The sequence below is a fragment of the Cricetulus griseus genome (genome assembly GCF_003668045.3).
Source record: "Cricetulus griseus strain 17A/GY chromosome 1 unlocalized genomic scaffold, alternate assembly CriGri-PICRH-1.0 chr1_1, whole genome shotgun sequence".
Classification (NCBI taxonomy): Eukaryota; Metazoa; Chordata; class Mammalia; order Rodentia; family Cricetidae; genus Cricetulus; species Cricetulus griseus.
The window spans coordinates 166689735-166743451 of record NW_023276807.1 but is presented as its reverse complement, the minus strand read 5'-3'; the positions used below and the strand labels follow the sequence as shown (position 1 = coordinate 166743451).

Here is a 53717-nt window from a genome sequence, read left to right as displayed (position 1 = left end):
ACACCTGGAGCTGCCATGTGACTTCTGCTGTCGAAAAGGCCACATGCTGTCTCATGCTGGGTACTACCAGGCAGATGACATGCTCATGGCCCACCACTGTCCTCCTCCTTGACAAGATACAATGCTGACACATCCATAGATGCAGTGTGGAAAAGGAGCTCAAGTTTCCATCACCTGAATCTCTGCAGCCCCCAAGGAGACAGACACTGAAAGCAGCCACACAGCATAGCAGTGGGGAGTTACAAATATGACCAACACTGTGAGAATCGGCCTTATTTTCAGGGTGCTGCCACCATAACGAGGATGACTGGTTCATCAGGATGAAGACAGAAAAGACTTGAGTCCAAGAATGTGACTGTTTGGACTCAGCTTCCACATCCCTCAGTCACTAGCCACCTCCTGGGCTTCTGGAAGCACAAAGGACCATGGGACCACTCACCGCTCCATGGAGTGGGGCTACACACACATAAGAAGGCAATGTGACTGCATCAGGGTTATGAGTGAGAAGGACCTAAGACATGAGAGAAGGTAGCATCCACAAGAGGCCTCTCTAGAGTGTCTAGGAGTCTGTCAGGCAGCAGATGGAACAGAGGTGAGTTACTGGATAGTAGAGATAAGGGGGCCAGGAATAGGCTTCTGTGTCTTCAAGAGTCAGATGATGATGGGCTAAGTCAGGAGGAACCTTGTGGATGGTCTATTCAGAAGGTAAAATGGGTGAGACTTGAGGTTGACTTGCTCATTGTTGTAAACAAGTGTCCAAGTATCTCTTCAAGCTAATGGTGGCCTTGGGGCTTGTGTCTGCTTCCTGGCGCCCTGCCAATGAGCCTGCTGCATACCCCAAGAGTGAAGCTTAAGCCCTGTGCCCATTGCAGCATGCATCTGCTCCCTCCATGGTCTCTTAAAAGCTGAAATTCTGATTCTCCCCAGCAGATGGCAGCATAGGAATCTGGGTGTCACCAATAGGCAGAGAACTTACTGGTCACCCTTATTGACTTGGTGATGACAGCAACAGCAACATCTCACCACTGGAGAACTTCAGACTCCTAGGAGCAAGCCTCACACCATTACCTACCTCACTTCATCCTCAGAGCGTCATGGAATGGGAACAACAACACTACCTTTATACATGTTAAGAAGGTTCAGAAAGGTCATGTGACCTGTCAGACCCACACAGTTGAAGTACCTCAGAATAAGGACTGGAATCCCAGCCTGCCTCTGTTGTCACCTTTCACATACTATTACCCTGAACCCACTCTGAGGTAAACAACTCTCTCTCTCTCTTCCCTGCCTCTGCTCTCCCCACTGTGCTCCTTCTGAATGAATGCCTCTGATGACATTTGAAAATTGTCACAGAAGCTCAGTGTCAACATCCAGGGCTCAACCATTGCAGTTTTGGGAGGAATAGAGACCAGTTGGTTACAGGGTTTGAAGTGTCTTTTTCCAAAGCTCTCTCTCTGTGACCCTGGCTTCCTCCCACTGGTTATTGGAGAGGAGTAGATATTTATTCCCATTTTGCAGATAGCAAGGGGCTAGGAAATAAGTAACACAGTGAAAAAGTACAAAGAGGGACCAGGAACACCTGACCCTTGGTCCTCTGCTTCCCTGGGACCACTCCCTTACCTCCTGCTCATGTAGAGTGATCTGGACATTGCACTGTGGCATCCAGAGCTGGACTTCAAAGTCCAAGAGAAGTCACTAGGCTCCCAGGCAGCTCTCAAACCCTATGAGCAGGAGTCCAGGCAGATGAGGGAAAATGTAATGAACATGTAAAACTCCCTCCCATCCAACCAAGAGCCAAGACAGTGGATAATTATGAGATGGTTGGCAGGGAGTTTGACTGAAGGTTGACTTCTCCAGCTCATGGCCATTTGGGCCTTTGCAACCTGCAGCTCTCTCCCAGCAGGAAGGGAGTTAAGCCCAAATCAGACTGTACTAGAGAGAAAAGAAGTAGGGAACAAATGCCTGTCTTTTTGGAAAGATGTGGGCTGGAGACGATACATCATAAGAGAAATGAAATTCAAATTGCCATGCAAATAACATGTAGGGTGTGAAGGGGTAAGTGTGTGTGTGTGTGTGTGTGTGTGTGTGTGTGTGTGTGTGTGAGTGTGAGTGTGCATATGTGTATGAGACTATGTGTGTGAGTGTGAGAGGGTGTGAGTATGTATTGTGAGAGCATATGTGAGTGTGAATGTGTGTGTGTGTTGTGAGAGTATGAGTGTGTGTTATGAAAATTTGTGTGAGAGGAAGGATATTTGAGTGTGTGTGAGGAAGTATATGTGTGTGACTGTGTGTGAGAAAGTGTGTGAGAGTGTGTTTGAGTGTGTTACCTGCATCTGTTTACCCAGATATGTGCATATGGAGGCCAGAGGTTGATAATAGGATGACTTCCAATGTCACAATCTACTTTGTTTTTTGAGAGATGGTCTCTCACTGTATTAAGGTTAGAGAAACAGAAGTGATAGAATGATAGTGTGTGTGTGTGTGTGTGTGTGTGTGTGTGTGTGTGTGTGTGTGTGTGTGTGTGTGTATCAAAGGAGGGTATTTATAGTGGCTTACAGGCTGTTGTGATGGCTATTCTTGGTGGTCAACTTGACATCTGGAATGTCTCAAAATTCAAAAATGAAGGAGCACAACTGTGAGGGATTTCTACTTAATTTGAAGTGGAAAGATTCACTTTTAATCCAGATGTTGAGGTGGGAAGACATGCCTTTGATCCAGATGCTTTGAGCTGGGAATCCCCAGCTGGAAGCCTATATAAGGACATGGAAGAATGAAGCTTTCCCTCTTTGCTTGCTTGTTCTTGCCCTCATTTGCAAGCCCATTCCTTTAGTAGCATTAAGGCCTACTTCTTAGGTACTCTGGTATATCCTGAAGACCATCTGAGATATCCAGTCTCATAGACTGAACAACTACTAAATTTTTGGGCCTTTGGTTCATAGGTAGCCACTGTTGGGTTAGCCAGACCACAGCCTGTAAGTCATTCTAATAAATTCTCTTTCTATATTTAGGAAGAGATTAATTCTATAAGTTTTGTTTGCCCTAGAGAACCCTGACTAATACAGCCGTGTTCTAATTCATCCAACAATGTCTGTCTCCCAATAGAAAGGTCAAGAATCTAGTAGTTGTTCAGTCCATGGATGTCTCAGCTGGTCTTCAATATATGAAGAAGTAGGTTCTAACACCAGAGAAGGAATGCCTTAGCACCAGGGTAGATGGCCTTGTCATCGAGAGTGGGGGCAAACAGGCAAAAAACAAAAAGCTTCTTTCTTCCATATCTCTTTTTTTTTTGTAAGCTGCCATCTGAATGGGGGGAGGTGGACTTTTAGGGTGGATCTTCTGGCCTCAGATGATACAATCAAAAAAAAAAAAATCCCTCAAAGCTGTACCCAGTTGCTTGTGTTTTAGTTGATTCTGGATGTAGTCAAGTTGACAAGCAAGATTAGCCATCACACTCACTGAACCAGTAACTTGCTATTTCAGCCCCCAGCATCATAGGTCTAGGTCAAGGTCATGTGTCCATGTGTACATGGATGCTGATGCTCCAACTTAGGTTATCAAATGTGTATAGTAAGCACTTTACCTCATGAGTCACTTCTAGCCCGTTTTACCTGTTTCAGTGAGTAAGGCTGTGTGGAACCCACTTCCTACTCAGACTGTTTCAGTAACTCCCCCATTGAGATACCACAATGGAACCAACACTGTCCTAGACCCAGGAAGAAACTAAAGATAAGACAGATAGATCCATTCCAGACAAGAGAGGTCAGCAAAAACCACAGAAGTAATATTTCAGTTGCTAAGTGCTATGAAAAATACTAAACAGGAAGCCCAGGAGGCTACTGTGCATGGGGGTGTGGCCTAAGAAATCCTCTCAAGGGAGGTGATACCCAACAGCTCATGGTGTCACAGACAGGAACCAAAATGTAAGGGGCAGGGAGGAGAGAACATACAGGAAGAGAAGAGCAAATGCAAAGGTCCTATGGTTTAGGGTCAGGAACTGTGAACCAGACTCTTGGGGAGGAAGTAGAATAGGAAGTAAGGTTCCAGAAGTAAGCATGGCTTGATAGAACTGCCCCTGTATATCTGGCAGTGGGGAGATTTTTATCCTGTTGGCCCTCCACCTCCAAATGCTATTGTAGAGTCACCTACATAAAACCTGCTCCATGGCAGGCTCTGTGCTCCAGGAAAGGGGTGGCAGCAGGATTTCCCCTGTCCCACATTCTGAGAGAGCAGCTTCACTTAAGGTGCTGGGTACCTGGGACTCACCAGTGGGCACAGCACTCAGCACCACTATTATCAGCACGGTAACAGTGGTGCTCAATGCTCTGCAGAAGCCTCCTTCAGATGCTTTCTCCAGGCCACTACCTCCTTTCATCTTCAGCGCCACAGGAGCCCCTCCAATCTGGCATAAGCTTTTTATTATTTTATTTTCTTTTGATTTAGAGAAGGAGCCTCATATAGCCCAGGCTGACCATGTAGCCCAGGCTGGCCTTGAACCCACTATGTCATTCAGCCTGGGCTCATTTTCCTGCCTCTACCTCCTGAGTGCTGGGGTTATAATCACACACCGCACCAGTTTCAGTTAGTGCTGGGGATTGATTGAACCAAGGGCTCTGTGCACTCCAACTACAGCCCCAGCCCAAAGCAGGAGCTCATAAGCAAGTGTGTGATCCAGACGATGCTTTAGTAAAATGAGGGCTTCAGCTTATGCAGCGTCACCTACTCATGCCCCTACAGGTGCATGAGTGGAGAGCTGAGTTTCAGAGAAGTTAAATCATGTCCCCAAGGCTACCCAGTTGTGAGGGCAGAGCAGCATTTAATCCCAAGGTGACTCCTGTCTTAATCTCTGCCCCAGGCTGCTGCCAAGTGGCCTGCAGGTAAGAAAAGAAGAGTGACTGCTAGGGGCATCTTGAAAACTTGGCCTCTGGCCTGGAATCTGGCCTCCAGACATTTTCCTGGCCTGAGACCAGACGGCTGCCCTCCAGCCCTCTCATAGCACTGCCCCAGTGAATGATAGAGGATGCTCTCAAAGTTTCCACTCCAGAAGATCCCTGGCACTATTTTCCTCAGAGATGTCCTATTAATAAGGCTGTCCTGCCTGACACCAATGTCCCCACACAGGCCCACCTTGCACCCATCAGTTCAAGTGCTGGCATTCAGCCTGAGGTCATCTGCCACACTCCAGCTGTGTGACCACTCTGTTACTCCTGCTTCTCCACCTTTGAAGGTGTCTGTTTTCCTTCCTGGGTGAAGCAGGAAGCTGGGAGTTTAGGAGTTCAGCGACCCCAGATGGCCTAAGGCCTAGGAATGTACATCTCCACAGCCTGACTGAAGTGGTCCGGACTTTGGAGCAGCTCTGAGAGCCACCTTTGTGCCTGCCAGAATGAGCCATGAAATAATGAGGAGCCCTTGGCCCTAAAAGCCTCTGGTTTCTGCTATCAGCTCCAGCAGGGAGGGCCCAGAGCTAGCTCTGAAGCCCATCCGAGCCTGGTACCCACTTCATGCCATGGGAACAATCCTGTGTGTCATACTGGAACTCTGCATGTGGGTAGGGAGACTGGACCCTTCAGAGGGGCCCTAGTCATACCCAGGAGCCTCAGCCACTCATGCCCTCAATGCTCCCTCCAACTCAGGCAGGGTTTGCTTTGGAAAGCTGGCTAGGGTCCAAGGCAAAACTGTGTCTGATTTCTTCATTTCTGCAATGACCGAGGTGACCCCAGTTCTCTGGCTTCCTGACTCCCTTCTGGTGCCCAAGGGAGTATCTAGCATAGGTAGATAGATATAGAAAAAAAAGGCAAAGCATGGTGACAATTACAGGCTGACTAACTGGCCATCACCAGATACAGTGCTGTGGACAAGTCATTTAAACTTTCTGTTCATTTTCTTGTGCACAAGAGTCACCATCCAAGAGACTCACTGTGAAAATTAAATAAATTAAACTATGTAAAGTGTTTAGAATGGCACCTGCCTGTGTAGGCTATGTGCCAGCTTTGCTCTGTTGTTAGAATTGTGTTCAATTCATTATCCCTCATCTTCCTAGGTTCTGGGCTGGAGTCTACAAAGGGCTCAGTCTAAGACATGTTTCTGGGAATGTGGCCAGTGAGGCTCCATGTGATAGTATTTGGGATATGAAATACAGAAGGAGTCCAATCTACTGTCACTTCTAGTCCCAGCAGTGTGGTCAGGTAGCCAGGTCACAGCTACCACTTACCTATAGTGAAAAGGATCTGATGACCCTGGATCTCAGCTGTGTGTCTATACAAGGGAGCTTGACCCCACTTCATAGCAAGTTCACCACCCAGAAACCCCAACAAATATGAGACTCAACATCTCAGAGAGGCAAGAAGTGAGGTTTTAGGCTGGAGCCCTTTAGCTCATGGGGAAAGGGTGACACTGAGGGTCTGGGAGTAACTACTCAGATAAGATGAAACTCCTTTTGCTCCCTGGGGAATCCTAAGGGCATAGGCTTGCCTAGAGTTCCAGCAAAGGGTTCAAGTAGCACCAAGTGATATCAGGAGGCTGGCTAAGCCAATCAGAGCCTACCATTGGGCCCACATCTGTGTCCCTGGGTATGGCTGTTACTCCATGGGGTCAGACACAAAAACCATTTCCTCATGATGTTCTCCTGTGGAAGATGATGGTCTCTGTAACCAGCATGGTAAGATAGAGTGGAAAAGCAAGGACAATGTACAGGATGAGAGGAACACTGTGGACCTTGAGGTGACAACAGACAGTGCTGCTTGTCTCAGGCACGTTACAAACTTTCCTCAAACTGCAAATTGGTAAAGCCAACACCTAACCATGATCGGGGTTTCTACAGGATCAAAGAAAGATACATTTAATTCATGGAAGCAAGATTTCAGACACTGTTTGGAACATTCCAGAAGCTTCCCAAATTGACCAGGTAGGTATATCTTGACATTACAGAGATGCCTACAAGCCTGTCCTGAATGGAAGCCATGTTTTAAGCCTTCTCATTACAAGAACATTTCCTCAACTTAAACCAAAGGTGAACAAAAAGATGGGACAGGCCACTGCATAGGACGGATGGCCTCAAACGAAGTGTTTCTTCCTAATGGAGCCTAAGAGGCTCCCATGGTTATCTCAGACTTCACAAGGCAGGTCTACCCTCATCCCCATCCCATAGGTTGGGACACTGAGGCTTAGGGATCATCAGCAGGAAGTGGCAGGGACGGATCTTCATTGAAGTCTTCCCCAGCAGGAAGCTGTATCCTCACCTGAGGTCTTCCCCAGCACCTGCCTCCAGTGCAGAAGAGGAAGCAGACCTAGCCTTGGGAGTTGACCTTCCTTGAAAATGGGTGTGTGGGCTCAAACAGGCTCATAGGCTGGCTGAACTTCAGACTTCAGTCTCCTTTCATGTAAAGTGGAGATCAAAATACACATTTGGTATTGTCACATGTGAAAATCAGTATCTTGGATGCATTCCTCCCCTTCGCGCCTCAGTTCTCCATCTGGAAACCAAAAAGGGCAAATGAATTTACTCCCATGCTCCCCAAGCCTGGCAGAAATGACAACAAGTATCCTTCAGGAGTGGTGGATGGTCAAGGCACTGCCTTGTCACTGTGCTCAGCAGAACCCAGTACAGAGTACACATGTAAGCCTCTTGTCCAAAAATTATCAAGAATTCAGAAAGCAGAGGATCAGTTAACTGGGACCCCACCCTTCCAAGCAGCAGCACCCCTGCAATTGCACAGGGCCCATGCCCAGAAAGGAAGCTGATTTAATGCCAGCCATGGAGACATCCATGTGTGGGAACCATACTCCCAGGCTAGGGAGTTGACCATGGCCCTGCAGACTCTGGACTCTGACATCCATCCCAGGCTCCTTTGGATACTTCATCTGCTCAGTCTCTGGATCTGACAGCCCCTACATGTTTGTGTCCTTGGCCTGAACACAGGGGTCAGCATGCTGTCACTTCACTGTGAACAATCTTCCCCACATTAACCTTCAGCATGGCCCCAGGCTGCAACTCTTGGAAAACAGATCAGAAATGCTGGAGACAAGGGAAGCAGTTCCTGGCAGTCACTGAAAGAATCATTTGAAAGTAGATAGAGACCTTAGGAGACAGGAAGACTGAACAGTTTGCTTGTCAAGGCTTCTCAGTGGGGCTTTTCTTATCTTCCATCCCTGGCCTTCTTCAAGCTGGGTTCAGAAGTTCAATGGCCAGGCCTGCTTCAAACAGATGTATAGGTTAGGCACTGCACAAAGGCATCCAGTTGATTGATCACATACTGGTAGTGAAAATTCAGCTGCTCTTTGCTATCAGAGGCTTGTGCCATGGCTCTGGCTTTGGCTGGTAGAGGAAAGAATGCTGCCCTCAGTGCTATCACACACAGCCTTGATGACCTCTTGAGACCAAAATTTCTCCTGGATATCCTTGTGATGACCCCAACCCCAGTATAAATATTTAAAAAAAAAAAAAAAGGTTGTAAGGGAGAAAAAAATTGCAGAAGGAAAAAGGTTGCCCCCTCAGCTGACTGTTGCCCCAGGAAGCCCTCTCTAGTTGGCTCTAGTATGTCTACACAGGGCAAGGGGCTTCCACAGGGAAAGCAGACATGTGTCTTAGAGCAGCATGTGCAGAACCAGTTCTAGTGTGGGAGGGGATCCCATAGCAAGTACCACTCTCTTGATTGCTACCCTAGACCAGGGCAAATCCTGGCACAATCCCAAAACTCTCTAGGGTCCACAGTGTTGACCACAGTTGTGACATCATCTTTGACTCCGTAATTTATCATGGAAGGAAGACACTGTGTTTGACTCATGGGTTACCACTGTGTCCCAAGGGAGGGGGGGGTAGGGAGGGGAGAAGGGGAGGAGGGAGGGAGGCAAAAGAGCTGGTTTCCCATGAAGGAACTTAAGGGCAGGCTGAAGGTCAAGTTCACAGAGGATCCAGGCTGAAATTTCAGGTCCCATACTGTGTTAGTGTGATGAAACTCCTGCCTAAAACAGCTTAAGGAAGAAAGCATTTATTTGGGGGCATATTGAGCAGCCAGGTCTCTCATGGTGGGGAAGTCGGTCTGCGCCCCATCCCACAGGATGGTACCACTTTCATTTAAGTCAGTCCTCTCGCCTCAACCCAATACAGAACACGCTCCCCATCCCAGAGGCTTGTCTCTTAGATGATTCTAAATACTGTCACCTACTGAGTCCAGAGTACCAAGCCCTGAAGGTAAGCCACTGAGAAGAACTGGATACAGAACCCAATAAGAGAGAAACTGGCACTAAAGAGGTCCTGGTAGATGCTGGGAACTCTGAGGAGGACAACATGGAAGACTGGGCACTGCTGGCAGAGAAGATAGGAGGATGGAAAGAAACATTCCCCTAATAGTCAGCCCTGCCCAAGGTGCACAGCTAGGGCCTATGAAGCACACCAAATAGCCCTGTCCCCAGCCTGGGGCTCAGATTCCTCCCACAGGCACCAAAGTCCAGGTCTCCCAGAAATATGCACAGCCCAGCCAACCGGTCCTTGCACTGTGGCTCTGGAGTTCACCTTTCTCATTCATAATATGGATATTTCCAAAAGACAAAGTAAGAATGCCTGGGGCTAGAAAGACAGAATTCAGATGATAGAGTGAAGGCCTGAGTTTTTGCCTCAGACTCTACATGAAAAAGCTGGACATGGTGGTGTGTGCTTGCAATCCCAGTGTTGGGGACAGATTGATCCCTGGGGCTTGCTGTCTGACCAGCCTAGCCTGTCTCAACAAATAAAGAAAAGTGAAGGGAACAGCACCAGAGGAACCTGAGGTAACCTGAGGTTGGCCTCTGGCCTACACACACACACACACACACACACACACACACACACACACACACTGGGAGGGGTAATGCAAAATGTCTTCTAAGTATTGGACGCCTACAAAATCACTTTACATAACAAAGGAACCCAAGTCCACATTTCAGCCAACTGGAAGAGTGGGTTCTGAGGGATTAAAGTTACTGTCCAGGATCATACCACCAGTTCAGGACTGAAAACTGGATACAGGGGACCCCATAGCCCATGTTAGCAATTTCCCAAGCATCAGTATTGAAGCTGTTCTAGAGTCAAAATAAATTTTCACTTTGCCTGGAAAATAACAGCAAGCTCGGGATCCTCAGTAAACAGGGTCCTAAAAAGTTCAGAAGCATCACATTTCTTTCAGGGAGGTGGAAGAGGAGAGGCCAAACCAAAGGGTAGCTTTCCTGCAAGCTGCGACTCAAATCACAGCTCCCTGGCTGGGCCAGGACCTGCTCTCAGATAACAGTGAGTCTTCCATACTGCCTGAATAAAGTGTCTTTGTTCAGGGAGAAATCAGATCGCAGAGCCTGGGGCCTAGGCAAGAACCAGGCTGGGAGCTTTCTTTTGCCATCTAATATCCAAGTGGATGACAGAGGCAGCCTGGGCCGAGGATAAGCCTCACTTGATCATCACTGATATCTTGCTCCTAAGCTTGGGATAGGACCTGGGGTGTCCCAGGGGAGTAGCACACGAGAATCTGCAAGGACCGGGCCAGAATGAGGACTGGGATAGTGTCTGTCATTCTGAAGGACAAAGGATGGTTTTCTCTATCTTCCTAGCCTCTTAAAAATGACTTGGGATGTTTGGGGTACACAATATTTGTGAAGGGTCCTGTGGGCCTTTAAGTAACCAGCTTCTACATGGCCTGGGGGTGATGTTGTGACCCCAGCTAGGCACTGGGTAGTAACATGTTAGTCCTCTTGAGCTGCTGTAAAAAATGACTTACAACTGCCTGGTTCCAGTTGCCACCAGCACCTAGAAACAACAGCAGGATTTTTCTCTCATTGTCAGTGCACCTCCCCAAAAGGCTCTAGATATCTGTTCTATGCCTTCCTGCCTCTACTATGGCCTGTAATAGAGTTCTTCAGCCAGTACATGCCCAGAGGGACCCAGTCTGTGACTCCAGCTTCCCGTCTGCAGAGTGGATTGTCCCTGTATCCCTTCTTAGAAAGATGGCAAAAGCTGGGCAGTGGTAGCACAGGCCTTTAATCCCAGCACCTGGAAAGCAGAGACAGGCAGATCTCTGTGAGTTCCAGGCCAACCTGTTCTACAAAGTGAGTTCTAGGACAGCCAAGGCTATTGCACTGAAAAATCCTGTCTCAAAAGAAAAAGAAAGAAAGAAAGAAAGAGAGAGAGAGAGAGAGAGAGAGAGAGAGAGAGAGAGAGAGAAAGAAAGAAAGGAGCTTAGGAGATGGTCCAACCAGCAAAGTCCTTGCTGTGAACTTAAGACCTTAGTCTGGATCCCAAACACCCACATAAAAGCTGAAGTCAGAGACATATATCTGTAACCCCAGCACTAGGAGAGGTAAAGCAAAGATCTCTGGATCAATGGTTAGCCAGCCTATCCAATCCATGAACTCCAAAGTGAGAGACTTTGTCTCAAAAAATAAACTAGAAACTGATAGAGGAAGACACTTGAAATTGACATTTGGTCTCCACAGGCACTGTTCTCTACAAACACTTTGTGCACGAATATATAGCTAATACAGATATAGGTATAGATATACGTCAAAACACACACACACACACACACACACATACACACACACACACACACACACACACACACACACACACACACACACACACACATGTGTCAGACCAGGGGCTAGAGAGGTGGCTCAGTGGTTAAGAGCACTGACTGTTCTTCCAGAAGTTCTGAGTTCAATCTCCAGCAACCACATGGTGGCCCACAACCATCTATAATGGATTCTGATGCCCTCTTCTAGCATGTAGGCATACATGCACATAAAATAAATAAATACATCTTTTTAAAAATGTGTCAGACCAGGGCCTGTTACGATAAATCTTTCTGCCAAAAGCCGCTGAGCCCCACTGCCACGTGTAAGCTTTACGCCAGCCGCCCGCCCAAGTTAGGCACAAATGAATACACAGAAACTTGTATTTGGTACAAAGCTGCTTGGCCAATGACTAGGATTCTCATCTATTAGCTCAGTCTCAATTATCATAGTCTATATATTTTATAAGACTTATCTTATCGGACGCCTTATTGGCGTCCCTCCTAGCTGGTGGATCATATCGAGGGCTCACTCTGAAGATCATACAATAGACATGGATGAATGAGTGAGCTTATGGCTACCACAGAGGATGAGCTCAGCCTCAGGGCCACCTGGTGGTCATTGATCTGCTCAAGAGCACACTGGGAAAGAACATACTTCCTCCTCAGCCTTCCCTGCCTTTACAGAATTCCATAAATTCAAACTCTACCAGTTACCATAACGGTGGTTGGATGCAAGCATGGACATGCCTTACAGGACCAGTTGCCCCTTCTGATTGTCTGAGCTCATCCTCCAGGCGCTTCACCCTCAATAACCATAGAGTGAAGGAGACATGGTAGGAATGGACTTTCTGACACTTTCTAGAGACTTGAATTGAAATTTGGGTTCTATGAGAAAGGAGATCTGGAAGAAACTTCAGGCTTTTCAGGGAGCATGTCCCAGGAGCTCATACTTCCAGAACTAGTGTCACTAAAAGAGAAAATCTGGTCTATCACCCCCTGTTCCCTTTGGGTCCCAGAGTCAGCATGTCTCCCACCAATATTCTCTAAAAGCCACAGTCATCCTGCCTGTAGAAGTCTCATTTAGAATTATTCACTGATCACCCTGAGGTCAAGGGAAGGTTCCCTGGTGCCGCTATCCTCAGCCCCTTCTCTAGAAGGTCAGTCATTTTCCTTCTGCTAAGATCCCCACATGGGTCCTTTTCAGTAACTAAATACAAGATTTCAGGGCCAGAGGATGAACGGCACACTGGTCCTTGAAAGTCTGTTTCTTTCTTCCTCAAAGACTATTTGTGGGCGAGTAAAGTCTAAAATGCTTCCTTATATTGTGATTTTTTAAAAATTATTCCAATAGTTAGGAACCTACAAAAGACTATTTGGAAAATGTATAGGCACACAAGGTACAACAAAGCACAGACCCAACCACCTTCTCAAGCAAATAGCTGACTGTGGCCCAGAAAGATGCCTATGCCCTGATGGCGTTTCCTCCCCATCCCTGTTAGATATCACCACTCTCCTGGCCATTGTCAAGTAATCCCAGAGTTCTAACCTCTTTTTATTCCAGTTTAAGATGAATGCGACTCACCTTCTGCTTTTTTTCACTTAATATCATATTCCTGAGATTCGTCAGTGCCGTGCTGTGTCTGGGACAGATCTTCAAGTACTCCACTGTGTAACCTGCCCATACAATGGTTGTCAGGCATTTGGGTGTTCCCAGAATGTTAGGTGTGAGCTTTCTTGCACACGTTTCTGGGTCTCTCCAGTGAGAATCTCAAAACCTGAGGGCACATCCCTTCTCACATGTACAAGAAACCAAGCTGGTTATAATACATCCAAACCCACCATCCATGACCACGTCGCTGGCAACCTGCATCTCATTCACATTTTGTACGGAATGATTTTTCTGGTTTTATGAACCCGGTGGCTATATTACTAGGGTCTCATTGTGGGTTTTTCTTTATTTTTTAAGTAACATGTTCGATTTAAAAGGTGTGGTTTGAAGGTAAGTAAGGAGTTAGCAAAGATAGATAGATAGATAGATAGATAGATAGATAGATAGATAGATAGATAGATAGATATAGATAGAGGCAAGAGTGGCCATCTGGACAACAGGGACTGTAGAAACTAAAGATGTGGAAAGCAAGCATGATAATGAAGGTATCGTTATGTGGCCCTGACTGTCCTGGAGCCTGCCATATAGACCAGACTGTGGTGGAGGGTTCCTGTCAGCTTTATGGCTGGCAGAACATGATCCAAGTGACATAAGAATAAAACTTGGTTCAGTGTGACTTAGTCAGCTGTTTCTGCTTCAAACTTTGAGCATCTGGTGCCAAGTCATTTACTTTAGCCATGCTTAAGCACAGAACAATTTTAAGAAAGCATTTTCTATAACAATTAACTCAGTCCCAAGTGCACAACAAATTTAAGACATGTTTACAGTGATTTTTTATTTATTATTTTTATTTAAATTAAAAAACAACCTTTTTTTACATGTAAATCCCAGTTCCCTCTCCCACTCCTGCCCCCCACTGGCCCCCTTATCCCAACCCCTTTCCGCGCCCCAGGGAGGGGAGGCCTTCCATGGGGGATCTTCAAAGTCTGTCATATCATTTGGAGCAGGGCCTAGCCCCTCCCCAGTGCATCTAGGCTAAGAGAGTATCCCTCTCTGTGGAGAGGGCTCCCAAAGTTTATTTGTGTACTAGGGGTACATACTGATCCACTATAAGTGGCCCCATAGATTGTCCAGACCTCCAAACTGACTTCCTCCTTCAGGGAGTCTGGAACAGTCCTATGCTGGTTTCCCAGCTATCAGTCTGGGGTCCAATGAGCAACCCATTTTCAGCTCTTTCTGTGGGTTTCTCCAGCATGGTCTTGACTGCTTTGCTCATCACTTCTTCCTCTCTGCAACTGGATTCCAGAGTTCAGCTCAGTGTTTAGCTGTGAGTATCTGCTTCTGCTTCCATCAGCTACTAATGAAGGCTCTAGGATGGCATATAAGTTACTCATCAATCTCATTGTTGGAGAAGGTCATTTAAGGTAGCCTCTCAACTATTGCTTAGGTTGTTAGTTGGGGTCAACCTTGTAGATCTCTGGACATTTCCCTAATGCCAGATTTCTCTTTAAACCTATAATGGCTCCCTCTATGATGGTATCTCTTTTCTTACTCTCCTCTTTTCTTCCTCTGACTAGATCTACAGTGAAACTTTTTACATAGTACATCTGGCTTCTTTCACAAGGATAGATACTGTTGGCTCAGAGATAATGCCCACAATTTAGGGTCTGAGTAGAATGACTGAGGTGAACATAATGCCTGTAGGAGTCAGGATTAGCCTGGCCCTAAAATAACATAGAAGTCACTTAGGCTGTTGTAATGTACAAGTGACATCACTCATAAGGATGGGTCTTATGGCCTAAAAGCAATGCTCAAGATTTAGGGTCTCGGATAAGCAAAGCATGCATTCTGGGAGGATATGGGCTAAGCCTGGCTCAATGGATAGCAAGGGATCACCAGATTGTAAACTACATTCTTCCCCATACATCTTCTTCCTTTAGAGAGATAAGATGCATGTTTAACTTTTCCTGGCTTCTCCAGTGTTTGTCTCTGTTCACAAGGACTTTTTTCCCTCTACAGGGCTGGCCTTGAACTCACAGAGACTACCTGCTTCTGCCTCCAAAGTGCTGAGATTAAAGACGTGCCAATGTACCAGGCAGGCCCTTAGCCTGAATTTTTTTAACTTTCTAGAAATGTTCAGAAAATATTGTTGAACAAAACTTGACAATTAATTTGAAGAAATTGAATCATAAAATAATCTACTACAGAGAAACCATCAGGCCATCAGCTTTAGACCATAATTCCCTAAACCTTAAGGGAATTCATCAACTGGGTTTTATACAAAATTTTCCAGACAGTAGTAACCAAGGGGCCACTTCTCACTTCACTTCATGATCATAAAATAAGACAAGAATGAAAAGGGAAGAAAAGGAAGGATGCAGAGGACATGAGGAAGCAGAAAGTTTGAGTCAGGGGAAGAATAGAAAAAAGGACATATGATAGGTAGGATTTTAGTTGGGGGGGGGTGGTAGGGGAGGACGGGAGGGAGGAGGGAACTGGGATTGTTGTGTAATCCAATCTTGTTTGTAATTCAAATATATAAAAAATATTGATTCCAAAATAATAAAATACATAAAAATTAAAAAAAAAAAAACTCAGCAAGGACACCACTAAGGAAAGGGAGAGCACAATGGGCCAATCACTCTTGAAGGTAAATTTAAAGGGAAATAAACAGGCTGGGGAGGTAACCCATTCAGTAAAAAGCTTGCTTGCATGGGCATGAGGACCAGAATTTGAGGTCTAACACGTGTGTAAAAAAAGAGATACGGTGCATGGAGACAGGAGGATCCCAGGGGAAGGAAGAAAGAGAGAAAGAAAGGAAGGTGAATTGCTCCTAAGAATGACACCTGAGGTTAGCCTCTGACCTAGGTACCTGTCCCCAACACAGTCTCTCTGTTTCTGCACCAGTTAGCAAGTTCAGCATTGAAGTTCAGGAGTCTATTTATTTGTCCAGAAGCCAGAGGTATTCTTTCCAGGGATGCCTTTTGGAGAGGGAAAGCCCTGGTGACTTAGGTTTGGGCCACCTGCTGCAGCCCGTGGGTACTCCTCTAGCTGGACCACCATCGACATAGGCTGCAGGGAGTCCCAGCACCTCAAGCAAAGGATGACTGAGAGTGTCTGTGACCTGTAGACTTAAGCAGGCTGCAAGAACCAATGCTTTCTCCTAGCTAGACAAGTCTCTGAACTATTCCAAGGCAAAGAGTTGTCAGCCCTAAAGACCAAGCTCCTGGAGTGATGGGTGGGGTTGGTCTCTCTGAAAGGCCTTCAGCTCAACCCTTCCATGGAGGTAATGGCCTAGTCTTACCTAGTCTTAGGGAGAAGTCATCAGGAAATGTTCCAAGAGGAGTGCCCATCTCAGCAGCATTCTGGAAGAATAAGCCAGACAGTCCAGGTGAGCGGATCTTTCAGTACCAAAGCCAAGAAAAGAAGCTTTGATGCCATTCTGCGGACCTTGAACAGCTCATCTGGGAGGCAGAGGTTGAAGAACGCTGTAGGAGAAGGCACAGGGTCAGAGGTCGACTGAAGCTGGCATCGGACTCCCAAGGCCAGAAGCTAGACCTGTATCAACATAGCATCGGGAACCTGTTTATCAGGCACACTTCCACTGTGCAAGCCTTGTGACCTTGGCTGCCTCTGACTTCTCAGCCTCAGCCTCTTCCTCTGTAAGTGGGTTACTAGAACCCCCAAGCACTAAATAGGGCACCCAGCAGGAACTCCACAGACAGCTACTATTTTGTTATTTTTATCTGGCCAAGCAGCTCACTGCTGGGAGTTCAGAGAGGACCCTGGCTGTGTGACAAACAACAATGACCACTCACTAATAAGAGCCATGGAGAGAGACAGAATCTCAAAAGCCAGACAGTTTGTTTTACTACTCTGCAAAGCCAGTTGTCTGCCCAGAGTGGTGGGCACACTGATTGAGCAGAGGACAGCTTTTCTAGTCCCAAATCAGGTTCCTTCCTCCCTTTCCTTATTAGCTGAGTAAACAGAAGGATACAGTCTTTCACATCATCTAGGTCTATGTTCCCTTAACCTCTGTCAATTTCTCAACAAAGACCATATGTGTGTTCATCTCTACACCGTTAAAGCTTGCCAAGCACATGACCTTGACACACCCGCAGGTCATCAGGCAAACTCTCTAAACGTCTAGTTGGGCAGGGGGGTTGCTAGGCTAACAGTTTGGGTGGGGGTGGCTAATTTAGCAGGCTACCACCAGGGCCCAGCTTTTCTTATTTATCTGTAGTTGGACTTAAGCCAATTCAAAGTATTTTTATTTTGAATACGAACCATAGGATTTTATTTCTTATAGCAGGCAATGTGAGTCTGCCAACCTACAACAGGACACTTACCTAGAAGGAAGTCAGCTGAGACTGGGGAGGTGGCTTAGCCAGTAACGTGGCTTGCCTCTCAAGGACTCAGCTCCAGCCCCAGGACTCATGTAGAAATACTGAACACAAGGCTGTGCTGCACACTTGCAGTCTCAGCATTGGGGAGATGAAGATAGGAGGATCCTTGGTTACATGGTTAACTGAGGACTACCTGTGAATTGCAAGCACTGAGCCACTACAAAGCCCAGCAGCTGGCCGATTCTGAACTGGCCATTTCCCCATGTATGTCTAGAGGAAGCTTGGGCTGGCCTTAATCGTGGCCTTGTTAACTGAGAAAGAGCAGGGGTCAGGATGGATGCTCATTTTGTATTATTTCGCCTACATTGTCTCTACATTGTCTCTAATGAGTGGGTATTAATATCATAATCAAGAGAAAGGGTTTCTGTGAATTTGGGATTTTTTTTTCAGAAGACATGAATGCCCAGAGGAGTTAAGCCATTTTCCCAAGACCACACAGCTGGAAAGATGGCCTTAACTCTAGCACCTGATCCTATTGGAACCAGAGGCCCTCATTTTCTTGTAGGGTAAGGCTATGCCTCCCCTTTCTCTAGGACCATGCAATGAAGAAATACCCACTGTAACCTTGACTTCAGCCCCAGCTCCTCAGAGAACTCAGAGGCATGAGTCCCTGAAGATCTTGGGAAAGCAGCCAGTGGAAAGAGGTGAAGGCAACACCAGCCCCATGCCAGCTCCACCAGCTCACTGCTTATTCATTAATAAAAGAATGCCCAGGCTATTTGGGGCACCTGTAATTTTCTACTTGAATAACCAGGGAAGTGGCTGCCTGCCCGCTCCTCTGCCCTGCTCATGGCGCCAGAATGGAGAAACATGATCATGCCTGATGTAACAAGATCTGAGCAGAGCTTCATGGGTGATTTTCCTGCCTTTGCCCCATTCTAGAGGTTCCATTGTCCCCCACACCTCATGCCCTATACCTCATCCAAGGGAGCTTTGTGTGATGGAGAAGCATCCAGGTTTGGATGCTGAAGAAGAAGTGGCTTCTTATAGGCACAGGAAGCAAGTACAGCTTGGCCATTTGCCAACTGTGAGTCTAGGGCAGGTGGCACAGTCTCTGAGCCACTGGCTGTCCCTCTGGAAAACAGGAATAATCACTCCTCACCCCCTGCAGGTTTGGATGCCAAAAGGTGCCTGCTGCTTAGAACCACTAACCTGTTACTGCTGCTGCTCATTTCATGGATAAGAAAAGGTTCATTCTGGAATGTTTAGAGCTAGTAGAGGTCATGAGACCCAGGTAAGACATTGTAGCTGGTAAATGGGGCAGAAAACAAACACAGAACTGGAGCCAGGAAGATGGCTCAGTTGCTAAGGTCCCTGCTCTGTAACTAGTTAAATGTCCAGATCCACAAAAAAACAAAAAACAAAACCAACCAAAACAAACAAACAAACAAAGAAACAAACAAAATCCTTGGCCCAGAGGTTTATGTTTGTAATCCCAGAAGACGAAGAAGGCTGGATCCCTGGTGCTCATTAGCCAGCCAGCCTATCCTTGGCGAGCTTCAGGATGAGAGACCATGTCTCAAATAATAAAAAGTAGATGGTGCCTGTGGAATGACACCTGAAATTGTCCTGACCTTCACATGCACATTCACAGTCATACAGGGACATTAGTTAAACACACACAAAGAAAGGGAAGTGGTCCAAAGAAGCTATAGGGGCCCATGTGACCCACAAAGTATTGCCTAGGGCACAGGTGAGCCGGCTGAGATTAAGCAGAGATAAGCAGTTCCGAAGGTGAAGGTGACCTGAGATATTCAAGGTCAGGCAGTGGAGGCCGACAGGAGGACATGGCTCAGAGGCACCAGCTAAGCCACCAGGAAGGCTGCACCAGGAAGAAACAAGGGCATGCTGCAGTAACACCAAATCCCTCAGGATCCTCAGAAGGGAAAGCTCATGGAGGAGCCAGCCAAGGCTGAAGAACTTGAGAAATAGCCAGTACTTTGCTGGAATCTTCCCCAACAAAGAACAAAACCAGCTATAGTCCCCATTAGATAAATGGAAAAGCAGCCCACGGAAATGCAAAGGAATTGCCTAGAAATTTTACTGTCTGCTAAGACAATATTCAACTTTTCTCAGGAAGATAACAGAATCTGGAATCTAAACATTGTCCAGTATACAATCAACCTTTCCTAGACATACAGAGAAGCAAGATAATATGATCCTTCATCAAAGAGAGAGATAGAGAGAGCGAGAGAGAGAGAGAGAGAGAGAGAGAGAGAGGAGCGCCATTAGACACCGATGCTAAAGTGACCCTGAGTCCAGAGTTTGCATATCCTAAAGATGTGGCCCAGGGACTGGCCTGGCTCAGCCATTACAGGCCAGACTCACAAACAAAAAGACGCATAATAGATTCCCACTAAATGTTATCTGCTCATTTCCACATAAGTGAAATAATTGTCTGCTCCTCTGACAACTTTGAAATGCTTCGCATACTGAGTTCTGCTGGCTTTACAGACCTATGGGAGCCATAATGTACAATGGAGAGAGAGCAGCCTCTGCTGCTGTGAGTCCCTCAGCCATGCCTTGCTTTCCTCATTTATGAAGTTGTGGTGCATGTAGATCACCTCAAATGGTGCTTCCTCTTGAGGAGTCTGAATGTGTTAGCACATCCCAAGAGGAGCTCTGAGCTAGGACCAGAAAGAAGCAGTTAGAGAAGGGGTTGGATCTGCTGCCCACACCTTGTGGGGGAACTCATAATGGGATGTTCTTCTCCCGGTGTAACAATGCTGGGCTATGAGCAGAGCCTGAGCTCATTTTCCAAAGGAAACTTTCTGAGGAAGTGTCTCCTAGCAACCAGTTCCTTCAGCAAAGCTACTTCCAGGGACCTTACAGATGCACAAAAGCCCTTACTCCAAAGCCCTCCTGGCAACCACTTGGCAGCTGAGGTGCTGGTTGGAACAGAGCGCTGGTGCGAGCTGGTGCAAGTGCACTCCATAGGGTACAAACCCTGGGAGGATCTCCACACACACCTGCCACCTCTTTTCCTCCCATGAAATAAGCAATCTAGCCCTGGGACTGATGGCATAGCTTCACATCTGAACTCCAGACCCAGGTCTTATCAACTGGGTGGTTTGGGGCAAATTACTTCAACCTCTCTGGGCCACAGTCTGAGCAACCCCGCCCCCCCCCAGTCTTGTTCTTATGAACAATGTTGGCTGGTGAACATGCTTGACCATGTGTCTCTGTATATAGTTTAATTCTTCAAACCAAATTCTTAAAAAATAGAACAGCATAGGCTGCTGGCTCGTGGGGCTTTCACCACATGTCTAGCAGGATAGCCACATGTTCCCTCCTGGAGTAGAGCAGAATGTTCCTCAGATCCTCTTTAACCCTGGGGTCATTATGTTTTCCTCTGACAGGAGGAAGATAACATGCTATTGTTGCTAGAGTGTATGTTCCCTTGATTTCTGAGGAGGCCAAGCTGCTGAGAACTGCCCTTGTCCTACACTGGCACAGCCCCTCTGGGTATCTTCCCCCCTCCCTCTTCCCTGTCCAGAGCCATGGACTCAGTAGCTCCCTGGGGTGTTGTTTCATAATCTTGCAAAGCTCCCCTTCCTGCTGGATAAGTGCCCAGGCAGTCAGTTTTCACCTCAGCCCTGAAGACCTCCTGAGCTAGGATTAGTGGGGATTCAGTTGCTAGGCCTCCTCACACCTCTCACCAAGCACCCCACCCCATCCGCATGCCTACACCATAGGGATGGCAGAAACTGGACCTGCTTAAAGAAGAAAATCTGTTTTCTCCCAAACTCCAAATCCATCCAACAAACACATTCCAGGAGTGATTATTAGCATGACTTGAGGCATCTTTTCAGAACTTACCAGAACATTGCTTTTTAAGTGCAGAGCTCCTAAGAGGTTTAAAATAAGCCTATACTCAGGTCAAGATCTATCACAGTTAAAAACCCTCCAGCCATTGGCCCAGGAATTCCACTGGGTAACAGTCTCCTCTGGGTGGGTACAATTACCCATATGCAGAAAGACACATATCAGGTTCATGACTGAAAAATAAGCAAAAGGCCAGCCTCTTCTCCCCAGAGTTGGGGGTAGGGTGAGGAGGGGGGATTGGTGGAGAGTGGGGGGGGGGTCTGAGTCCAGCCTCACTTGAGGCCGCAAGAGTCTTCCAGGGTAGACTCTGGGAGCCTGTCTGCACAGGCACAGCTTTAGTTCTAAGTGATAAATAACCTTGTCTGTCAGTGAAATGAACCGGCCCAATACCCAGGCTCATGCTAAGGCAGCTGGCAGGTCACTGGACACAAGTTTGGTACAGAAGTCTGAATCTAGTGTTCCCTTAAACTGGGATCACTCAGCCAAATAGCTGCTTCAAGTAGGATTTCAAAGACATTAAAGGAATTGCTGAGATCCACAAAGTATTGGGGAGCCAGGAAGTAGAAAACCCTTCAAAGAACCAAAGTAAGTGACGTTTCCTGCCTTTCCACAGTTAACATGTGCTTAAGAGAGTAACACAGCACGGCAGCCCCACCAGCTCAAGAAGGCAAGTGGGGGGGTGTGGGGGTATGGGAGAGAAGGGCGAGGAGAAGAAGGAAGTGGAAGTAGTGGGGGAAGAGGAGGAAGTGGAGGAGGAGGAAGGGGAAGCAGAGGAGAAGGAAGACAACATCTCCAAAGGAAACAGTGAACACGGCCCGGCAGAAGGGTGAAGTAAGTCCCTCCACACCACCCAGGGAAGAGACTACAACACCACTCTTTGCATCCTGTCTCCAGGACAGAGGGACTGAGAGCAGGAGGGAGGGAGGGAGGGAAGGAGGGAGGGAGGGAGGGAGGAGGGAGGGAAGGGAGGGATCAGAAAGGATCACAAAACAAATCGTGAATGACTCTCCCCTCCAAACATTACAGAAACTGTGAACAGCATGGTGAATGTGAATTGCCAGTATGGACTGACGCCCTTGGCACATTTCTCAGTGGCAAAGCCTGCTTGGAGCAACACACATAGTGCGAACTCATTTGCACTTTTGCAAAGAATGGATCAAAAATTCTTCCACTGGTTTGAAAAAAAAAAAAAAAAAACCAAAAAACAGAGGCAATTCCTGGGCTGATGTGTAAGAAATTATTTACCATGGAGTCATCTGGGGAGCATGGGGTTGGGGAATCTGGAGATGTTAATTTTAGGTTATGCTTTTCCCACAGCAGCATTGTTTAAACCAGTGTCAGTGTGCTTTTCCAGTATGGCAGGACAAAACTACCTGGAAAGCAAAGTTGAGCTGATGATCAGTGGTAATGGAGGTGATAACAATGTGATTATTAAGTAGCCTCACAGGTGCTTGTTAGTGGCCATCTGCTGTGTCCAGTCGGGTTTTTGTTTGTTTGTTTGTTTGTTTGTTTTGTTTTTGTTTTTCAAGACAGGGTTTCTCTGTGTAGCTTTGGAACCTATCCTGGCACTGGTTCTGGAGACCAGGCTGGCCTCAAACTCACTGAGATCAGCCTGCCTCTGCCTCCTGAGTGCTGGGGTGTCCAGTCATTTAATCCTAAAACTAACCTGAGCTGCTTACCCATTTTGTGAGAAAACTGAGTCCTAGGTATATGGATTCAGGCATTATGCTGGCCTGCCCCTGTCACCTGGCAGAATATACTCAGGCAGTACCCTGGTCAGCCCAAGGTTCCATGACTACTAGTTCGCAGGCAGGTGCGAAGGACCCCTTTAAAAGAAAGACCCTTGCCCACTTACATTCTCTTTCCTGCTCCTCTCTTAGGTTCTTTCTTTCCTGCTGTTCCCCTGGGGCAGACAGGACTTTTCCTATCTCCCTTGTCTCTTCTGTCCCCTCCCTGTCTCTTTACCTCTTTTCTCTTTCGTCCCGGCCCCCTTCCCTTTCTAATAAAACTAATTACTAAGCTCTGTCTGCCTGGTATGCTTGTCCCTCCCACCCCACCCCCTCAGTCACCCTTGACTGCCATGGAATCTGCCAAGGTTCCCCACACATTATCATAACACTAGGTTCTTTCCACCAGAGTAGTTCAGACTTAAAACAGGTTGGTCCACGTGGGCAGGACTTTGTTCCATGTGGTAGCTTCTCTGTCTTCTGTCCTCAGGCCTTCAGCTTTTCTCCTCTGGTCTCAAAACTCCCTAGAGTTGCACAGTCCAGTGGGACCCAATTTAATTAAAATGACCTCAAAGTAAGGTTGCAGCCCCTCTGTAGCACCCTGTCGAAGATGAGTAGCCATCTATGACCAGCAGTGCCATCCAGACAGCACAGAGGACCATGGGAGTAGAAAGGGGCACCTCTCACAAGCAGACCACTTCATGAATTTGGATAACCTGAAAATATTTAAGATCAGGAAGCAGAACATCACCAGCATCCTATAAGCCTCCCTTAGACCCTCCCCATGCCCTGCTGTGCCCTCCAAGGGCAACCTTTATCTCATCTTCTAATGCCCCAATGCCACAGAAGACAACTGAAGCACCCAGTGTTCATGAAGGAGTCAAGGTAATGGTGGGTATGACTTGTGTTACAACCATTCTGGAGGGTAATTTGTGACAGTTGCTAAAATTTTAGATGCAATAGTATCTACCCTAGAGAAGTCAGCAAGTGAGCAGAGGCAAGCATGGGACATATGGAGCGAAATCATTTGTAATAGCCAAATTTTAAGACAAACTAGATGTCCAACTAAAGGGAGTTGTCTTAAACAACAACAACAAAAAAAGTCTAAAGCATCACACCGCATTGCACACAGTGGCATGTCAAGAGAGTAAACGGAACATGTACTGACATAGAAATATCTCCTCAGGAAGGCAGCTCTGTTAGTAAAGTGGTTGTCCTACAAGAAGAAGGACCTGGGTGCCACCCCAGCACCTGTTTCTGAAAGCTGGGTATGGTGATTCCCATTCCTAGAGAGGCAGATGCTGGTGGATCCTTGGGGCTCGCTAGTCAGCCAGTCTGGCCAAATCAGCAATGGTCTCTGTTAAGGTGGAAGCTTCACCCCAGCCCCTGGCATCCATATACCCAAAGAGTCTAAGATGTTATGGTGGAAATTCCACCCAAGCCCCCTCCCCCATCTCCCTCCAAACCCTGCTGCATCTCAGAAAACCCACCAAATGATGACCGACCCCTTCCCCTGAGATGCTCAAGACCACTCCCACAGGGTATTTAGACTGCCCCCCAGAAACCAGGCTCATGGTTTTTCCAGTCTCCCTTTCCCATCTCCTCTCTGAGGGGGCTGGAAGGCCATCCAGCAGCGCTGTTTCTATTAAACGTGGGCTTTTTAAATTTTATTTTATTTTTATTTTTTCATTAATTTATTTTTTGCATTCCAATCCCAGTTTCCCCTCCTTCCTGTCCTCCCACCCCCTCTACTCCAATGCCCCCTCCTCCCACCTGCTCCACCGAGATGTTAAGGCCTCCCATAAAACGTGGGCTTTTTCTAATTTGGTTTGATTTGGTCTGATTTGGATTGCTGCATCAGCAGAGAGGCTTATCTAGGTGTAGCAACTTTTCAGTCTCCAGGACAGTGAGAGACTGTATCAAAAAGCAAGGTGGACAGCATCTGAGAAATACCACTGAACATTGTTTTTTTTTAATTTTTATTATTTGAATTAGAAAGATTATTTTACACGTCAACCCCAGTTCCCTCTCCCTCCCCTCCTCCTTTGCCCCCCCCCAACTAACACCCTACCTATCCCATACCCTTTCTGTTACCCAGGGAGGGTGAGGACTTCCATAGGGGGTCTTTAGAGTCTGTCATATCCTTTGGGATAGGGCCTAGGCCCACCTCCTTGTGTCTAGACTCAGGGAGTATCCCTCCATGTGGGTTGGGCTCCCAAAGTCCATTCCTATGCTAGGGATAAGTACTGATCCACTACAAGGGGCCCCATAGATTTCCGAGGTCTCCTCACTGACACCCACGTTCAGGGGGTCCAGATCAGTCCCATGCTGGTTTCCCAGCTATCAGTCTGGGGACCAAGAGCTCCCCCTTGTTCAGGTCAGCTGTTTCTCTGGGTTTCACCAGCCTTGTGTGGACCTCTTTGCTCATCAGTCCTCCCTCTCTGCAACTGGATTCCAGTTCATGAACATTGTTCTGCAGTCTCACACAAACATGAATACAAACACAGAGGGAGACAGACAGACGGATGGATGGACGGACAGACAGAGGCAGAGACAGAATGAAAATTAGAGAGAAAGAAAGAAAAAAAGAAAAGAAAGGAAGAGAGAGAAAGAAGGGAGGGGGGAAGAAAGGAAGGAAGGGATGATCCTGTGATACACAAGGCAAGCTGCAGAGCTGGGCATGACGCACTTGGAGCAGCTAAGTCAGAATTGTGAGGCTAAGTCAGCCTTGACTATGAAATACGACTCTGCCTCAACCCCCTTAAGCCCCTCAAAAAAGTAAACTTGAAAAAAACAAAACCTACCAAAGCATGCATGAAGCCTCAAAACGTGATAGTGCTGGGAAAGTAGTGAAGTCGGGGCTCAGGTGAGCCAGTGAGAAATAGAACTGCACAAGCATGTATGCATCTGGACTGTTCCAGGTGTCTACAGCAGTAAAGGGTGGCTCATTACTTGTAACTATTTTGCAAGCTTTTAAGAAGCTAAAACAGCCTGATCACCAAGACCCAGTGTGGAAAGGAATGGTAGCTCACAACCTCTTATCTCAGGCAGGTAGTCTCTGCCTAGGATCCTTCAGGGCAGTTTTCTGGGCTTCCAGAGAGAGAGGCTGAGGAGATGGGTTCCAAGCCAGCCTGAGGTACATGGTAAGAATCGATTTCAGAAAGTGAGAAGACACTGGGAGCAGGAGCTATGGAGGTTTCCTCCTATGAAACCAACAGCAGCCGGATGAATCCCTGCCTGGGAAGCTGCCCCCTCAGTTCTGTCAGTGCCAGTCCTCTAAGGGGGCTGCTGGGTTTGATTTCCTCATTCATGAGAAGAGGAAAAGACTGGCAGATGTCCTCACACAGTAGGGCAGCTTTGTCAAGGCAAGATGCTGAGGCAGAAGGCACAAGTGGATCTTCTAACTCACTGTGTCCTCAGTGAGTGGTGCTTTGTGGAGTTGAAGTCAGGGCTCTTGAGTTAAAAACATTCAACCTTTAAGATTAGCTTAGTGGGAAGAATGACTCTGTTGACTCTGTAGGAAAGGGCTCCTTAACCTCTCTGAGTCTCAGTTTCTTTCTCTGGAAAGTGAAGTGAAAGCTAATCTCACGGAGGAGTTCCTGTAATCTCAAGATACAGGAAGCTGAGGCAGGAAGATTGTGAGTTCCAAGCCAACCTGAGAGTCTGTTTTAAGGTGGGGTAGTGAGATGGCTCGGTGGGTAAAGGTGTTTGCCCCCCCAAGCCTGGTAACTTGAGTTCAATATGGCAGTGTGCATCTGTCATCCACCACATATATGGTGAGATGGGACAGAAACAAAAGAATTGCCTAGAAGCTTGCAGACCAGATAGATTGAAGGACACATCATGGCAGAAACAAGAGAGACCCTGACTCAACACAAGGTGATAAACCAGAATCAACAACAGAAAGTTGTACTCTGACCTCTACCCTCAAATACTCTCACACAGGGGAGCAGTGGGGCAGTGGAGGAGGTCCTGAGTCAAATTATCTTGAATCTAGTCACAATGTTCAACTTGTCCAAAAACTAGCTTCCTTCCTGGGGGCTTAAACAGGAATCTCACCCCCCTTCCTCAAAAGACTGTCATGAGGCTTAGTTGAGGCTTTACTAAAGTAGATGTATCAGGAGCCTAGTGCCAGCCTGAGGTCACAGATGTTTGCTACAGTTATTATATTATCAATGTGAAGCATGGGAGACCCATCCCCCAGCAAGTTCAGTCTCTGCTCTCTTGATGTTTACTGTCTAATGAAAAATGGCAGAAAAAAAAAAAAGATGCACCCAGAGGCATAGTGCCCCCTCCAGGTTGCAAGGAAAACAATACCATGAAGTCCTACCCTCTTCTCCAAGTTCAGAACTGAGACCCATTTGTGTTTATCTGACGTGCAATTCTGCTTGTGCCTCTGTGATGAATTTTGGTGTTCAATGTTCACAGTGTAGGATCATTTGGGAAGAATTTCATAAGCAATTTCTCTGGATCAGACCAGTCTGTGGGGGACTGTCTTGTTATATTACTTGATGTGGGAACACCTTAAAGTGGGCGGCACTACTTCCTGGCAGGCTGAGGTGTGAGCTGAGGTGTGAGCAAGAGCGATGTGTTTGTTACCTTCTGTTCCTTGATGTGATATAACCAACTCTCTCAAGCTGCTGCCACTGCAACCTCCCTGCTGTGGATGCTACCATCTGGAAGCATGCACTGAAACAAACCTTCCTCTCCTGTGTTGCTTTTGTCAGAATATTTTATCACAGTAATAGAAAAGGAAAGTAGGGCAACCTCCCTTTCACCAGCAATCCAACACTTTATGCACGGACATATGCTCAAAGGTAAAAACAAAGGATAAAAACATTTATGTAGTGAGGATGTCCAAGCACAGCCCATAAATGACTACAATTGCCCTAGGCAGTGTTTCTCTTCCCTTAAAGGCCAGTAGTTCCACAGCCAGGTGTCTGCCTGACCAATGTGAGCACTCAGTTACCCACCATAGAAGGACATTCACAGGTATTTTGAGTACTGTCCAAACGCCACAAAGCAGTTACCAAATAAACTAGAAGCCACTCAGCAACAAAGAAGAATGGACTAGAAATGTGACCACACATTCAAACTTTTTTTTTTTTAAGATAGGGACTTCTGTAGCCATGGCTGGCCTTGAGGATGACCTTAGCCACCTGATCCTCCAGCCTCTGCCTCCCGAGTGCAGGGATCATAGGCACGTGCTAAGCCAAGTTCATGCAGTACTGGAGATCAAGCTCTACATGCCAGGCAAGCGCTCTACCAACTGATTGCCCAGCCCCAGCCCCAGCCCCAGCCCCAGCCCCAGCCCCAGTCGCAGCCCCATTCATATCTGTGTGCAATGCTGAGCCAGAGAATCTAGACCATAGTACAGAAGCAGAGCTGTACGCCCTAGAGCAGACAGACAGTGTTGCCCAGAAGGGGTTGCTTTACACCCCAATCCTGGAAGTGGTTATACGTGAGCATGCACAAAAGTTCCCTGAGCTGGCACCCAAAACTAACTTCTCTGTGGGTGTATGCCAAACCTCAATTTTTAAATATTTAAAAGCAAACAAAATGCTAAATGTAGTGATATCCACCTTTAATCTCAGCACTCAGAAGCAGGGGCAAGAGGAGCTCTGTGAGTTCAACAAAGAAATACCAGGCCAGCCAGGACTACATAGTGAAGCCATGTTTCAAAACAGACAAGACAAAGAAAGGGTAAACCAAGAGTTCCTTCCCTGAGTGTCACTTGCTGAGGGGCAAGTCTATAGGGATGCATTTTGGGTGTTTGTCTGATATCTTTGACACTGTCATGCTGAGACATTAGCCTCTTGGGAAACATAATGTGATGGAGTGGAAAAAGGGGACTTGGGAGGAAAGGGCCATTAAGGTTACCAGCCATGAGCCCCTAGAGATTCTTAGTCATTAAAGCATGGGAAGGAAGCTGGTGGTGGCCTCACAAGGTACAGGAGGGATGCAAACATCCTCCTTCAGCTGAGGCAGAACTGTGGTCAGCAGTGTTCTGATATTTTGCATGCCAGGCAAAAACACTGCCTCTGACCATCATGGATGGAACTGACACCTGCCAATCTGCCAACAGTTAATGGCTGAGTGAAGGAGAGATGTCTGCATTATTCAGCACAATCCTGGCAGAAGGCAATGAGTTACCATGACTGCATCAGCAAAAACCCAAGTGGCATTTCTAAGCCACCTTGCTTTGTCAGTGCCTGTGAGTACAGAACCCACTCAGTAAAGGGCACCCCCACCTATGCAACCTTGCTCCATGGGATACATGTTAACCTTATTCCTGATAGGCCCTCCATTTTAAAAGTTTGGCAGGTATGCTAGGGCATTTTTTTAAACTCAGATCTGGGACCTGTACTGTCTTTGTAATTCTAAGGCTACGTGTGAGCCCCAGCCTGCTTTCCAGCTCTGTGTGGGGAGACACAGGAGAAGGGCTTGGGTGTCCTTCCAACTCTCTGGAGTAGGTTCTTTTTCTATGTCCCAGAATTTCCTTCCACAGATGACGTTACCTGTGCCCTCAATCCTTTTGTGAAGGCAGACAAAAAAGCAGCCTGACCATTCCCCAAACACTGTCCCTCTTCTCTGTCCTCCTTGGTGGCAATGCTCAAAATGGGAGGCCCCTGGGGACTCCAGTGCTGCCACTAGTACTAGGAGCAGGCAGGCCTCTCTTGATTTGTCTGTGTGATTACCCAGTGTGTAAGCACAGGAGAACATGGGTCTCTAGTAACTTTCAAAACTGTGAAGGTCACAGCCAAGGGGAGCCTTGGGGACAACACTATATATGGTATCCTGGAGGGGGTCCTGGGACTGAGTCAAAGGGTATTCACTAAAAACTACAGAACTATGAATAAAGTATGGACTTCAGCTAGCAAAGGTATATATCAAATCTGTTCATTCATTTCAAGAAACTTACTAGGGCACATACACTCATATACATACATTTGATTACACTTTCATTTATTTGTGGGAGGGTATGCATGCCATAGCATGTTTGTAGAGAATAGATGGCAACCGATAGGACCCTTGGGGTCCCAGGGATTGATCTCAGGTCCTCTTTCCAGCTTCAAGTGCCATTGCCTGCTGAGTCATCTTTCCAGTCCTATACACATTATGATGTTAAAGACAGGGGGCACTTGATATGGAATACAATAAACTCTTTGTGCTATCTTCTTAACTTGCTTCTAAACCTAAAACTGTTATATATATTTAAAAAAAAGAAGACAGGAAAGGGAAGGAAAATCGATTGTTCTAGTTTGGATATGAAGAACCCTTGCAAAAGCTCTGTGTCAAAAGCTTGATCACAATGGTAGCTTTCAGAGGTGAGACTTTGGGGAAGTGACTAGATCATGAGGACTCAGACCGCATGGGCAGATTAATCTATTGATGGATTCATAATTTGGTGACCTTTTGGAAAGTGGAAGGTGAAAAGTGTTTGAGGAACTGGTTCATTGGGAATGTACCCTTGGGTGCTATAACTCATCACTGGTCCCTTTATTCTTTTCTGCTTCTTGATGACCATGAGGCTAAGCTTTGTACCTCCTCCTGGGATACTCTGCCTTACCAAGCAAGGTGGTGCCAAAGACTGCAGATTGTGCCTCTGAAGCCAAAATCAACTCTCCCTCCTATAAATTGCTTGTCTTGAGTGCTTTGTCACAGCAGATGAAAGCTAATACATTTTTTTAAGGAGTATAAGTAGGGCTTGGGGAGATGACATGGGTTAAGAATACTTGTTCTTGCAGGGGACCAGTTTTCAGTTCCCACCACTCACATAGGATGTGAGCCATAGGATGGCTCACACTGGCCTATAACTCCAGGGAATCTGAGTCCCTCTTCTGGCCTCCACAGGCACACACACACACACACACACACACACACACACACACACACACACTGCACACGCACACGCACCCACACATAAATGAAAATAAAGTAACTCTTTAAAGCTTTAAATAAAATAACTCTTTAAAATTCTTTATAAGTCTTATAAATGCACACACATTTTAAAAAACTACAGTAATTTCCCTAGGGAAAACTTTTACCCTGAGCAGTCCTCTCTGTGGTCAGTGGAATAGCATGTGCAGAGGTCAGAGGACAACTTGTAGGAGTTGATTATCTCCTTCTACCCTGGGATCAAACTTAAGTAGTTAGTCTTGGCTGCAAGCATCTTTACCAACTGAGCTATCTCAGGGAACTCACTGAACCTGGAGCTCACTGACTCAACTAGACTGACTGGCTAGAAAGACCTACAAGTCTATCTCCGATGTATATCACTACACCCAGATTTACATGGGTTCTGGGAATCCAAACTCAGGTCTTCGTGCTTATGTAGCAAGAACTTCACAATCTGAGTCATGTCCCCTGCTCATAGCTCAGTGATTTTATGAAAATGTCATTATCCCTCACCTTCCCAGAAGAAGTCATCACCTCCTCACTCCCTCTTTCTTTCTGTTGACAGAATATTCTCCTTGGGCCAGATCCCAAGGTGAAAATGACATGCATAAACTAAATAGACTAGGTGAGTCTGGCCCACTGGCAGTTTACCAGGGCCTAACCAGAGTTATCTTTCCACACACTCACCAAATGCATATGCCTCAACTACCCTTTGCCTAAATCCCTCTCTACTCACCAAATGGCTTGCTCTATCCATGGCAGTAAGTTATAGGGCCATCTAGATCACAACTCTGCTACTGACCAGTGAAGTGATCATAGACAAGTCCCTTGAGCCTATGCTCCTAGTCTCAGAAGGACAGAAGCACAGCTGGATCAGTGAGCCACTGAGTGGGTCCAATGAGATGAACTGTAAGTTGGCTATAGTTCTGTCCTCCGAAGAAAGGCTAGGACAGTAAAGTCATGCCTGGTGATGACAGCTGGGTGCTGATGGCAAACATGTTCAGCCAGGCCAATCTGTGAGGCTCCTGAAGGTCAGGGTCACCTTGAGATCCTGCAAGATGTGTGAAGTGTGCCAGATGTATCCTGGGACAGTGGATGGTGTCTGAACAGCAGAATACCAGGGCCTCTGGTACAAAAGCTGGGACTGGGCAGTAACTGAGGGCCAACTAAAGAGATTATAGCCAGCAGGTGAGCAAGAAGGCAGGATGGCAGAGAGCAAGCAGAGGTGAAGGGGGCTATGGTGGCGGGGCCAAGGTCCCAACAACTATCATTTCTTGGCCCACCCAGGCACAGCCTGGAACCGTCCAATGCCCTAGACAGTGCCCATGTTTTTCAGATACTAATTTCATGGATCCCTAACTGGCTGCATTCTAAGTATGTAAGTATGGACAAGTCATTTCACCTGCCAAGTCTCAGAGACTTCATCTCTACACTGGAGGTAAGACTCAGCCTTTAGGACTGCCTTGAAGAGTGACTTCAATGACAGAGGCAGTGGAGCAGAATCAGTGTCTGGGGTCAGACCATCTGAATTTGTGCCCTAGCTCCATGATGAGTGACTTCAGAGCAGTAGGTTAGACTCTCTGGGCTTCCGTTTCCACTCCTTTGTAAAATCAGAATGCCAAGAGACCCAACTTTGTAAAGACTAAATGAACTGGAACGCAAAGAGTGCATAATTTATACTCTCTTGTTTTAGATGCACTGTAGCCCAATGCAGGCAGAGCAGGTAACCAAAGCTGTAGACATCTGCATATTCCAAAACTGCTTGATGCACCCTCAGTCTTCCCCTCTGGCTGTTTAAGGGACACCAGAAAGCCAGAGAAATCGTTCTTGTGGCGTCCTACCAACTTTCCCCTTCATCTTCTCTCTACTGCAACAAAGACACTGCTTCTCTGTACTTCTTGAATCTTTGCCGTGTGTTTGTTTACTTGCTTGTGTTTTGAGACAACTCTCACATAGCCCAGTCTGGTCTCAAACTAGCAATGTAGCTGAGGATGACCTTGAACTCCTGATCCTCCTACCTCCACTTCCTAAACTCTAGGATTACAGGTGTGCACCACCATCCCAGCTTTTGTGCTATGCTGCATAATGAAGCCCAGGCTTCGTTCAAGCCCTCTACCAACTAACTGAGCAACATCCTCAGACCACGAGTCAAAAGTACAGATGCATAGTGTTTGCTCCGAACTGCCGGGTTCTTAGCACTTCATGTATACCCCTGCCAAGCCTCACCTTAGTAACCCTGTGGGTGAAGGACTATCGTTCTCCACTCATCTCAGAAGAGGACCCTGGGCTTCTTTTCACCAGCCTGGCTGGGAATGGATCCCAGGAATGGCGCTCCCGAATCCCATACCTGCTTGTAGCCTTCACAGAGGCCAGAGGCCAAGAACTGGGCCAGGTAGGCAAGAGGCCAGGCTGGAAGGAAGCCGGGCCGTGCTCCATGTGATGCTGCAAGGGTGTCCAGACGCCCGCTGCGCCCTGACTGCTCCGGGCACAGAGACTGCCTGTGCTCCCAGCGGTCTTACACCACCGCTGTGTCTCAGAAGCCTAAGGTAACCGGATCCCTGGGCGGGTGGAGCAGCAGGGCTTCACTATCACTGAGACGCTGCTCAGGCCCCCAGTCCAGACTCTGCGATCGGGACACTCAGCTCAAGGCATGGCGCAGAAGCTGGGCGAGTGGGGCAAGGCACCCGCTGAAGCCACCGGGCTGTACCGGGCGATGCTGCTCAGGTCGGGTAAGTGGAAACCACGTCGCCGCCGGGACCACCCTCTGCAGACTGCAGGGTCCTGGTTCTTCCTTTCTTGGTGCCCAGGTTTTTTGGTTCCCATCATCTCAAAGCTTTGACGTTTCTCCATCACTCTTTGCTCTGTCCTTCCTTTATTTTTTTCTCATTTTTTCCTTCCATCCTTTGCCCTCATCCTGAGTGAGGAAACACATGAGCATGCACAAATGCAAACTTGTGCTTCCACTCCACATCCTGCCTGCAGGGGTTCCGCGAGGTCCCTGTCGGGGTTAGTACCTGGCAGTGTTCCCAAGAGCGTGCACTGGCAGTCAGGGAGGGAGGGAGGTCTGACAGCCAAGCAGGAAGGAATTCCACGGAGGAAGAAAGCCCTGAGTCTTGGCCACCACGGTTGCCCATGATGAGGGGACAGCATGGGTCAGGCAGCTCATAAGGCATTTGCTAAATGTGGGCGTGCAAAAAATTGGGAAGGAGGCATATGGCGGTCTTTTGGATGTTGTGGATGTGGTTGGATGGCAGGTGTTCATCTCTAAACTTTTTGTTTTCTTATGTGCGGAGAAGCACTGTATTTTCTACTCAGGAAACTTTAAAGGCCTTTTAGCCAAATAATAAAATAAATGAATATATGGTCAGCATAAAAATAGTTTGGGAAAACATCGAGATATAGAAAAAAGGGAGAAAATGCCCTTGATGAGGGCTTAGGATGTTTCCTTCTGGAGCTGAACTCAGGGAGGGGGTTTGGGGAACGGTAAAAGTGATTTGAAAGTGTCAACGGATTTGGCTCCCTGACCAGCAGCCTTCTCTGCAAGGAATGGGTCTCAGCCAAGAGTCGGCAGACTGGGTCCAAGGCGCCGTTGGGTCCGCCTACAGCTTAGGGATCAGAGTTGCTGCCCTGCACCACCCCGACCCCACCCCCAACTCCCGCCCCTGCCGACTGAGATATTGCCGCCTAGTTACTGGTTGTGAACATTTGAACAAGGGTTCTCTTAAGTCCCCAAACAATAACTTACCAAGGATTCAAAACCAACAATGGCTTCCTGGGGGCTTCCTTGCCTGCATAAAGCCAGCAACCCCCAATAGAAGAATCAGATTTCAAAGTTCCGTGTTGAGGTGCCCGTTCTCCTAAAGCGGGCAGCAAGGTTCCCTAACCCGAAAGACCCTGAGTTTTCTCTAGCTGTGAATGTTTTTCTCAACTTTTGGTGCATCTACACAGCAGACAAGTCAGAGCTCCCGAGTCACAGGCTTGTCTCCCTGAGGCCTCCCTGAGGGCTGAGTGCTTACTGATAGAGTAAGCACTAGAAACATCAAATGTTTAGTTCCACCTTCCCAGTTCTGCCAGGTCGCACTAATCATCCTCTCCCTTTAGTGAATAAGGTGACAGTTCCACAGAGCTGCAACAGCAGCCCATAGTCTGCTAAGGAGGTTTCCACCCTCCCCAGAGACAGAAAACACTTTCAAACTCAGAGCTACCTCTCCAAAGTATGATTAGATCCGTGGTTCTCAACTTGTTTGGGGTTCCACAGGGGTCACATACCAGATATCCTGCATATCAGATATTTACATTACGATTTATAACTAGCAAAATTATGGTTGTGAAGTAGCAATGAAATAATTTTATGGTTGGGGGGTCACCACAACTGAGAGATTGTATTAAAGGAAGGCTGAGAATCACTGATTTAGACAAAGAGTGACAATTGTTCCCATCTCTGCAATATAGTGATGCTTGCATCCATAGATCAAAGGGGCAGGACTTACCCCATAATCCTACTAGCTACAAACACCTGATAGTTACACTTAAGGATGTTGCCTTCTAGTTTATCCCAGGAATAGTTTACCTGTACATTTGTTTCATACTGAATTTCCAGTTTTTTCACTTCAGTGGGAACTTTAATGCTGTTACATGATGTAATAGCATCACTTAGGCAGGTGGCCCAGCTCTGGGGCTGAGGTTGCCATGCCTATGTCCTCCATTCTTCAGAACAACTGCCCAGTTATAGAGATGAGGAAGGCATGTTGAAGGTCTCCTAGCTGTACAGCAGTCCATCCAATGTTGGTGCCTGGGTTGGCACAGATACTCATAGCCCCCTGACTGGAAGAACTCACTCTGTGATATAACTCATGCTCAGTCATACCTGGAAAGCTATTGTCCTTCCATAAAAGTCTACCAGGCAAGTATTACTTTCACCCTGGGGAGAAAGGCTTCTGTCTGCATCCTGGTACCTCCCCAGGTCTGTACTCCTTGTTAGCCACCAGGGGGCAGTAAAACCTCCATTCCACTACTATTGCCAAGGAACATTACAAACAAACAAACAAACAAACAAACAACAAAAAGACCTGAACCCTGGTGCAATTTGAACCTCACATAAACAACAAAGAAGAGTTTATTGCAAGTAGCTCCAAAGATAAAATGGATGTGCTTGTACAAACAAAACAAAAAAATCCATTGTTTATCTGAATTAAATTCTAGGAGTGCTGCTTTCCCCCACCCTTCCCCCAGGCCTGCAACCATGGGCTTTCTGAAGTTAGATGGCTTTCTATGATCTTCCCATCACACATACATACACCTGGGAGGCACGGGAAAGGGAGGGAACAACAGAATATATCCTGGTTTGTCTCACTGATAGGAAAATGAAATAGGGGTAAGATCACTCTTAGAGACCAAATTCACCATGCCAATGGCAATGGGTTAAGAGCCAGTTTTTGGAAAAAGAACTCTTGGTTCTTGCTGCCCTGCCCCACTTCCTGTCTTCACGCTTGAAATCCCTTCCCGGGGTAAATGTTTCCCAGTTCAAACTTGGAAAGGCAACCTTTCACCACTTTACAATCTCTGTGAGCCTCATGGCAAGCTCTACTGGAGCAAGCTTCTTCCTGAGCCCCTGCCCCCAACCCAGCACCCCATCCAGAGAGGTGGCAAGTTTGATCCTAGGACTATTTTGTGGGCTTCTTTGGAAATTGAGATTCCAAAACACAGGATCAAGGAAGAAGTTTCAAGTTGCTATGGGAGCTTCTCTGACATTTGTGGGCCCATCTGAATTGCCTTTGTTGCTACTGAGCTGAAGAAAACTAAGCTGAAATAAAAGGGAAGCTGTTTGTGGAGGTTTTTTGTGCACTACAGCAAGAAATGCCCTGCCCTCAGTGAGGTACCTTCCCTGGTCTTTAATAATACCCTTCCTCTCATACTTCCAGGAGACTAGGGGGTGGGGGCATGGCCGGGAGCTTGGCAGTCTCCTTTGGGCTTCCACTGTGGGACTGGGTAAGAATTCTGCCCACTGACTTCTGAGGCTCTTTGTTTCAGATGAAAGAAAAAAACAGGGGACAGAGAGGCAGCAGCTCCACCTTGAGCCCTGAAGATTTCTGGAACAATCTCCTGCTAGATTCATTAGTTTAAGGGCCCTATTCTCCTATACTCAAAATGAATAAGCATGAACTAAACAGGATTCCAAACTGACTCTCAGGACAGCTGCTTGGAAGAGATGGCTTTCCCCCATACTTTTGCATCCTTACTGATTTTCTCTGACAAAAGCAAGGTATGGATGGGTTTGCTCATTTTTAAGCCATAAACATTACAGAACAGAAAAAAAAAAAGACACGGGTTTATAACTGCATTGTATCAAACAGTAGTTCTCAAACTTTAATACAAAGGATTCCCCAAGGGGAGTATGTTAAATCCATATTCCTGGGCCGGGCAAGGGCCTTAGTGATAGATCACGTGTCTAACATTCCCAAGGTCCAGGTTTTGAGCCACAGAACCAGACACACACACACACACACACACACACACACACACACACACACAATTCCTTATCTAGGTCCCATTAAAAGTCCTGATACACCAATCTATGAGCATGTACCTAGCTTTCTCTTTTTCACATCCAGTGATACCTAGCAATGACAGTTGGGATTTATTCCCATAGAACTGACCCCCTGCTGACAAACTTGTTTACACAGAAATGGATTCTCTATGTATGCACTTATTTGTTTTTAAGGAAGGGGATCATACTAGGTGTGGTTTCCCCTACAATGTAGGGACATCCTTTACAGGTTGACTATGCCCTTCATAAGGTGCTGCGATTTCTCTTATTGATGATGGCTGTGGTTTGAACAGTGGTGCCTCTGACTACCCATCTCCTGTGCAGTGTCATGAGCACTCACACAAGACAGGAAGAGCTACAGCAAGCTCTTGGTGTCGATGCTTTGGATATCTTCAAGTCAGCTATAGTTTTTTGAGCACTATTTTAAATAAAATGACAAAATACCCAAGAAAATTAATATAAAAGGAGAAAATACTTAACCTAGTCATGGTCCCAGTGATTGCAATCATGGTCAGCTACTTCTATTTATTGCTTTTAAGAGCATGACAAGCAGAATCATGGGAGAAGACCACTGCTTACCTTATGATGTCCAGGGGTAGGGGACAGGGATAAGATGTACCCAAAGTCACCCCATCCCAGAGACCTACTTCTTACTCTGATAGTCTATTCAACTGTGAACCCATCAGTGGTTGATCTATTGATGAAGGTGAGGTAATCATGGCCTAGTTGCTTCTCAACAGTACATATGGAGACTATGCCTTCAGCACTTTAGCTTTTGTGGGGAATACTTCATGTTTAATCAATAGCAAGCATCTCAGTATTGGGGCAGAAATCATGACAATAAGGGAAGGCCCCTGATGTTGAGCTGCCAGCCTAGTGTGTATGCCTGCTGGGTCTGCACCAAGTTAGGCTGTGACAAAAGCCTTAGAAGCAACTGCATAGAGAGATCTGGTTGCACAGAGGAAATAACAGCTACCCTGAAGTTTTGTGCCCAACTGTCCTTGGTCATCCATCATTGTGGACCTGCAAGCAGGACTTTCTAGAGGAGGGAGTGGGCAGTAGGAATGGTAGCCATGGCTGATATGGGGAGCCCAGACATACGCAGAAGCTGACAGAGTCCTTCCTTAAGCCCTTAGATCCTCAGTTATCAGAAGGCTTGGTTCTGATGGGTCACTGAAATCCCTTAAGAAACAACCAGTTCCTTCTCTGTAGAATAAGATGAAGAAAGGGTAGCAATAATAGTTGACAAGTCTTTTTTTTTTTTTTTTTTTTTTTTTTTAATGAAGTCTCCTGTGGCCCAGGCTGGCCTTGAACAGGCTACGTAGGTGAAAATGGTCTTGAACTACTAATCTTTCTGCCTCTACCTCCCCAGTTCTGGGATCACAAGTATGAGCCATCACACCCAGTTTTATGCAGTGCTGGAGACAGACCCTAAGACTTCCTGCATGCCAGGCTAGCATTCTACAGCTGAACTACACCCCCAGTCCTTGACAAGACTCTTGTCGCCCTATTCTACTAGGAGAGCTAAGTGAAGTGAAGTAAGCCGGGTGGGAAGCTGGGGGAGGCTACCATTCCAGGAATTTCCAGAAAGGCAGAACTTGGGTGCAATAAGCATAGAGGACTACACATTGTTTCTAGAACATTGACTCAGGCCGGAGAATGTGCAACTCTTAAGTTTCCGTGGCTTCCGAACACTGGGAGTACCCTCCCACGCCTCCCTTTTCCAGGCCCTTCCACCATCTCCCTGCTGCCTCACTGCAGTTCCCCTGGCCTTCTTCTACCATTCCCAGCTCATGCTCACTCTAGAGCATTGATAGTAGCTGCTCTCACTCTGGAAACCTCTCCCACATAAACAATGGCCAATTTCTTATAGGTCAGCCTCTGCCATGCCTGCTTTCCCAAGTTTTCCATCACTGCCCTTCCTTCACTCAGTTAGGCATCAATGATTGATGTTTTCTTGTGTGTCTCCTTATCTGCTCTCTCTCTCTCTCTCTCTCTCTCTCTCTCTCTCTCTCTGTCTCTCTCTCTCTCTGTCTCTCTCTCTCTGTCTCTCTCTCTCTCTCTCACTCACACACACACACACACACACACACACACACACACACACACACACACTGAATGTGGATTCCCTGAGGACAGGGACAATATCTGTCTCCTTCTCATCATATGTCCACTTAGGTCATGCCAGTAATGGAGTACGTACTCAGTAGATGTTAGCTAAATGAACAGATGCTGTGGTCAAAAAGAACCCAAAACTGCATGCTCCATATATCATCTACTTACCCGTGATGTGTTCCCTGGTCCTTACTGCTCCTGGTTAACCAAAGTTCATGAGAAAGTGAACTGGAACGAAGGCCTAGTTCACTGGCAGGTGCTGGTCTCCTCACTGGGGAGCACAGGATAATGCCAAAGGCAGGAACACTCCCCAGGCTCAAGCAGAACCTAGTTCAGGGGTGAGGGGAAGACATCTGATCTATCAGCACATGGATTTGCTTTGAGGTTCTACCCATGTCCTCAGCTTTTATTTGCACACAGTTTCATTGTGGCCAGGCACAAGCATGTATGTTGGGGCCCTTAGCACATGCCAGTTCTCTCTGTAGGGTGTATTAGTGGACACCATCTCACTGCGGTTATCACCCAGCCACAGAAGCCAAAGTATAGAAAGGGTTGGGCTCAGATCAGATCTGGGTATACACCCCATCAGCTGCCCTTGTCCTGCCTACATCCGACTGCTTCTTCTGTGAAGTTCCAGGTATGAAGTTAATATGCATTTTGTTGTTTGTTTTGTTTTTTAGAGGCAGGATTTCTCTGGTTAGCCTGGCTTTCATGGGGCTTGCTCTGTAGACCAGGCTGCCCTTGAACTCAGAGATCTGCCAGCCTCAGCCTCCCAAGTGCTGGGATTAAAGGTGTGAGCCAGCACCACCCAGTATGCATGAATTTTTCAAACCACAAGTGTGTCCAATGCAGCTCAACAGGTTTGTAAATGATAACTTCGTGTCATAATGTTACTTACACTTGTGCCTGGAAGATAACCAAGAACTGACTAAAGGTCAGTCCCTGCTAGCACCCCGAGAGCTGTGTTCTAAAGAATCCCTTGCTGCAGCAGGAAGCGTGGTTTCCCGCTCCTTGAGGGAAGTGCTGGAATCCCCTCCCATACTAAAAAGGGAAATTCCTCCACAGCAGCTAGAAGCTGCTCAGAACAAAGCTTGGCATGATTCTTATTCCTCATCAATGTGACAAAACAGGTATTTATTTGTGCCTCTCAATCAGGGTGGCTTGGACATGGTGTTCTGAGTCGTGGACATGGCCACTCACCAAGTGAAATAACAGTTTCTATAGCAACAGTTCCTTTTTATTGATATCAGAATAAACAGGAATGCAAAACTGCCTCCCATCTCGGGGAGTTTAATGCCCGCCCTTTGGGGGCGGCTGCTTCAGCCCTGTGACCTGCTTAGGACTCCCTACGTCTGAGAGTTGCAGAGGAGCTCACAGTCCAGGCACTACTCAGAGACTCTGGTCTATTCTGTCTCATGCTGTCAGGCTGTGTTCTGGAAGAAGGTGGAGGCAAGGAGAGAGACCTTGGAGCAAGCTGTCCTGGCAACTGAGCCCGTGGAATTTAGGTACCTGGACTCTGTCTCACTGGGGTGAATGATATAGGGATATAAAGTGGGGGTGGGGACAGGAATTGAGTGGGCTCTCAGTTACAGCTCTGCAGCCTGGTTGATCTTTGGCTTCTAAATACTGAGAGGAATTGAATGTCTGCTACAACTTCTCCTAGATCCATTATTAAAAATTAGTGGTGCGTAGGGTCACTAAATAATCAACACATAGACAAAAGCCCAGGTTCTATATGCAATGAGAAGAACACAGAAGTTGGGTTTGGGCAGGAGAACTCAGCTCAGGTTCTGGTTCCTTTATTCACTGGCTGTCTGATCTGACATCTCTGAGGCTTGGTAATTTGCTCCTAAGAGGAGGCCACCTACCTTCTCAGCTTATTGGGAGTTCAAGGGGTCCAGGGCTAGATGCGTAGCACAGTCCTCAGCCTGTACGGTGATGCCTACCTTGCTGGTGAACTTGGCTTTAGCATCATGTCATAAAAGGCCAGTCTGAGACTAGAGAAACCAGGCCCTACGGGACTGCATGTATATGCTGCTATAAACAGGATGGTTTCTAAATTTGAGGCTGTCCCTTGCACATAGGTTTCTGAGCAGCTTGGATCCTGGTGGTTTCCTACCGCAAAAGGTTGGTAACTCCTGCTGTGACTAACCCCTGAGCTAGCTCTCAGGTGGAATGGGCTGGTATCGCACCACATGGGTAGCAGTGTGAGAGGTCTGCTCACACTGGTTCCTGCTCAACAGCATGGCACCATCCCTAGCCTTGCAGAGGACCCGGTATGGCCCACTTCAAACCCAACACTTCTCACTGCCTAGAAAGTCCCTAGGGGACCAAGACAAAGAGTTGAGGAAGCCAGTGTGGAGTCCTCTTATCCAGATGGACAGGCAGTTTCAAGAAGGTTGGCCTGAGGTTGCAGGGAGACCTGGAAGTGTTGCCAGATATGTTCTTAGGTTACCAGCTAGTGAGCCACAAATGCGCGCCACCCGCAGGGGAGGAAAGGGCAAGCAGGACATGTGGTAGCCAGCTTGTCACTTTTCTGAATGTTTCTCCTTCCCTTGCCAGCATTTCTCAAAGCCTCCATTCTGGGTCTATTGATACTGGACCAGGGAGGTTTAGAGGGACAGGGAGTGAAGGCTGCCAGGCCTGTGGCTTCAAATGGCAGGGCAATGTTTGCATTTCTCACAGGCTGGTTCCCTGGCCTTAATTTTCTCGGCTATCAAAGGGACTCAGCTGCTTCTCCCATTGGGTTTCTTGAGCACACAGAGAGAGCCAAGGTAAAAGTAAAGTAAATCTGTTCTATTAAATCAAAGATATGCCATTTCTGGGGGGCATGCCATGATAGAAAGAGTGCTAGGTTTGAAGTCCAAAGATCCTGGCTTTGCTAACTACCTAACATGTATCTTGGCATAAGGGGCCTTGACCTCCTCAACTATAAAATGAGTTGTATTCAGGACAATCACGAGATACAGACCAAGTCCCATGCTTACTCCAAAACCATCTGCCCTCTTAGAGACACACAGTCCACTCATTTAGCTGACACTTCTGGCTGCAGAGCCTTATGTCCAGCAGGAGCTCCTCAGTCTTCCAACACTGCGATTCTCTAGAGAAGACCTAAGAAATGTGCCCTCAACCAGACCTGCTTGCAGTGACTGGCCAACCAAGGTCAACTAGAGTCACTTGGCTGGAGCAAAGCGGCTTGACTGTCTCCCTCCCTTCCCTCCTTCTTTCTCTCCATCCCCCTCCATTCCAATCCCTGCTTCCCTATCTCTTTCTAATGGCTTAACTACCATCTCCTTTTTTAAGAAAATAAGAGACCTCAGTCCAAAGCTAGGAACAGCATGTATTTAGCAGTGATGGCGGCTAATAAGGGGGCCACACTGCAATCCTAGGCTACTATTCCTGGTTGACTCTATAGGAGTTGAGGCCTGAGAGGTCAACTCACAAGCTGCTTTGCTGTCTTTGCAAGCCCTGGGAACCAGCACAAAGCCTTCAAAAGCCTTCAACTCAGAGCTAGCCATTTGCCAAGAGCCTTGTGAGCATCAGCTCCCTGTACAGAATTCTGCAGTGGCTTGGGGACAGATGTGAATGGCAGATACTTCCATGTCTCCTTTAAGTCACCAGCCCTTCCTCTCCCCTGCAAGCTTGTTTTCTTTCAGAGCTGGCCTGTCTGATGTCCACTTCTTTGCCTCATCATGGTCACATCCCCAATGGTGTTGGATTGTTCAGAACACCAGCAGCTTTGGGAGTGACCCCAGATTTCTACCTGAGGTGTCCCACCTGACCTCCAGGATAATCCAGAGTTTCTTCTGCTTTGAAGTTATACAGTGCCTTGTCAAATACCAAGCATAGAGGACTCCTATCAACAACAGGGCTGCCACCTGTAGTGAGGCAGGGTGTGGCCACACAGATCCAAGGCCTCCAAGTGAGCAATATCTTCCATGAGAGGACCTACACAAAGTTTTCCACACAGAAGACTCAGCTATCAAATTAAAAGGCTAGAAGCCTCACAGTGTAGTTCTTAAACACTAGGATGCCCATGAGCCCTTCTTTCCTCATTCTGTACACACCTACACACACACACACACACACACACACACACACACACACACCTACTGGAGTTCAGTACTTTACAGGCAAAGGCAGCTTCCCCAGCTACAGCTGCCCTTTTAGAGATGGCTGCCTCATCACACACCATAGATTTAATTTAAAAAGAGTGGAGGGCCCAGAGAGATCCTGAAGCCAGAGCTAGCCACTGATGGACCTGGGGTGTGAGGTGACCCCATCTGCAGGGCCCAGTACAAAATGAAGGGTTACTTTCCAACATGTGTGAGGTATTTCAAGACAGTGACAATGGAAGATTAAGCCAGACAAGGCTTGTCTTCCCAGAGTACCCTGAAAACCAAGATGGAGGAGGTGGCCTGGGGATAAAGGTGGACAGTCAGGCCAAGCCAAAGTTTCTCTGGAATGCAATGGGAGAGTAACAAGCAAACAGAAGCAGCACACTGAAAGTGAAGGAAATAAAAATTCCTAAAGCCTGTTGACCATTTCCCCTACATGGCAGCCAGCATGACCTTTTAGAAATCCAATCTGCCTCGCCCTTTCCCAGACCTGAAGCCAACTGTCTACCCTCATTTCGAACACTCCACCATCAGATCTTGCCACTCAGGGTACACTGTGCCTTTGTGTTCCCAGAACAGACCCAGCTTGTTCAAGGTGTGGGAGCCAGACAGCTGTGTCCCAGGCCTGGAGCAGCTTCCACTTCACTCGAAAGGCTCAATTGGGCCCCAACTCTTCACAGAGGCCCTCCCAGCACCTGAATGAGGCTGGCCTACTGGTAATCTTTAAAGCATCCCCCCCCCACACACACACACTTGCTTGGCTCCCTGCTGTGTACCTAGTGCTACCACAATACTTGGCAAATAAATGATAGGAGTGCAAGCATCTGCAGAATGTATGGTATAAATTATTCCGTACTTTCTCAATGGCCATTCCAGTTGTGTAAGGCTCTCAATTATGTGTATTTATTTTGTGTTAATTTCTTTCCTATTGTTTTCCTGAGTATACAGGTATGACTTCTGTCCTTCATTCTTTCTTCCTTCCTTCCTTTCTTTCTTTCTTGTTTCTTTCTTTCTTTTTTTTTTTTTTTTTTTTTTTTGAGACAGGATTTCTCTGTGTAACAGTTCTGGATGTTCTGGAACACACTTTGTAGACCAGGCTGGCCTCAAACTCACAGCGATCCACCTGCCTCTGCCTCCTAAGTGCTGGGATTAAAGATGTGTGCCATCACTGCTGGCTATAATTATGTCTTTTAAAAATATTATTATTAAATAATTGTAATATTATATTTTAAATATTGTTACATAAATTTCCCAAAGTTATGCAACTTGTTTCTATTACTGCCATACCATGATGGCAATATTTAGTTCTTTGAAAGATGGCATAGCTAATTAGAAGCACTCTTCACTGGGAGGACTGGGGCACAAAGAGAGTGAGGCCAGAGAAGATAGCCAGGGAGTCAAGGGAAATGCTGAAGTGTGGTGTGACAGCAGGCTGGACAGTACGAGGAGTTGGGACATGAAGAGTATTGCAGAGAAATCAGTAATAGAGGTGGGTATCAAACAGGGATCTTAAAGCTCTAATCTGAATCAAGACATTCTGGTACACTGGCTGCCAGAAGACCTGAGACCATCAACTAAAAAATTATCCCCCCTTAGTGGGCAGGGAAGGAGTTTTCTAAAGTTCCCTTTTGATGTAACTAGAGCTTCTGGGGTGTAGCTCAGATGGTAGAGAACTTGTCTGGCACACATGAGGTCCTGGGTTTGATTCCTAGCACAGGCTAGGTCCTGAGTTTGATTCCTGGCACAGGCTGGAACCAGTAGATAACAAGTCCAAGGTCATTCTTGGCTACAGCAGTTTTGAGACTAGCCTGGACTACATGAGGTCCTATCTCAAAATTGAATAAATAACTAGGGTGCATCATGACCAATTTTTTAAGAACCAAAAAATTAGAATATAAGCTGAAAACAAATTGCCTTATAAGAAAGATACAGAGAAAGTAAATAATTATTCAGAGATGTTTCCAAGCCAGGCATGGTGGCACACACCTTTTATCCCAGCAGTTAGGAGGCAGAGGCAGAATGATCTCTGTGAGTTTGAGACCAGCCTGGTCTACAAAGCAAGTTCCAGGACAGCCAGGGCTACACAGAGAAACCCTGTCTCAAAAAAAAAAAAAAAAGGTGCTTCTGAAAATGCTAATTCAATAAAAACAGATGGCATAGGGCCTGCTAGATGGGGGGTCCAGTGCTGAGAGGGTAAGTGGACAAAAGCTCTCATCCTTAATCAAAAAGCTATCTCCAATTGACAACTGCTTGCAATAGAAAAACTAGTATAAAATATGGAGTCTCACTGGGCCTATGAACCACACTTAATGGAAGCCCCACACCCACTGATTGTAGGGGACAGTGTAAGTCACGCCTGCTAGAAGCAACTTGCTGCCCCTTAAAACCCTATCACAGGTCATCCTGACCTCACCTTGACCATGCCCTGACAGGCATGGTCAGGCATACCTGTAGCCAGCTTCTAGCAGGCATGGCTTACACTGTCCCCTACAACTGATTACTTTATTTGTATACTTTTCATATCTTACTGGTGTTTTGCTTGTATGTAGTGCTTTCTGATTTTGTGTTTTTATGAGTTTTTGGATGTGTGTGTGTGTGTCTGTGTGTGTGTGTGTGTGTGTGCGTGTGTCTGTGTGTGTGTGTATTTCTTGTCCTTTTTTAATTTTTATTCAGACGTTTTTAAATGTGCCCATTTGTTTTTTGAAGAGATGAGGGGATCCCGGCAGGTGTCATAGATGGAAGTGAACCATACAAAGGCATAAGAATGAAAACCTGTTGCAGATTAACTTCATCAACCTGGGTCACACCTAGGACAGTCTAATGCCAGGCGGTTCATCGTCAGCATATTTAAAACAGTGCCATTTGGGAAAAGGTTTCTGGGAACCAATTCATCTAATCATTCCCATTCCAGGCACACAATAAAGTTTAAGGTGTGACTACATAAGACACTCCTTTACAAAGTACATGTGATCATGTACATGGCTAATAGGCCTAGAATCTAATGTGGTCTAATAGAGGTCAGCAGGTCATAAAGTACATGTGACAGCTCCCCTAAGGGTGGGTAATGATCTAGGGAGGAAAGAGTCTGGGATAATCATTCTGGGGGATTTGGGTGAGGTCTGTCTCTATAGCAGAGGGTGGGTGAGGTCTGACTATAGCAGAGGGTGGGTGAGATCTGTCTCTATAGCAGAAGGTGGGTGAGGTCTGTCTCTATAACAGAGGATAAGTGAGGTCTGTCTCTATAGCAGGAGGTAGGTGAGGTCTGTCTCTATAGCAGAGGGTGGGTGAGATCTGTCTCTATAGCAGAGGGTAGGTGAGGTCTGTCTCTATAGCAGAGGGTAGGTGAGATCTGTCTCTATAGCAGAGGGTGGGTGAGGTCTGTCTCTATAGCAGAGGGTGGGTGAGGTCTGTCTCTATAGAAGGAGGTGGGTGAGATCTGTCTCTATAACAGAGGGTGGGTGAGGTCTGCCTCCACAGATAGCAAAAAAGGTCACCAGGTCCTTAACAAAATCCACTCCCAGCCTTCTGGATGGAATGCAGGAATTTAATTTTTTTCCTCCATTGAGGAGACACCCCGTGTGATTAACAATCCTGGTTCTCTTAGTGCACAAGGACCTTTGTGCTCCCAATGAAAGCTAGAGAAAGAAGGCATTGAATTGGGTGGATGGGGAATTGGGGAGGCGATGGGAGGAGCTGAGGAAGGGGAAACTAACCAGAATATATTGAATGAAAAAATATTTTTTTGCATGAAAAAAAAGCAGGTATTTCTACACAATGACACCTTACCTGGCTACCACCAGAATGCCTTCAGATGATTAGTACTTTTCCATTCCTGGGTTGGAGGCAGGGGAACCACAAATTCAAGGTTATCTTCAACTATATAACAAGTTCAAGGCCAATCTAAGCTGAGAAATGGAAAGAGACAGAGAAAGACTGAGACAGAATGTGGAATCTCAATTTCTGAGGTAGAGGCATGCTGCCTCGATTACCACATGGAAACCAACTTAGGGATAAGGATCCTCAAGACCAAAGCCTCAAAAGTTTCATCACCAATCACCAAGAACGTTTTTAGTACCTACTGCACACTAGACCAGACACTTGTTCTGCCCACCACACAGAAAGTGCTCGATCCCTCCAGCTAGGTGTGCTGACACATGCTGCCTGATGCTGATAGTACTACAGAGTGGAGGCAGGTGGGCTGCAAGGTCAGCACCGGGTGGGCTTCATAGAAAGACCTGCCTCAGAAAAGGGGTGAAGGTGCTTTTCTGAAAGCTAGGCTGAGGGATGCAGAATTTTCATCTAACATCCGCTGTAATTACTCTAAACCGCTAACAGCCAGGCAGCAGCTGTCCCCTTGTGACTTGTTTTTTTAAAGAACTTTTCTCTCCTCTCCTCTCCTCTCCCTTACCCTCCGCTCCTCTCCTCTCTCTCCTCTCTTCTCCCCTCCTCTCTTCTCCCCTCCTCTCCTCTCCTCTCTCTCCTCTCCTCTCCTCTCTTCTCCTCTCCTCTCTTCTCCCCTCCTCTCCTCTCTCCTCTCCTCTCCTCTCCCCTCCTCCTCTCTCTCTCTCTCTCCTCCCCTCCTCTCTTCTCCCCTCCTCTCCTCTCCTCTCTCTCCTCTCCTCTCCTCTCTTCTCCTCTCCTCTCTTCTCCCCTCCTCTCCTCTCTCTTCTCTTCTCCCCTCCTCTCCTCTCTCCTCTCCTCTCCTCTCCCCTCCTCTCCTCTCCTCTCCCCTCCTCTCCCCTCCTCTCCCCTCCTCTCCCCTCCTCTCCTTTCTCTTCTCCTCTCCTCTCTTTTCCTCTCCCTTCTCCTCTCTTTTTCCCCCTCCCTTCGCTTCTCTTCTTCCCTCCCTTCTCTACCTCTTTTCCTCTTCTCTCCCCTCCCCTTCCTTCCCCTTCTCTCTTCTCCCCTCCCCCCTCCCCTCTTTTCCTTTCTTCTCCCCTCCTCTCCTCTTCTCCTCTCTCTAAAGCATTTCAAGAACAGGGAGCTATCTGTGGCAGAGAAGCCTTTCTACCTAAATCTGAAGTACACTGACAAAGTTCCAGTAATCTGGTAGAAGTGGGACCAAGAGCAGTTGCACATGAGCTTGGCAGACAAGATGACTGTCATCCCTTTGTAACAGGGACACAGTAGCCCCTGTATTTCTAATACCTCTCTCTGGTGTGGAAAATGGAGAAAGCTGCACCCCTACCAGTGACTTGGGAACTATGGCTAGGAGTGTGGTAATAAGGGATGATATTTTGTTTTTGCCATGGCAATTATCTAAATTGTCAATAGCTACAGATCACACACACACACACACACACACACACACACACACACACACACACACACCTTTATACCTAGTACAAGCTTGTTGAAAAGCAGAGACTCAAACACAATCCCTTTTGTTTGGGGATTTTTTTTTTCCTTCTGCCAGTGTCTTAGTCAGGGTTACTATTTCTGTGATGAGACACCATGACCTAAAACAACCTGGGGAGGAAAGAGTTTATTTGCTTGACACTTCCACAGCACTGTTTATTATTGAAGAAAGTCAGGACAGGAGCTCAAACAAGGTCGGAACCTAGAGATAGGAGCTGATGCAGAGGCCATGGAGGAATGCTGCTTCCTGGTTTGTTCCCCATGGCTTGCTCAGCCTGCTTTCTTATAGCACCCAGAACCACCAGCCCAGGAATGGCCCCACCCACCATGGACTAGGACCTCCCACACCAATCATATATCCTACAGGCTTGCCTACAACTAGATGTTATGGAGACGTGAGGAAATCGAGGATTTCGATTTCTCAGATAACTCTAGCTTGTGTCAGGTTAACATAAAACTATCCAGCACAGCCAGTGAGACCCATGTATATGCTCTTCAGTGTGTGCGTATATGGAGATGTGCATGTGTGCATATACATGTGGAGGCCAGAGGTCATCCTCGGATGCCATTCCTCAGGCTCTGCCTTGCATCTTGAAACAGGGTCTCTTACTGGGACATGGAGCTCATTCATTAGGACAGGCTAGCCAGCGAGATCCAGGGATCTACCTGTCTCTACCCCACAGTGCTGGAATTCCAAGCACACAGCATCATGCCACACTTTTGCCATGGGTTCTGGGAGTCTAACTGGAGTCCTTATGCTTGCATGGCAAATACTTTCCAAAATGAGCCATTTCTCCAGTCCCATGACAGTCCATATTTTGAGTCTTGGTGTCATTTTACTTCTGTACCCCACATACTTTACAAACATCATCTTCAGGAGTCACAACAACCATTTACCATAGGTGTTTCCCACAACAGAGAGGCAGAAAGGAAGAGTCAGATAGCCAAATAGCTTACCCAAGTTGCTCGGAAGCCAAGATCCATGTAAGAGAATCCCCACTAAGCTGTGCCCCCAAAGAGTGGGTAGGACTGTGGACAACCTTAAAGTAACTTCATTTTTCCATCACTACAGCCTCAATGTACTCGGAGATCCAGAGGGAGAGAGCAGACATCGGGGGACTCATGGCTCGGCCAGAGTATAAAGAGTGGAATCCAGAGCTCATCAAACCCAAGAAGCTGCTGAACCCCGTGAAGGCCTCCCGAAGCCACCAGGAACTACACCGGGAGCTGCTCATGAACCACAGAAGGTAAATGGCACCCAGCTGTCTGGTCCAGCGATACCCTGCCCAGACTTGCTGTGCTTAGAGAAATGCTCCTTAGGGGTTGGCCTGGCCATTGTCTGGAGTCCCACAGGGTCACCAGAAAACAAACAAACAAACAAACAAACAAACAAACAAAACTGTGAGACCCTGAAAGGCACATCCTCTCTCCCAGCCACTTGCTGCATGCTTGGATGCCACAGATGCAATGTACTTACTCAACGTCTATTGCATTGTGTGCAGGGCACCATGTCCTCAGTTAGGATACAAAAAAAGGAGGCCCAGTTCCTGCCCTCCCAGAGGAGAGTGGAAGAATATCAGGCAGGACAGGGTGTGCATTGATGGAGGATTTAGAGGCATGTGGGCATAAATGAATTCATGGAAGAGATGATTCCTGAATGGCCTAAAGCAGGGACGGGAGCTGTCTTGGTGGGAGATAGGTTGTGCCAGCAGAGAGAATTAGAGAGCACACAGATGTTGCTGAGGAATCAGGCAGTGACGGTTCTCTCACAGCCATGTTCCCCTATTGGGCAAGAGGATAGCAGTGAAGCAGAAGAGCCAAGGGGGAATCTGGGGAATGGCATGTCTGCAATCAACAATCACAGCATGTCAAATATAGGACAGGGTGGTTGAGGAGCCTCTATGAGGATTCTGCTCACATGGCCCAGGCTGAAGGTGGTGGTGCGGCCTTCATGGAGTCCTCTGCTGGCCAGTTGTATTGGAGCTGGTTGTGATTTCCATTCTGAGACCAACATACAACAGATACCCCTTACACTCTGGGCTGTTTGCGGGTTTGTGCTCACTTAATATTGTAATATTATCATGTCCTAAGTAGTTTTTTTGTAGTGTTCATTCATTAAAAGTATCAAAAATATCACCACAATGAAAAAACAGCTTCAAACAAACTGAAATATTTGCAATATTAATAAATTATATTGAAAATTACATATACAATATAAATATTAACATATTCATGTACCTTAGTCTACAAGGAAAAAAAAAGAGTGAATTTGCAAAAGGGGAAATGCAAATGCTAGAAACATTTTAAAGACTATTGCATGTGACTGATAATCAAGGAAACATGAAAACTGGGCATTGTTTCTTGTCTCCTAGACTTAATAATAATAACAATAATGATAATAATAATAATAATAATAATAATAATTGTCTTGGAGAATGGGAATAAATAGTTGTCCTTGTAAGGAAATTAACTGCCAGGAGATTTCAAGAGAGCCCAGCTCAGCATTTCCACCTCCAGAAGCTCTGGTAAAATATAAAGCAACCACATGTCACCAGGTCTCTGTGGCCTGGGCTGAAATTCTGTTGTAGCTGCAACCTGCCTTGTTATTCTGGAGGCAGTGGCTCTTTGCCTCTCTCTATAGCGTTGGACAGTGAGGTCACCCCCTCCAGTGTTGCCCAAGCACTGTAAGAGAAAATGGCCATTGGGCATCCCTGTAAACTGCTGCCCAGACTGGGAAGGTGGGAAAGGGTGTCTCCTGATAGCTCCCACCTCCCCAGGGGCTTGGGTGTAGACAGCAAGCCTGAGTTGCAGCGGGTCCTGGAGCACCGACGCCGGAATCAACTGATCAAGAAGAAGGAGGAGGAGCTGGAGGCTAAGAGGCTTCAGTGCCCTTTCAAGCAGGAGTTGCTGAGAAGACAGCAGAGACTGAATCAGGTGGGTAGGAGGTAGCAGCAGCTCCATCTAAGCCTCCTCCAAGGCCCCAAGGGAAGGTCAGCACAGCACCAGGAATCTACCTCTGGCCTGCTGTGCGACACTAGCAATGACTTCACTTCTCTGACCCTGCTTTCCTGTGAGATCCATATCTGAAAGTTAGATCCCCTGTGAGAGCAGAGGCCATTTCTTTTTTAGAGGTGGGGGTCTGAGGCCAGAGGAATAAGTGATTTGAACCAGGCTTCCCAAGGAGAACCCGGTCTCTTACTCTGTTCCCGTGTGGGTACAGAGGGTATCCACTAAGATTTCCAGGTTCTTGTGTCCTGGGAGAATTGGCGAAGACATGCATAGTGGCATAGATGAAGTTCATTAAGGAAGAGGAAAGCACTTACAAATGGATGTGGGTTAGAGAGCTCGAACAGGTCCAGGGCTCAGAACCCCAGGCTGCAAGCAGCCTGACCCTTATGAGGTCATTTATACATCACCCCACCCCCTGTCCATATTCAAAGATGGTGGTGTTAGTATTCAGGCATCTGTACTGTCCTGTCCTTGGGGTTCTGACAGGGTATGTCCTCAGCTTCAGCCACTAAGAGCACCACCTGTGCACATTCACTATGTTCCCTTTTAAAAGGACCCTGCCCACTTCCCATCCTCCTCTTTCTCTAGCTGTATGTCCCTCCCTCCCTCCCTCCCTTCCTCCCTCCCTCCCTCTCCCTCTCCCTCTCCCTCTCCCTCTCCCTCTCCGTCTCCTCTCCCTCTCTCTCTCTCTCTCTCTCTCTCTCTCTCTCTCTCTCTCTCTCTCTCTCCCCCACCCCTCCCTTGCTTCCTCCCTCACTACCCCCCTCTCTTCTTTCCTCTTTCCTCTCTCCCACTGCTCCTGTCCCCAGAGGCTGGTCTCCCCCCTCCCCTTTCCCCCTTTTATGATCCCTTTCCCTAATTAAAACAAAACAAAACAAAATCTCTGCTTGAACCCTGTTGCTTGGTGTCTTCTCTCCAGAGCTGCTTTTCTTAAATTACAACAGGTGGCATTTCCTCAAGCATACTGTTTTGATGTTTCCTGAAGTGAGGGTGGGGTGTTTTTTTGTTTTGTTTTTATGTTAATCCTGATGACTCTCTCAAGCATCTACTCTCCTGATACAACCTACAGCCACCACCACTACCACTTTGGGATGGTTGGTAAAACCCACCCCAGGGTGCTTCTGCTTTCCCACTGACAAAACCTTTGGTCCAACACCATGGCTTTTGAAAATGGGAGGCCCCCCAGCCCTGCGAAATTCACAGGTGTCTCTCTCCTCCAGCTGGAAAACCCACCACAGAGAGAAGAGGCCCATGCTCCTGAGTTCATCAAAGTCCGAGAAAACCTGCGCAGAATTGCCACGGAGGAGAGAGCACTGTAAAATTCTCTACACTCAGCTCCTGCCACTCAATCTGGCCCAGACCTCCTCCAGCCCTCCTGAACCAGAAGGCCCTGACACACGGTGATGCCAGCAAGGCAGACATGAGAGGCTGGCTATCTCCGGGACCTCATCCCTTCCAACCCATACCCCGCAACCCGCAGGAAAATCTCTGTATGGACTTCTCCTTCTGAGCACCTAGCCTTCCAGTGCTAAGAGGAAGCCACTACCAGGAAAGACCTCCCCAGGTGCCT

The 53717-nt window shown here is 47.1% G+C and overlaps 1 protein-coding gene across 1 annotated transcript; it reads left to right on the top strand.

Annotated features, from left to right (window-relative positions):
* Positions 1-33650: 33650 nt before the first annotated feature.
* Positions 33651-53466, top strand: Fam107a (family with sequence similarity 107 member A). The gene is made up of 4 exons (XM_027388460.2): positions 33651-33729; positions 50211-50385; positions 51916-52072; positions 53368-53466. Exons 1-4 carry the CDS (start codon positions 33651-33653, stop codon positions 53464-53466), a joined length of 510 nt encoding a protein of 169 aa, XP_027244261.1.
* Positions 53467-53717: the final 251 nt, after the last annotated feature.

What these genes read in the sequence shown, in the direction of transcription:
- Fam107a (XM_027388460.2), top strand. Translation starts at nt 33,651, where the DNA reads ATGGCGCAGAAGCTGGGCGAGTGGGGCAAGGCACCCGCTGAAGCCACC. An exon ending in GGCGATGCTGCTCAGGTCGG is followed by an intron (nt 33,730 to 50,210) that starts GTAAGTGGAAAC and finishes CCATCACTACAG; the next exon opens with CCTCAATGTACTCGGAGATC. An exon ending in CTGCTCATGAACCACAGAAG is followed by an intron (nt 50,386 to 51,915) that starts GTAAATGGCACC and finishes CCACCTCCCCAG; the next exon opens with GGGCTTGGGTGTAGACAGCA.